Source organism: Pyrus communis, chromosome 12, assembly GCF_963583255.1.
Source record: "Pyrus communis chromosome 12, drPyrComm1.1, whole genome shotgun sequence".
Taxonomy (NCBI): Eukaryota; Viridiplantae; Streptophyta; class Magnoliopsida; order Rosales; family Rosaceae; genus Pyrus; species Pyrus communis.
The window spans coordinates 18,119,443-18,187,193 of record NC_084814.1 but is presented as its reverse complement, the minus strand read 5'-3'; the positions used below and the strand labels follow the sequence as shown (position 1 = coordinate 18,187,193).

The 67,751-nt window shown below is 38.1% G+C and overlaps 10 protein-coding genes across 16 annotated transcripts; 1 reads left to right on the top strand and 9 right to left on the bottom strand.

Moving 5' to 3' along the window:
• Positions 1-2,553: 2,553 nt before the first annotated feature.
• Positions 2,554-3,694, bottom strand: LOC137709869 (peroxisomal membrane protein PEX14-like). Its single transcript, XM_068448846.1, has 3 exons — positions 3,440-3,694; positions 3,315-3,354; positions 2,554-3,224 (listed from the first exon to the last, which is right to left on the bottom strand). Exons 1-3 carry the CDS (start codon positions 3,581-3,583, stop codon positions 2,908-2,910), a joined length of 501 nt encoding a protein of 166 aa, XP_068304947.1. The 5' UTR covers positions 3,584-3,694; the 3' UTR covers positions 2,554-2,907.
• Positions 3,695-3,948: 254 nt separating this feature from the next.
• Positions 3,949-7,658, bottom strand: LOC137711482 (uncharacterized). The gene is made up of 3 exons (XM_068450727.1): positions 5,562-7,658; positions 4,300-5,425; positions 3,949-4,158 (listed from the first exon to the last, which is right to left on the bottom strand). Exons 1-3 carry the CDS (start codon positions 7,442-7,444, stop codon positions 4,003-4,005), a joined length of 3,165 nt encoding a protein of 1,054 aa, XP_068306828.1. The 5' UTR covers positions 7,445-7,658; the 3' UTR covers positions 3,949-4,002.
• A 7,755-nt stretch (positions 7,659-15,413) lies between these two features.
• On the top strand, positions 15,414-17,055 carry LOC137710858 (protein yippee-like At4g27745). 4 transcript variants are annotated; one of them, XM_068450005.1, is made up of 4 exons: positions 15,414-15,471; positions 15,799-15,862; positions 16,000-16,107; positions 16,617-17,055. In XM_068450005.1, the coding sequence occupies exons 3-4, from the start codon at positions 16,015-16,017 to the stop codon at positions 16,842-16,844; spliced, it is 321 nt and encodes a 106-aa protein (XP_068306106.1). In that variant the 5' UTR covers positions 15,414-15,471; positions 15,799-15,862; positions 16,000-16,014; the 3' UTR covers positions 16,845-17,055. The 4 variants fall into 4 exon arrangements, with proteins under 4 accessions (XP_068306106.1, XP_068306103.1, XP_068306104.1 ...); XM_068450002.1 differs by having other exon boundaries at positions 15,980-16,107; XM_068450003.1 differs by lacking the exon at positions 15,414-15,471 and adding an exon at positions 15,503-15,540 and having other exon boundaries at positions 15,980-16,107.
• Positions 17,056-17,915: 860 nt separating this feature from the next.
• On the bottom strand, positions 17,916-22,021 carry LOC137710857 (uncharacterized). Its single transcript, XM_068450001.1, has 4 exons — positions 20,139-22,021; positions 18,868-20,002; positions 18,609-18,729; positions 17,916-18,500 (listed from the first exon to the last, which is right to left on the bottom strand). The coding sequence occupies exons 1-4, from the start codon at positions 21,764-21,766 to the stop codon at positions 18,169-18,171; spliced, it is 3,216 nt and encodes a 1,071-aa protein (XP_068306102.1). The 5' UTR covers positions 21,767-22,021; the 3' UTR covers positions 17,916-18,168.
• A 9,566-nt stretch (positions 22,022-31,587) lies between these two features.
• On the bottom strand, positions 31,588-34,901 carry LOC137710103 (probable WRKY transcription factor 26). The gene is made up of 4 exons (XM_068449059.1): positions 32,986-34,901; positions 32,298-32,887; positions 32,031-32,205; positions 31,588-31,962 (listed from the first exon to the last, which is right to left on the bottom strand). Exons 1-4 carry the CDS (start codon positions 33,043-33,045, stop codon positions 31,588-31,590), a joined length of 1,200 nt encoding a protein of 399 aa, XP_068305160.1. The 5' UTR covers positions 33,046-34,901.
• Positions 34,902-34,978: 77 nt separating this feature from the next.
• LOC137710354 (serine/threonine-protein kinase WNK8-like) lies at positions 34,979-38,052 on the bottom strand. Of its 3 annotated transcripts, none has more exons than XM_068449308.1 (6): positions 37,405-38,050; positions 37,208-37,245; positions 36,869-37,093; positions 36,400-36,778; positions 35,906-36,296; positions 34,979-35,823 (listed from the first exon to the last, which is right to left on the bottom strand). In XM_068449308.1, exons 1-6 carry the CDS (start codon positions 37,492-37,494, stop codon positions 35,129-35,131), a joined length of 1,818 nt encoding a protein of 605 aa, XP_068305409.1. In that variant the 5' UTR covers positions 37,495-38,050; the 3' UTR covers positions 34,979-35,128. The 3 variants fall into 3 exon arrangements, with proteins under 3 accessions (XP_068305409.1, XP_068305408.1, XP_068305407.1); XM_068449307.1 differs by having other exon boundaries at positions 36,866-37,093; positions 37,405-38,049; XM_068449306.1 differs by having other exon boundaries at positions 36,400-37,093; positions 37,405-38,052.
• A 1,645-nt stretch (positions 38,053-39,697) lies between these two features.
• On the bottom strand, positions 39,698-43,306 carry LOC137710718 (plant UBX domain-containing protein 10-like). The gene is made up of 4 exons (XM_068449826.1): positions 42,433-43,306; positions 40,816-40,986; positions 40,501-40,704; positions 39,698-40,255 (listed from the first exon to the last, which is right to left on the bottom strand). The coding sequence occupies exons 1-4, from the start codon at positions 43,243-43,245 to the stop codon at positions 40,025-40,027; spliced, it is 1,419 nt and encodes a 472-aa protein (XP_068305927.1). The 5' UTR covers positions 43,246-43,306; the 3' UTR covers positions 39,698-40,024.
• A 312-nt stretch (positions 43,307-43,618) lies between these two features.
• LOC137711549 (uncharacterized) lies at positions 43,619-46,116 on the bottom strand. 2 transcript variants are annotated; one of them, XM_068450798.1, is made up of 5 exons: positions 45,981-46,116; positions 45,790-45,862; positions 45,522-45,693; positions 44,898-44,942; positions 43,619-44,564 (listed from the first exon to the last, which is right to left on the bottom strand). In XM_068450798.1, the coding sequence occupies exons 1-5, from the start codon at positions 46,058-46,060 to the stop codon at positions 43,681-43,683; spliced, it is 1,254 nt and encodes a 417-aa protein (XP_068306899.1). In that variant the 5' UTR covers positions 46,061-46,116; the 3' UTR covers positions 43,619-43,680. The 2 variants fall into 2 exon arrangements, with proteins under 2 accessions (XP_068306899.1, XP_068306900.1); XM_068450799.1 differs by having other exon boundaries at positions 44,898-44,939.
• A 673-nt stretch (positions 46,117-46,789) lies between these two features.
• LOC137710303 (aluminum-activated malate transporter 10-like) lies at positions 46,790-49,034 on the bottom strand. Its single transcript, XM_068449234.1, has 6 exons — positions 48,689-49,034; positions 48,440-48,580; positions 48,054-48,326; positions 47,823-47,941; positions 47,560-47,703; positions 46,790-47,257 (listed from the first exon to the last, which is right to left on the bottom strand). The coding sequence occupies exons 1-6, from the start codon at positions 49,032-49,034 to the stop codon at positions 46,790-46,792; spliced, it is 1,491 nt and encodes a 496-aa protein (XP_068305335.1).
• An 8,310-nt stretch (positions 49,035-57,344) lies between these two features.
• LOC137711441 (transcription factor bHLH157) lies at positions 57,345-61,751 on the bottom strand. The gene is made up of 10 exons (XM_068450685.1): positions 61,346-61,751; positions 60,939-61,028; positions 60,668-60,776; positions 60,517-60,558; positions 60,280-60,339; positions 58,715-60,130; positions 58,505-58,606; positions 58,259-58,405; positions 58,045-58,170; positions 57,345-57,916 (listed from the first exon to the last, which is right to left on the bottom strand). Exons 1-10 carry the CDS (start codon positions 61,444-61,446, stop codon positions 57,737-57,739), a joined length of 2,373 nt encoding a protein of 790 aa, XP_068306786.1. The 5' UTR covers positions 61,447-61,751; the 3' UTR covers positions 57,345-57,736.
• Between the last annotated feature and the right edge of the window lie 6,000 nt (positions 61,752-67,751).

Genomic DNA, 67,751 nt, shown 5'->3' with positions numbered 1-67,751 from the left:
TTTTGGACAATGCATAGGATTCTGTCTCACCTGCTACTCTTTCCAGTTCTCCTTCTCTGTTGCCTGTCCTTCAACCACAACAATCTCACGTGGCGGTCCCTACTCTTACCTCACCCAATTCTCCTAGGCCAGCGAATGTGTCTATATCACAAGGTATTCAAACCAGATTGAGAACAAGTGCCATTACCAGAAAGGACTATCCTGCTTTGACTGCTATATTTCCAGAAGTGGCATCCTTGACTCTTGAAGATAATGCTCATTTTTCAGGAGGTTTCACGTTTATTGCTGATATTTTGGATGTTTTTGAACCATCCAGTTTTAAACAAGCCTCTCATATCCCTCAATGGCAGTTGGCCATGCAAGAAGAGTTTGATGCTCTTCAATCTCAAGGCACCTGGACTCTTGTTCCTAACTCTTGTGATAAGAATGTGATTGGAAGCAAGTGGGTGTATAAAATTAAAAGACACAGTGATGGTTCTATATCACGTTATAAAGCTCGGCTGGTGGCTCAAGGATTTAACCAAGAGAAGGGGCTGGATTATACAGAAACGTTCAGTCCAGTTGTTCGTCATACTACAGTGCGTTTAGTTTTTGCATTGGCTGCAACACATCGCTGGGAACTTCGACAACTTGATGTGAAGAATGCATTTCTTCATGGAGAATTGCAGGAAGAAGTCTATATGAAGCAACCTCAAGGCTTTGTTCATCCTCAATTTCCTACGCATGTCTGCAAATTGGTTAAGTCTCTTTATGGCTTAAAGCAAGCTCCACGAGCTTGGAATGATAAAATTACTAGTTATCTGCAAGCAATTGGTTTTGAAGCATCTATGACAAATTCTAGTTTATTTGTTCGAACTGTTGGAGATGATGTTGTTATTCTACTCCTGTACGTAGACGACATTATCATTACAGGGTCTAATTCTCAAATGATTCAGTCTGTGATCACAACTCTTAATGCAGTCTTTGATCTGAAGGATATGGGAAGATTGGCTTATTTCCTTGGGCTTCAGATTACATATCACTCTAATGGGGATCTGTTTATTAATCAAGCCAAATACACTAAAGATTTGATTCACAAGGCTGGATTGGATGACTGTAAACCATGTTCCACACCCTGCAAGCCTCATAATCAAGTTTTGTCCACTGAAGGTATCTTATTATCAGATCCTACATTATATCGAAGCTTAGTTGGCGCCTTACAATACCTCACCTTTACCCGTCCTGATATTGCATTTGCTGTGAATACTGTGTGTCAATATATGAATGCTCCCACTGACATTCATCTTGCTATGGTTAAAAGAATTCTTCGATTTCTCCAAGGTACTCTTCAATGTGGCTTAACATATACTTCTGGAGGTCCACTTACAGTCACTGCCTATAGTGATTCCGATTAGGCTGCTGATTTGAACACTCAGAGATCTATCACTGGGTATGTTGTTTATCTTGGGCAGAATCCTGTCTCCTGGCAATCTAAGAAGCAGTCATCAGTTTCTCGTAGTTCCACAGAGGCCGAATATCGTGCTCTCGCACATACCACTGCTGATATTGCTTGGATTCGGCTTATCCTCAAGGATTTACATGCCTTCTTCTCCAGTGCTCTATTGTGATAATCAATCAGCTATAGCATTGAGTTTAAATCTGGTTCAGCACTCTCGGATTAAACACTTGGAGACAGATTTTCATTTCGTCCGTGAACGGGTTCAAAAGGGTGATTTGTCAGTGGAGTATCTGTGTACTAAGGATCAGATTGCTGATGTGTTGACAAAGGGATTACATGGACCAGATTTTCTGCGTCATTGTTTCAATCTTAAGCTTGGGTACCCCAGCAAAGATTGAGGGGGGGGGGGGGTATTGGATAAGTATATAGGCTCACTACACGTGAGAAACATGTGCATGTATGGCTTACTAGATAAGATAGTATAAATAGCTTTTCCTTCTTTGATTCTTCAGAGTGATTGTAATAACAAATACATTGAGTAAAAGATATAGAGAGTTTCTTTTGGCTTCTCCTTCAAGCTTCCTTCCTCTGTCTATTTCTTGATCTCTATGGAATCCATCTCTGTTGTTAAGAAAATGAACATGATATAATGAATTAGAAAAACCTAGAAAATACGGTCGAGGCAAGTGTTTGACACTTTGTCCTTAAGACAAGTTTACGCCCCACTACGGTGCTCATGGTTGGATCGGCGCATGTCTCCCAATATACAACGACTACGTCCTTATAATAGTAGCACTCCAAATCATAAGGCTCCATGAACCACGACTGTGTTGAAAACCCTCTCATATGGACTTAATAAGACTCTAATATTTAATGCAATATGTATGTATGTAAACAATGAAAAAAGTTATTATTATTATCTCGGTGATTATTAGGGGCTTTTCTATTTATAGAATGTGAGAGACCTCTTTGGAAAACATGTGACTATTCATGAAGAGTAAAAAATTGCAACACTTCATTTAAGTAGGCATATCTTTCTACCAAAAGACCCCACTTTCTAATTTCCATTCAATTAATAAATTTAATATAATAATATTATTATTAAATTTTCCAACAAGATGAAATCGACAACAATTGGGTTCGAAAGACAGCGAAGATCGAGATGGCAAGCAGGGGGAAAAGGAAGCAGAAGGAACCGGAAAGAAAGAACAAAGGGAAAAGAAAGAGCAAGGGTGGACTGCTACCGACCCTGCCCACGGCTAGAACAAGGTTTGACAAGAAGGAAAACACTCAGTCTCCGGTGAGTACTCTCACGAAGAGAGAACTTTCTGTGCTACGAATGAGCACTTAGATGACGTACATAATTTAAAGTAAAATAAATAGTAGCTGACCTATCTCATGCCAAATGTTAAGGAAGATGCTTGAATCAAACAATTCAAGGAGAGAAATATCGCAACGTGCCAGATGATTCATCTGGGTAATACGGATAGTGGGGTTGAATTTGTTTGTTTCCTGTCCTTTTTGGTCTCTTCCTTCGCTGGCTCAACTGATATTATCTCTGTTGAAGCGATCTTTCTCAGCCTTGCAACTGGCTCAACTGACATTATCTCTGTTGAAGCGATCTTTCTCAGCCTTGCAACTACATCCACCGCATCCATATCCATTTGTCCTACGACTGTTAATGTACCCACAGGGGAAATTGCTTTAGTGGGAGCAGTGGCGGAAGGCTGCAAAGTTTGAGTTGTATTTTGTGCCTGAACATTTGACGATGTCTTTACCTGTCCATCTGCTACAAGAAAATATACAACCAAGCTTATATAAACAATTGACAAACTCAGGTCAAACAAAAAATATCTGGTTTTTGTGACGGTGTTACCTTGATTTCCGGTAGTTGCCTGCGTACCTGAAGGTGGGCCCTTCAATTTGCAAACAGACAACGTCAAACACGAAAAACATTGAGACTTAACAATTAGCTTGAATACCAATAATCAATTCACTTACAGGCACATGCTGAAACGCTTCGTCAATCTCTTTTTTTGTGAGCCCCTGCTTCTCGAGAAAAGACCGTCCGTAAACAACAGGAAAGCCCCTAACTTTCGGGTGCGAAAGGAATTTAACAGCATTTTGCACTTGTTCCTCCCTCATTGGTTTGGAATTCACAAACACCGACGGAGTTGAGCTTTGCTTGGGAGGCTCATCCCCAGCATCTTGCTGACCCTCAGTTGTGGGTTGAGCAATCCCTGCTGCTCAAGTAGACAACCACAATTGTTATTTTCACACAAATTAGACCGTAACTAATTTTGCAAGAACTATGATTTCTTTCATAGACCATAAATTTATTCAACTCATTAAATTATAAGCATAAAAACAACTCTCCTGGTTTTATTCAATCAATCCCACCAGGAACTAAATTCCACCAGCAAATTATTCAGTAAAATTTAAAAAATTAACAATAATTAAAATAACTGAGAATATATCCAAATCAACCGAACAATTAATGGAAAGAAAAATGAAACGGTTTTATTACATTAAAACTGGCCTTGAATCAAGTGCTGTAAACAAATCTAGGCAAGAAAGATTAGAATACCCTTTGTCGCGTGGACAGCTTTCATGACTTTCTTCATTGGTTTGTCACTGGCACTGGCACTGGCACTCACCTTCAATACCAGCTTCTTCTGCTTATATGTCTGCGTAGACTTGACAGGGTTGTCAAGCGGAAACTAAATTGAAAGAAAGAGAGCATGTTAAAGTTGGATAAGAACCTGAGCCATATTGCTAACAGTATGAACACGTTTGCACCAAAAAAAAAGAAAAAAACAGCATAAGAATTTGTAGGGGTTCATTGCAGACTAAGAACTCACCATTGTCCCTGCATTTTCTTGGACATAGCTCTTATCTCCCAAGGTTGATGCGGAGGAATCCTGAAATTGATCCATTGTCCCGCTAGCTGTTGAAACATGAGAGCATCTGCCTCCCAAGTCGGATGCAGAGGAATCAGGAAAATCATCTATCAGGCTTTCATCATCAAATGTGACAGAGGATGGCAAAGAAACCCTTGACAGGAATTCAAAATCCAGTGATTCGATGTCTGTGTGGGATTGACGAGAAAGAGTCATCTCATCTTCATCATTCAGTGATTTCAGATAATATGGAAAACCAAGTGCCGGAAATTCAGACCTTGATGTCACCATAATCTTGTAATTTGGTGTCTTGAATTCATCAAACTTGTCAAGAAGGGATTCTGATCCAGGCCAAACATCATCCAATACCAACACTGATGGGTGCAGTGCTGTTTTCATGAAAAATTGGCGCAACCAGTGAAGTGCAATTGATTCGTCTTGCAACGCAGGTATTTGGAAACCCTCGGGTTCAATCTGTTGATATAGTGTTTGTACCATACGGCTCAAGTTAGGATTTTCCGAAACATGAACAAAGAAGATCATGTTCTTGAATATGTTTTTGACTTCCTCATCTTCACAGAAGTATTTTGCCAATGTGGTTTTCCCACTTCCCTGAGGACCCGATAGCACAACCGCTGACACCTCATCATTAAGAAGAAACCTCTTCAATCCTCTCAAAAGCACATCCAAGCCAACTGTAACCGATGAAGGTATGTATTCAGTTTCCTTATATTCAGCGTACAGAGGTTCAAAATCAAGCACGTCTTTCCCCTGAATTTGCTCCAGTCCTGCCTCTGTATTACTTGCTGAGGTCTGCAATGTCTCCTTTGCATCCCTTCTTCCCTTCATACTCGGTACATTCAATCCAACTGCTGGTGGTGTGACTTTGACCACTTCATATGAACCTTTAATTTCACTTTGATCATTTTGGGATTGTACCACACCACTCCATTCAATTCGACTGATCACCGTATCTATATCACCACTTACGTCCTTTACCTGAGTGCCTGTACCATCGCGTTCAATGTAGGGCAAATGCCTACGACAACTTTGTTTGGTGTCATCAAATTCTGATAGATCATGAAATCTACAACACAACATTTAGATTCAGGACAACTAACTAAATTATTAAGATTGAAATCCGAAAACCAAACCAGACAGAAATCATAGAAGCAAAAATATTTGCGGCACAATAATTATAAAACAAGGTGGAGAGGCCAAACCTGCTGCATTTATGGCAAAACCTTCTCTTTAGACCAGACACAATCACAAGTGGAGCCTTCGAATGAAGTTCGCACACCCTTTGCCTTCTATTATACACCTTTGCATCACTCAGATCGACGGCACACCCATCAGCTTTACAAATCGCCATCCCATCTCCACTTGCACCTGTCGCAGACTCAGCTCCTTTCTTCTTCCTGTCATGATGATCTTCCACTTGCTCATCAAGTTCCTCATCTTCCTCATCCTTAAGAACATCCTCCTTCAATTCCCTAAATGGCGCATCAGGTTCGGATACTTCTTTGCCCTGAATTCGCTTTAGCCCCGCCTCTACATCACTTACAAAGGTCTCCTCCATACTCCTTGCTCCCACCTGCATGTTCATTGCATCCAGTCCAACTGTACATAATGGATGTTCAGTTTTACTTTGTGCCACCCAACTCTCTTCAACATTTTGCCACCCTACCTTTATATTCGCTTCCGGATCCAATGTCTCAGTCAAGTCCCTTGTTCCCTCCACACTTAGTGCATTCAATCTAACTGCACTCTTAGCCATGGCTGCGGGCACTTCACATGAACCTTTAGCTTCATTTTGCTCATTTTGTAATTTTGCCACACCACTCCCTTCAATTTGATTGATCACCGCCTCTATATTGCTTACGGAAACCAAGCTCTCCCTCACATCCCTTGCTAACGCCGCTCCTAGAGCAGTGGCCCCTACTCCTCCACCTGACAGCGCCATTTGTTGTCCACCATTCTCTCCATTTTGTTCATGCGGTGTTGTCTCTGCACCACTCCCCGAAGACTCTCCCCCGTCCCCCGATGGAAGTTCAACTAATGGATCGTATTGTATGATACCACTTTCTTCAATTTTCATGGTCACCGTCTCTATATTAGTTACCGAAACCAAGCTTTCTATCGCATCCCTTGCTAGTTGCACTCTCAGTATATTTCTCAATCTTTGAAGAGATTCATCCAATCCAAGAAGTTTCTTGGTATATTCATACTTTTTGTTGCTTGTCCAAAGACTAACCTTTGAGCACTTGCGAACGAGCTCTACACTCTTCTCCATCTCTACTCTAAAACTTTCTAGTCCTTCCTCTGTAAGATGCAATACCTTGTTAAATTCTGCAATCTCTTCTATCAATGGCTTTATGGAGTCTAGCGTGGACTCGAGATGTCCCAGGATGCGTTTAAACATCCTCGTCTTCTCCTTCGTTTGTTGAACGGCACTAAATAGTACCTCAAACACTGCTCCTAGAGCAGCTCCTCCTCTGTTTATTGATGCCGCTTGCTGCACACCACTGCCTCCAATTTGCTCCTGCACCACGGTTTGTGCACTACTTCCTGAAAGCTCTTGCACACCCTTATCTTCCTGCTGCGCTCGAAGTATATCCCCTGCAATTTTCAGTATTTCCGACTGCCTTGTAGCCAATTCATCTTGTTTTTCGAATATCTTCCTATTCAAAAGCAAGTTCTCCTTCATGTCCCTGGCTTCCTGCAACCTCAGCACTTCTAAAAGTGCTTTAAGAGACCTATCCAATTGAATAAGTCGATCGGTGTAGCTCGGCTCCGAGCATTTGCAGCAACCGCACAAGACGTAGCAGTTCCACATGCTAAGCTTCGATAACCTGCCAACGAGCTTTATACCCTCCTCCATTTGTTGTTGGAGACGTTCTATGTCATCGTTTGGGAGACCCAGTGCCACGTTATGATCTCCTATCTCTTGGATGATCCGCGGTCGTAAACAGTCTAGTGTGAACTTGAGATCTTCAAGGAGGGGTTTGTACTGCATAACAGTCCTTCCCATCGATTCCTTTACGACATCATACAGTACTCCAAACAGTGCTCCTATCGCAGCCCCTCCAACCAAAGCCACTGCCATGATATACGAGCTTCCGAAAACTCCCCACACGCAAAAAACAGAAAACTTGTATTCGATTCGATCTAAATTGACCAACCTTATTACTGATCAGTCGGATTCAGACCAGTTTTGCTCGAATCCGCTGGCAGTTGGTGGCGGACCATAATGCGGATATGGATGTTCCTCCTGTGCCCAGCCTCCACGAAGCCTTCCGCATCCACAAGAAGATACAGACTTCGGGTTAGGTGGAAATGTTACGGGGTTGACTGGTAAGAGACTGAGTTTATAAATTATAAAAGTTTGCTACTCTTCGTTTTTTTTTTTTTTTTTTTTTTTTTGAATAAATCTCACGCATTCTTTACCTAGCAAATTAACTTTGATCAAAAGTTACTTAGTACTACAAGTTAGTTATATGATATTTTTTTTACTTATGAGTAAAAAAATTTTAAGTTTGAATCTCAAAAACGAAAAAGGATCCTCGTTGCATCCTTTTCCTAAGGATGTAATCATGTACGTTCATCGTACATCGTGCAGTCGGTTTTCGTTAAATACTATTTGTATTTAATTTTAAAACTTAAAATAATTTTTGACCACACGATGTACGATGAACGGACATGATTATATGATTCCCGAGATCCTAAGCAAAAGGATTTGGCAAGGATCCTTTTCCCTAAAAAATGATGATAGTGCAACTAATTTATTATTTCATTCCCTTAGTGTAATCATGTCATTGTATAAAAAGAATTATCGGATTAATTATACTAACACACCTTGAGACTTATCGAGTTTTTTCAAAATTTACTCGTATTTGAAACATTACACTAACATTCCTTGAAGTTTTAACTCCCCTCGTATAACCCCTTGAGTAAGAAATATGTTCATAAATTTACTAATTTAACCATATAATTAAAGAAAAGCTTTATTTTTTAAATAATTTTTTTAATAAATACATAAAAAAAAACAAATTAAAACGTTAAATAATTAAAAAAAAAAAACAAATTAAAAATCAAAACGTCAGAGCCCTAACTACCTCTGTCTCTCTTACTACAAATTTTCATTTTTCACCCCAATCTCTTCAATCATGCACAAAAAAAGATTATAATTTTAAGGTGAATGGTAAATACCCATGAAAGAATTGGGTCGAAGATTGAATTTTGATATAGATTTCGATCACAATCTGGGTTTGGGTTAAGAAAGGGACAAGATTGTCTGCCCTTCCATTTTTCGTGCCCTCCTGTTTTATGTAGTCACGGTTAAACCACGTCAACATTTTATGTTTTTTGTTTTTTATAAAGATAATAAGACAAAAATGAATAGTAATATAAAATATTAACGTGGCTTAACCGTAGCCATACAAATAGAAGAGTACGGAACAGATCATTGCCTTCTCCAGATGGACCACCAACCCCTCAACTTCCTGGTGCGCCATGTGTCCGTTGCTGTCGCTTACTCCTTGTTCCCTTGGAGCAGATAATGATAGAGATGTCTTTTGTGGATTCAATTCCGAGCTTGGACTTTCGATTGTATTCACGCTCCACAACCAGATCTTCCGTTTGCACTTCTTCTAACTGGTGAGCAAGTAAAACAACTACAAAGAGGAAGTTTAGATTTGAGTACCTATACTTTCCCAAAGGATATTTACTTTTGCAGCAGAGTTCTGATTTAGAAGTAGGTGGACTTCCTTTATCCTCATTAACTATATGAAGTAGATTCCTGTAATAAATTCCCCCATCTCCTTCCATGAAAGATTTTTCAATGTGATCTGTACACGGATAGTATATCATGTGTTATTATATAAATAATAGGATATGTGTGTTAAAAAGTTAATATATTAAAAAATAAAATTTCTCATCACTTCTAAAACACGTGGTGTATCACTTGTGTTCCCGTCACAACTAAAAATTTATACTCCTTCCATAATGGTTGGATTGGAGAAATAAATTCTCGAGAACCCAACACACAAAGTTCAAAATACCCAATAAACTAGAACAGGGAGATTGCGGAAAAAAGTACAAAACACAAACTAGAGAAATCGAGCGCTTGGGGAAGATTAGGTTTATCAAACACAATCCCACAAGGAGAGAAAGTACATTCTTTCATATAAACCTTTGAGTAAAAAATCTGATTATAAATTTACTAATTTCCCCATATAATTAAAGAAAAGCTCTATTTTTATTTACTAAATTTTTTATATAAATACATAAATAAAAAAAACAAATTAAAACGTTAAATATTAAAAAAAAAAATTAAAAATCAAAAAGTCAGAGCCCTAACTACCTCTGTCTCTCTCGCTACAAATTTTCATTTTTCACCACAATCTCTTCAATCATTCACAAAAAAAGATTATAATTTTAAGGCGAATGGTAAATACCCATGAAAGAATTAGGTCGGAGATTGAATTTTGATATGGATTTCGGTCACAATCTGGGTTAAGAAAGCAACAATAGCAATGGCTTGGGCCTAATAGATACATAAGACTTGGAAGCAGCTATTTAGCTTCCATTTAAGGTGCTTTCGGCATGTGATTCCGATTGTACAACAGAAGCAGCTCCTCCAGCTCCAAACCCAGCCGCCACGGCTTTACTAGCCTCATTCGAACCACCATCAAGATCTCTACGATTCTGCCACAACTCTAGGGAGAGAAATAGAGATAAGGATAGAGAGGCCCAGTTAGAGACAAGGCTGTACGTGTGAAATAAAAGGAATGGCTTGCAGGTAGTCATGGCAAAGCAGTGGGGAAGGGGGTGCTTGATCGACAAGGAGATAGTTGGCTGCTTGGGAATTTCTGATTTTTTATTGTTGTTTTTTATTTTTCTATTCCTTTATAAAAGTTTATTTATTTTTCATTTTCTTATGTGATCATAAGGCTAAATTTGTATCTAAAAAAATTTAGCTGAAATTTGGGTAAAAGGGGTTATGTGTAAATTAATTAAAATTTCAAAAAATATTAATGTAATTTCTAAAAAAAATTTGTAAAATCTTGATAAGTTTAAGGGGATGTTAGTTTAAATAATCCAAAAAACCTCCGATCAAAAGTTTGGGACCCTACCCCATTGGGGATGGCCCAATGGTCGGATGAACGTTATAGGACAAAAAATATAAAATGAAAGAAAATAATTAAAAAAAACCCTAGTAGTCGTATAACCGGGCAAGTCAAAGGGCCTTGCAGCCATGGAGATATATTGAGGCCTCGTTTGGCAGCTTGGACTGTACTGATTATTTTTGTCTAATAGGATAAATAACCACCGGATAGTACTGACTAAATTAGTTGGGTGTTTGGTGCAGTATCAGACTAATGACCGTATTATTTATACTGTGTTTGGTACTGAACCATATAAGAAATAGGAAGAAAAAAAATTTGACAAGTTTCATATCTCAAACACTGAACATATTTCTCATTCAAGTTGTAGAACGCATTAATCTCTATCAAAAACATCTGCCCGAATTCTCACAAACTCTTTTTCTTGCTCATGAAGATGACGAGTTTCACATCTCAAACACTAATCATACTTCTCATTCAAGTTGCCCTTCTTCCAATGTTGCTCCATTGCAGGGTTTTCTTCTCAATGGATGCTAGCATCATCACCCAAACATGCAGAGTATGCCCTCTTTCTCTTCCACTCAGTGGGTTGGGATCGAAATTCCAAAAAAGGGTTCGAAGGTTTTGGATTAAAGAATCGCAGGAATTCAAGAAAAAAAAAGAAATGGCCTTTGAGAGCTTCGAGTCTCAGGTATTTGACCCCAACAACAAACCCTAAATTCGAAAATTCTAATTAAAACACAAAATTACATAATCAATTGCATAATTACAAAGAAAATAATAACTAGATTCAAACAATTGAAAGAAAATTGCAAGAAAAATAGAAGGAAGAGGAAGAACAGAGGGAGGGGCGGAACCTGGGAAGAAGAAGAAGAATGAGAAGACAAACCTGGGAGTAGTGCGTCTGGAGAGTACCGGTGCGGTTGGAGAGGAAGGAGAGAGCGAGAGATTTTCTTGTACCGTCTGGAGATGAAGAAAGAGCGAGAGTGCGTTTTCAGGAGGAATGAGAGAGCAAGGGTGCGTTCTCAGGAAGCCGACTAAATTGTACCGTGGTTTTAGAGGGGATAAGGAAACGGGTGCTTACTATATAAAATAAGTGGGCCCGGATTATTTAATTTGGTGGCTATCTAATATGAACGAACACCAAACACTGTATTCTGTATTATTAATCTTGTCCGGTGTACCAAACACGGCCTAAAGGTTTAAGTATTTTTTTTTTTTTTTTATCACGAAGATCATTTTCATTACATTAAAAACTAGTACAAGGCACAAAAAGAATAAGGTAGACAATTACAGACAAAGTAAAAGGCCCAAGCGGCAACCCAAGAAACAATGGAAGAGCCGCACTAGCTTAGGCACAAAGGTTGTAAAAAACAAACAACAAAACCCTACTCTCCAGCAACAAAGACCGCACCGCCGCCGTCGTCACATCCTTGGAAGAAGCAAAACTCTGAACCGAGAAAATAAACATCAAATCCAAGTCCTCTTCACGAACCCCTGCAAATATATACAAAGTAACATATGGGTAGAGAGTGAGGTTAAGGGGTACGTAAAATACCCAACACTTGGCCTCGATGGGGTCCAGCATGCTAGTTGAGGGAAGGGAAGTGAATCTAGTATCCAATTTCAAATTGGAGCCCGTTGATCCAAGCACATAGTGGGATGGGGATGAAGCCTCACAGCTAGGGAGAGGGGAGGAAAAGACAAAAAACAGTAAAAGCAGAGGAAAAACGCTGAATAAGGGGCTTGAAGTCTGGGATAGTTGGGGGCTTGGCTCAAGGAAAATTGAGATTAAAATTAAGAGAGAACCAAGAATAAAAAAGGAAGGAAGAAAACTGGAAAAGGCGAAAGGAACAAAGGAGATGATATGGGAGAAAGAGAGGGAGAGGGCAAAGGAGAGAGAAACTAAGAAAACTCAAGACAAAACTGAGAAGACAGGGGAAAGAATGAAGGAAGGAAGGAATAAGGGGTGGATGCCTCTGGCACCCAAAGCCAAAGGCTAGGGCCGGTGACAAAAGTTATTAGAATTGTGTTTCACAGAGAAAGTTTTAAAGAGAGAAAGGGGAGACTTTTTTTAAAAAATGTGTAGTTGAGAATGTTTTTAAGTAATCATCTTGTTTATGAAGAATGATGTGGGCTCCTTGGATAACTTCAAAATCTCTGTCGTTTTCTTAGCAGCTATTACTCTTTCACCTGCCAGAGCAAGCTATACTCTCCCCAAGAAGCCCTCCCAGCTCTACTTTGAAGTTTTTGGTTGCCTTCGTGTGCAGCTATAGCTGCATTTGTTATAACGTATACACATGCTAAGCAAATTGGCCATCAAAATTGTTCATGACAAAGTGAAATTTAAATAGGAAGTTTTGGGAAATAATATCTTGCAATTAACGAATCGGGCATATATGGTGTAATTGGGTGAATAATTGCAAGATATTATGTGAAATAATATCTTGCAATTATTCAACCAATTATTCCCAATTCAAATAGGAAGTTTTTGGAGTTACTTTTTGAATAAAATCAAGGTTTTTTAGTTAAAATGGTTCATGAGATTTGCCTAACTCCTCACTTTGGTTCCTAAGATTTGAAATCAATAAAAGTGATCCATGAGATTGTCCACCATCAATCATTTTGGTCATTCAGTAAAATTTATGTTAGATAAGGATTAAAATGACAAAATTACCCTCAATACAATTGCAATATGCCAAAATGATTTAACAAAAATTGAGGGTATTTTTGTCATTTTACTCTTATTTAATGGAGGTTTTTCATGGAATGACCAAAATGATTGATTGTGGACAAACTCAGGGACCAAAGTGAGAAGTCATGCAAATCTTAGAGACTATTTTGACTAAAAAGCCTAAAATCAATAAGGGATTGATGAGGAGTGATGAGAGGGATTTGAATAAATACCATATTGATTATCTTTGACTCTTCCTTGATTGAGTCGTTATTGTCCATTGCATGTGCGTGAGAATTCCAGTGTGCCTCAAGGATAATTTTTTTCCTTTTAATCCAAAAGTCCACATGGCATCTGCATAATTTTTTGAATTATTTTTGGCTCCACAACGACGGCGACGGCAGCTGGCGTGTAGAAAAAGCTCTCACCACAGTTCAAAATCGATGCAATGTCGATGATTGAGTCAAAGAGGTTTATTGGACAAATGAGATTGTATAGGCTAAACTTGATTTAGTGATTCTGGTGAGGAGAGGTAGAAATTGAAGAACGACAAGAGAGACAATAGATGTAAAATTGGAGGAGAGAGAGTGAGAGAGAGAGAGCGGCAAATATTGGAGAGTGAGAGGGCAAGGAGAGAGGAGGATCAGGGAGGGAGCAAAGGTTGGTTGAGTTAAAAAACTTCAAAAACTCACGTATTGTGTTTTTAAGTTTAAGACTTGAAAAAGTATTTTTATGTTTAAAAAGTTGTAACTGTTTTCGATTGGTAATGATAGTGAAATCAAAATTTTAAAATCAAATAATATAGTTGTTGATGATAGAATTATTAATTAAGTGTCAATTAATGTACTTGTATCTTATTAGTTACACATCATTTTATTTGTAAATTTAATTTAAAAATTTAGTTTTCCTATCATCATAGTGCAATTGCCAAAATTGACACTATTGCCGGTGTTGCAATTTGCATGTATTTGTAATATCCCATATAATACTGTCCAATATCAGGCCACGTTGCTCTCTAAACAGATAATGGAATTATGATAATATGCGAGAAACCTAGCCTTTAATTTATGGGGACTCAAGATGCAATCATCAGAGCTAAGAGCATCTTCTTGATGTACATAAATTTAGAAAAAAAAAAAAAAAAAATTGTACCATAATAACATGACAAATTGTCTCATAAAAAAAAAAATGTTTGTCGCTCTAATGAAATAAACAATTAAGTAGTCAAAATTTTATTTTCTTATATGCATGATGGACTGTCTTAAACGTATATTTTTATAATTGCATTCAAATTCTCTCTTTTCTTTTCTTCTTCTTCTTCATTTTTTTTTTTTTTTTGTCAAAATGATAAAGTTTGTTAGATTAGGTGTTAGATTAGCTATCTACGGAATTCAAAACTATGATGTCATACAAAAGCTTAACTCTTTTTCACCATTGTAATACATGGCCACTCGCCTTTAATTTATACAAATAATAATGTGCACGAGACACAGCCTTTAATTTATGTAGGGGTCCCAAATGTGGGCATGATAATGAATGCAAAACTATATAAATAGTGTTGAAAGTCATTTCTCTCTCTTTCGGTGAGAGTCATTCTCACTATTCTGTGAACGAACTAATTCCTCATAATTCTACTATTTTATTGAGATTAAATGATCGAAATTTCTCTAATGACTAAGTAAGCATTTTTGCTTACTGTCATAAACATAAACTTTTGTGTATGTGCACCATACACCCAATCATCTATCACGTGTCATTTCACTTAACCTTGGTTAATTTTTTTTCAAAATTGTAAAAGTAACTTTTAATATAAAGTTAATTAGAATTAAGTAAAAAGACATGTGGCAGATAATTAGATGAAATGACATGTCTTTAGTCTTTCCTTGTCGCCGATGACCGTAATTGTGGCTAGGGTCGATGGCAGCTATCATCACTTTACTGCTCTTCTTGCCCTTGATTTCAATAGCTTTGCCCCAAATCCAAATCACCAGTTTCTTTCATCTCCCAAAGTTCATCTCCCCCCATCATCTTCATCAATGGATTCCATCAAACCTAAGATGATAAAATATAATTTACCTATAAAATTAATATAAAATATTAATATAACTTAATCGTAATGATTCAAATAAGAAAGGCGGAGAAAAAGAGAAAAAGAGAATCCCCTCCCACCCCCAAACACTGATGCATCTCTCCTTTACTGCTACTACGATTAAACTCTCTCTCTCTCTCTCTCTCTCTCCCCCCCCTAAAGTCACCATGGCACTCAGGTCAGGTACAACTCTCTCTCTCTCTCTCTCTCTCTCTTCTCTAAAGTCACCATGGCACTCTGGTCAGGTACAACTCTTAATCAATCTTAATCCATCCATTTAATCTTCACATCTTCAATATCTCGTGCATTTTCAGGTGATCATCCACTGCCCATTTCATAATTAATGAAAAGGTTTCAAAATTTTCACTTTTTAAATTCTGGGTTTCATTTTTAAGCCACGAGTCATTTCCAATTATTGTGAAGTTTTACCTTGTTTCTGATCTTGTGGTGGTTTTAGAAGTTGGGTTTTTGTGCAATTATTGGCTTAACTGATCACCATTACTACTCTTAATCATTGGCTTAAGTTGTTTGATTCTTCACGTAATCACTGTCCTGTTTTCTTCTGTCAACAGAAATTGCGTACAAGATTGGTTGATATCCAAAATCATATAGACCAATATCTTTTGGTTTAAAAAGGTAAGCGTTTTGTTACTCTTGAATTTTTGTAATTTTGATTTTTTTGCTAAGAAGTTATGCTGATTGCTGGATCCTTTGTAAGGAGAGGGTCTTGATTTTGTATATTTTGGCTTTAAGGGGTCCGTTCTTGTTCTTAGTAATCTCGATTTTCGATGGCGGAATTGGTTGGGCCGAGGTTGTACAGCTGCTGCAATTGCCGAAACCATGTTGCCCTTCACGACGATGTCATTTCGAAAGCCTTTCAGGTGAACAACTTTACTTTGATGTTTGATCAAGTTGTTGTGGTTTTTCTGATTGCCGCTTATTATGCTTATTGGATAACTAACAAAAATCCGGTCTTTACAATGAAATGATTTGGTGTTTACTTTTCACTACATTTGGAGGAAATGAGGAATACAATTTTAGCCTTTTCCGAATTTGAAATGAAGATTCAGTTCATAATCAATTAACTAATGTTCATCCGTTCTTGTTTTGACATGAATTGGTGTCTACTTTTCACTACATTTGGATTTTGGGAGTAAATGAGGGATAAAGATTTTGCCCTTTTGCATGTTGAGAATGAAATGAAGATTCAATTTGTACTCGGTTATCTACGCCAGGAGCCGAGTGGTTGTCTTGTGTTTGGTTGAGAGTTTCTATTTTCTGCATTGTGTTCATATGGTTATTGTGTGTGTAAACGATAGTCTTCAGGATTTGAGTATGATGAGTAGATTGCACGAAACATGATTTGACTATCTATTTTATTAAATCATAGGGTAGAAATGGTCGAGCGTTTCTGTTTTCACATGTAATGAACATTACAGTCGGGCCAAAAGAAGACAGACAACTCATGACCGGTCTGCACACGGTCGCTGATGTTTCCTGCTGCGACTGCCATGAGGTGCTGGGTTGGAAGTATGAACGTGCCTATGAGCAAACACAGAAGTACAAGGAAGGGAAATTCGTTCTCGAGAAATCGAAGATAGTCAAGGAAGACTGGTAGCATCTGTGAAGGCTTTCAAGTTAATCCATCTGCATGTCAAATGTAAGTGTATGGATGCTCGTGCTTGTATTTATCTTGTCAAAGTCTTAACAATTGAAAAATTCAATTGTTGTTGTTCGTTGTGGATTCCTCTTGTGTCTGTTGTGTGAATATTGTATCTGGAACCGGCATATTACTAATTTGAATAAGATGTGAATAATTCATTCAGTAAGCTGTTTAGAAATATTCATTTGGTAACCCTCCAATGCCTCCAAAACCTCGACAGAACTGCGACCCTCGTGTGATTTGTTGGTGACAAACTTAAGATCACAACCAAAACACTTGTGCTCGTCAACAGCCTGAACCTCTAGATCTCCTTGGGTGCCAAGATCCCGAAAGTTGCTCTTATTGTTTCCCTGCTCCTTGTCGAAATGTTATACAACAGTCTCATCGGTCTTCGAGTTCTTTTAACACATACCTATTGCTGTCAAGATTTTCCCTCACAATAAGTCTGTTAATCGCTCCCATCTCCAAAGCCTTTAGCGTGTCATCTACGCCCATGGTTAACCTCTTCAAAGTGTCTTCCTAGCAAGTTGTGCTCCTGTATAAATATCACTTTGGACAGAAACTCGGCCGGCACTTAACAGCCTGATTGAAACCATCCTCTCCTCCATAAGAAACATCAACCACTTTCAGTACTTTCGCCTGGAGGCGGGGATCAAAGTTACCTGATTCTCTAAGCTTCGATTTCAAGTCAGCTGATCAAGCTAGTACTAATCCTTTAACATTGGGCTGGTTGGTTTCTCGGCAAGCTCTGCTGTCTTCTTGACATGGTTGTCGCGCGCCTCCTGTCCCTGACGGGCAAATTGAAGATCTGGAATGTTGGAGAATATGTTTGTAGTGCTAGAGTCAGGTTGTTTTGGGCGATTTATGCAATCAGCAATGTGCCAGATTCTCGAATTTTTCGTTTCCAAGAAATAAGGTAGTTCACAGCACCGTATATAAACAACGTATATGATTGCAGCATCGTATATAAACCTTAAAGCAAATGGATGTACCAAAACCTGAAAGATAAATTAAGAATAAAATGAATGTCTTGGAAAAATGCAGATATGATACACCCTAGCAGGAACACAGTACAACAATTAACCCCTGTTTTCTGTTTTGCTATCTGAAACCTCTACAGTATTGGTCGAAAATGCACGTTTATCTGATCTACACCCTTGATATCGTTGGCATCTGAAGCAGCGTTCTTGGATGAATCTCTTTTATCGTTATATAGATTACAAACAAAATACAAGGACAGCCACCGGAGGAGCCGGAAGAGAGATTTCTTACGGCCGTGTCACCTGGGCGTAATGAATATCTCCTCCTCGTCTCTTTTCTTGTATTCCATTCTCTCTTTCAAGGGAAGACTTCGCTCTTTCTTTTCTTGGTTCTTGTCTTCCATTCTCTCTTTCAAAGTGAGATTTCTCGCTTTCTTATCGTCTTTTACTTCGGTCTTGGTAAGAAATTTCTCTTTCTTGTCTTCTTTGATCTCTTCCTTCGCTGGCCCAACTGATATTACCTCTGTTTTCGCAGCGATCTTTCTCAACCTAGTAGCTATTAGCGCCGGATCCAACTGCCCCGTCACTGTTAGCCTCTGGTTCTTCGCGTCCCAACTGGTCGAATGAACCCCTGCTCATCCAAATCACCCGAAAAATGAAACGGTTTCATTACATAATACTTTGTATTCGTCTCATATTGAGTGCTGTAAACAAAACTAGGCAAGAAAGATTAGAATACCCTTTATGGCGTGGACAGCTTTCATGACTTTCTTCATTGCTTTGTCACTGGCACTCACCTTCAGTTCCAACTTCTGCTGCATATATGTCTGCGTCGACTTGACAGGGTTGTCGGGCTCAAACTAAATTGAAAGAAAGAGAGCATGTTAAAGTTGGATAAGCACCTGAGCCACGTTGGTAACAGTATGAACGCGTTTGCACAAACGAAAAAAACGAAGGCATGAGAATTCGTAGGTGTTCATTGCAGACTAAGAACTCACCATTGTCCCTGCATCTTTTGGAACATACGAGCTTTTATCTCTCAAGGTTGATGCGGAGGAATCATGAAATTGATCCATTGGCCTGATAGCTGTTGAAACATGAGAGCTTCCGTCTCCCAAGTAGGACGCGGAGGAATCAGGAAAATGAGTTATCGGGCCATCATCATCAAATGTGATGGACGGCGGAGAAACACATATCAGGTCGTCATCATCCAGTAATTCGATGTTGTGTGCGCGGGAATGATGAGAAAGAGTCATCTCATCTTTAGCATTCAGTGGTTTCAGATAATATGGAAAACCAAATGCCGGAAATTCATACCTTGATGTCACCATAATCTTGTAATTTGGTGTTTTGAATTCATCAAACTTGTCAAGAAGGGATTCTGATCCAGGGCAAACATCATCCAAGACCAACACTGATGGGTGCACTGCTGTTTCGATGAGAAATCGGTGCAACCAGTGAAGCGCTATTGATTCGTCTTCCAACGCAGGTATCTGGAAACCCGTCTGTTGATATAGTGTTTGTACCATAAGGCTCAAGTTAGGATTTTCCGAAACATGAACAAAGAAGATGTTGTTCTTGAATATATTTTTGACTTCCTCATCTTCACAGAAGAATTTTGCTAATGTGGTTTTCCCGCTTCCCCCAGGACCCGTTAGCACAACCGCTGACACCTCTTCATTAAGAAGAAACCTCTTCAATCCTCTCAAAAGCACATCCATGTCAATTGTAACCGATGGAGGTACGTATTCAGTTTCCTTGTATTCAGCGTACGGAGGTTCAGAATCAAACACGTCTTTCCCCTGAATTTGCTTGAGTCGTGGCTCTGTATGAATCCCTTGTTCCCTGCACACTGAGGTCTGCAATGTTTCCTTTGAATACCTTGTTCCCTGCACACTCGGTACATTCAATCCAACTGCTGGTGGTGTGGCTTCCACCACTTCATATGAACCTTTAATTTCACTTTGGTCGTTTTGTGATTGTACCGCACCACTCCTTTCAGTTTGACTGATCACCCTATCTATATCACCACTTAAGTCCTTTAACTGAGTGCCTGTACCATCGTGTTCAATGTAGGGCAAATGCCTACGACAACTTTGTTTGGTGTCATCAAATTCTGATAGATCATGAAATCTACAACACAACATTTAGATTCAGGACAACTAACTAAATTACTAAGACTGAAATCCGAAAACCAAACCAGACAGAAATCATAGAAGCAAAAAAATTAGCAGCGCGATAATTATAAAACTAGGTTGAGAGGCCAAACCTGCTGCATTTATGGCAAAATCTTCTCTTTAGACCAGACACAATCACAAGTGGAGCCTTCGAATGAAGTTCGCACACCCTATGCCTTCTATTATACACCTTTGCATCACTCAGATCGACTGCACACCCATCAGCTTTACAAATCACCATCCCGTCTCCACTTGCACCTGTCACAGTCTCAGCTCCTTTCTTCTTCCTGTCATGATGATCTTCCACTTGCTCATCAAGTTCCTCATCTTCCTCATCCTTAAGAACATCCTTCCCCAATACCCTAAATGGCGCATCAAGTTTGGATACTTCTTTACACTGAATTCGCTTGAGCCCCAGCTCTACATCACTTACAGAGATCTCCTCCATACTCCTTGCTCCCACCTGCATGTTCATTGCATCCTGTCCAACTGTACGTGATGGATGTTCAGTTTTACTTTGTGCCACCCAACTCTCTTCAACTTTCTGCCACGCTACCTTTATATTCGCTTCCGGATCCAATGTCTCGGTCACGTCCCTTGTTCCCTCCACACTAAGTGCATTCAATCCAACTGCACTCTTAGCCATGGCTGCGGGCGCTTCACATGAACCTTTAGCTTCATTTTTCTCATTTTGTAATTTTACCACACCACTCCCTTCAATTTGATTGATCACCGCCTCTATATTGCTTACGGAAACCAAGCTCTCCCTCACATCCCTTGCTAACTGCACTCTTAGCACAGTTAACAATCTTTGAAGCGACTCGTCCAAACCAAGGAGTTTGTTGGTATATTCATACGTTTTATAGCTACTCCACTGACGAACCTTTGAGCAATTGCTCACAAGCTCTGCACCCTTCTCCATTTGCATTCTAACATCTTCTAATTCGTCTTTTGGGAGATTCAATACCTTGCTACATTCTGCCACCTCTTCTATCAACGGCTTTACGGAGTCTAGCGTTGATTTGAGATCTCCGAGGGGGCGTTTAAGCATGGTAGTCTTGTCCTCCACTTGCATAACAGTGTCAAACAACACCCCAAATGCCGCTCCTAGAGCAGCAGCCCCTACTCCTCCACCTGACGGCGCCACTTGTTGTCCACCATTCTCTCCATTTTGTTCATTCGGTGTTGTCTCTGCACCACTTCCCGAAGACTCTCCCCCGTCCCCCGACTCTTGCTGCCCTTTGAGCAAATCGGCCAGTCTCCTTTCCAATTCACCTTGTTTGTCGTTGATCTTCCTAGCCAAAAGCAAGACCTCCTTCACATCCCGCGCTTCCTGCAGCTTCAGTATCTCCAACAATATTCTAAGAGACCTATCCAATTCAACAAGTTGTTCCGCATAACTCGGTTTATTGCAGTTGCAGCAGCTGCACAGGATGTAGCAGCTCCACGTGCCACGGTTCGATAACATCCTAACGAGCTCTGTACCCTCCACCATTTGTCTTTGCAGGCTCTCTATATCTTCGTTCGAAATACCCAATTCCACGTTATGTTCTCCTATCTGTTGGATGATCCGCGGCCTTAGAGAGTCTAGTGTGAATTTAAGATCTCTGAGGAGGGGTTTGTACTGCATAGCTGTCTTGCCTATCGATATCTTAACGACATCATACAACGCTCCGAACAGCGCTCCTATGGCCGCCCCTCCAACTAAGGACAGTGCCATGATTACAACACCACCACTACGCACAAGAAAATCACATAACTTTGTATAATTGTTTGTCTTTCAATCTGAATTCTAACCTGATCGACTGGTTTCACTTTTCTGACCAGTTTTTTGTTCAAAATCCGAACAGCGTGGCCGCCGCGTGGGTGGCTGCTGAGGCCTCCTCCTTGTTTTCCCCGGAGAAGCTCCGATTACAGAAATGAAGAGCGGCGAAGAGTTTTCGGTCAACTGAACGAACTCAGGAATCCAATCTTGGGAATGTCCCTCCCTCACGCCACTCGACAGACATTTAACGCGTTAACTTCTATAACCAGTTTGACTTTTTGTGGTTGTCTCCATAAGTTGAATTTCGAGTCAAAACTCAAAAAACATGGTTTGAAGTAGTATGGCAATGCATGCATTAAAGTGGAGGTGACCCAAAAATTGGACCAATTCCAATAGTTGGTTAAAATTCCGCCTCAAAACTTTCGTCATTTGTTGGACTTAAAATAATTTTTGGGCTAAAACTTAACTTTAGCCCATGCTAAAATATTTGTTGCCACCCAATACTTCCACAAGGGCTCTTTCTCGATCGGGCTGTCATGATGATTGGAACGTAGGTTGATTTAAGCAAGGTTTAACAAAACACTTCTGGCACTATTTACTTTTAATAAAAAAAACCACATTTATACATTTTCTTGGTACTATTCACTATACCTTTAAAAATGGCTTTTCATTAAAAGATAAGTTTTTTTTTACTTTTCGTTAGTTTTTCTTTGATTTAATGGTCTGGATTCAAATTTATTTATATTTTAATTAAATTTTATAAATATATTGAATCCAATGATCTAACGGTGATAAAAAAATATCAAACGACTTAAAATTAAATTCAACGGCTAAAACAATTATATTAAATCAAAATTTATCCAAAAACACTATTAATACCTATCTATTTGTTCAAATATCCACACAAAATTCACTTTTTTGATATAATTCTTCCATTTTTTATTTCTAACCACTTCCAAAACTATTTATTCACATTTCCAAATTTTTCAAGATGTCAAGAGATCATACGTATACTATCGTGTTGGACTTTATCTCACTCACTCATAAGAACCTTTTTCTTGTCGAAGATGTTCCTAAAGATATCCTTATTCCATTTCTTGATAAGAAATTTGAATCTACTTAAGTAACTCTTAACCTTATCACAAGAGTTACTAGGCATGTCATCACTCCAAGCTTTACTCACAACATTCACAAAATTCGGATGAGTAAACCACATAGCCTCAAATTTGAACTTATTACTACCTACAACATTAGTGTAGCACAAGGTATTAGTATCCAATAAGATTGGGCTATGATCCGAGCCAAAAATGGGATAATTATGGAGAGAGGCATTGAGGTATAAGTTTAACCAATTGGAGTTAGTAATAGCCCTCTCCAATCTTTCATAGATAATGGTGTTATCTTTATGACCATTACGCCAGGTGAAAGGCACTCCTAAAGTAGGGATTGAAATTAAATTGCCTTCACTCAAGAACTTATTAAAGTCTATCATGTGATTTGGGACACTTCTATTACCTCCAACCTCTCAGTAAGATTAATGATATTGGCCAGGGGTTAATTTCGTTATTTGTAGGCCTTAGATTAATGATATTGTTCCACATCTGAGGTTGCAGATTTTTTTTAGGGTAAGCATAAACAAAAGTACAAAAGAATTTAATGTTTGTTTGCTTATCTAAAACATCACAGTGAATAAATCTAGAGTTATGGGCATGCACATTCATATTAATATTTCGATCGTTCCAACAAAGGCATAGACCCCATGCCCTTCCATCCCCACTGGCAAAAAACACATTAGTGAACCTCTTAGATAGACCTGGCATTCGTGTCGTGTTTCTCGTGTTCGTGTCGTTTTCATGTCATACCCGATAGCTTAACGGGTCGTGTCGTGTAATACCCGTTAAAGTAAACGGGTAATATGACCCGACCCGAAATCAACCCGTTAATATTTTCAGGTAATATGACCCGACCCGTTACCCGTTAAGAAAAATATATTTTAAATCAATAAAAATGAAAATGAAAAACATAATTTGACCCAAAAAAATGTAAAACATAATACTAAATCAGTATATGCATACTAAATTTCGGAGTTGACCCCTTAATGAAAGTTGTAAAGCTTTTTATTACGAGTGATTACATTTTTCACACTTCTACAATAATTATTATTAATTTTATTAATTTTTCACTAAAATAAATAACATTGTTCATGAGATTTGGAGGGTTTTAAAAATCTAAACGACCATGTAACCTTGCCAATGGAACTCAAAGCTTACATGTTATTCCTTTTACAAAATCCTCAATTTTCATAGATCATCATGACATAAGATTTTGTGGTATATATCCACTTCTGTAAATATTTTAAATTGACGATCAAATTAGTTCATTGTATTCATATAAGATCAAGGAGTGTAGCTGTAAAAAATCATCAAAATCAGAGTTAAAATGACCGTTAAATCGTGATTTTTCGTTTATAACCGTCAAAACATTTTGTCTCGTTACTTGATCTCTGAATGTTTGTTTTTTGCAATTTCTGGCGTATGCGATCTCGAAGCATATATAAACACGTTTGATGGTTGGATCATTGAAATTAGTTTCATATGATGCGTATCTCATCAAAACGATACATTAACCAACACTTAGAGTTTATTTATATTTTCATTAAGTATAACATAAGATTTTGTGGTATCCACTAATGTAAATATTTTAAATTGAAGATCGAATTCATTCATTGTATTCATATAGGGTCAAGGAGTGTAGCTATAAAAAATCATCAAAATCGGAGTTAAAATAACCGTTAAATCGTGATTTTTCATTTATAACCGTCGAAAATTTTTGTCTCATTACTTGATCTCTGAATGTTTGTTTTTTGAAATTTTTGGCGTATACGATCTCGAAGCATATATAAATAAGTTTGACGGTTGGATTGTTGAAATTAGTTTTGTAGGATGCGTATCCCATCAAAATGATAAATTCACTAACATTTAAGAGTTTATTTATACTTTCATCAAGTATAACATAAGATTTTGTGGTATCCATTAGTGTAAATATTTCAAATTGAAGATCGAATTCATTCATTGTATTCATATAGGGTCAAGAAGTGTAGCTGTAAAAAATCATCAAAATCGAAGTTAAAATAACCGTTAAATCGTGATTTTTCGTTTATAACCGTTGAAAAGTTTTGTCTCTTTACTTGATCTCTGAATATTTGTTTTTTGAAATTTTTGGCGTATACGATCTCGAAGCATATATAAACAAGTTTGACGGTTGGATCGTTGAAATTAGTTTCGTAGGATGCGTATCCCATCAAAACAATAGATTCACTAACACTTAAGAGTTTATTTATACTTTCATCAAGTATAACATAAGATTTTGTGGTATCCACTAGTGTAAATATTTTAAATTGAAGATCGAATTCATTCATTATATTCATATAAGGTCAAGGAGTGTAGCTATAAAAAATCATCAAAATCGGAGTTAAAATAACCGTTAAATCGTGATTTTTCATTTATAACCGTCGAAAAGTTTTGTCTCATTACTTGATCTCTGAATGTTTGTTTTTTTCAATTTTTGGTGTATGCGATCTTGAAGCATATATAAACAAGTTTGACGGTTGGATCGTTGACATTAGTTTTGTAGGAAGCGTATCCCATCAAAACGATAGATTCACTAACACTTGAGAGTTTATTTATATTTTCATCAAGTATAACATAAGATTTTGTGGTATCCACTAGTGTAAATATTTTAAATTGAAGATCGAATTCATTCATTGTATTCATATAGAGTCAAGGAGTGTAGCTGTAAAAAATCATCAAAATTAGAGTTAAAATAACCGTTAAATCATGATTTTTCGTTTATAACCGTTGAAAAGTTTTGTCTCGTTACTTGATATCTAAATGTTTGTTTTTTCAATTTTTGGCGTATGCGATCTCGAAGCATATATAAACAAGTTTGACGGTTAGATCGTTGAAATTAGTTTCGTAGGATGCGTATCCCATCAAAACGATAGATTCACTAACACTTAAGAGTTTATTTATACTTTCATTAAGTATAACATAAGATTTTGTGGTGTCCACTAGTATAAATATTTTAAATTGAAGATCGAATTCATTCATTGTATTCATATAGGGTCAAGGAGTGTAGCTGTAAAAAATCATCAAAATCGGAGTTAAAATAACCGTTAAATCGTGATTTTTCGTTTATAACCGTCAAAATTTTTTGTCTCGTTACTTGATCTCTGAATGTTTGTTTTTTGCAATTCTTGGTGTATGCGATATCGAAGCATATATAAACAAGTTTGACGGTTGGATCGTTGAAATTAGTTTTGTAAGATGCGTATCCCATCAAAATGATAAATTCACTAACACTTGAGAGTTTATTTATATTTTTATCAAGTATAACATAAGATTTTGTGGTATCCACCAATGTAAATATTTTAAATTGAAGATCGAATTCATTCATTATATTCATATAGGGTCAAAGAGTATAGCTGTAAAAAATCATCAAAATCAGAGTTAAAACAACCGTTAAATCGTGATTTTTCGTTTATAACCGTTGAAAAGTTTTGTCTCGTTTCTTGATCTCTGTATATTTTTTTTTTTGCAAATTTTGGCGTATGAGATCTCGAAGCATATATAAACAAGTTTGACGGTTGGATCATTGAAATTTGTTTCATAGGATGCGTATCCCATCAAAACGATACATTAACTAACACTTAGAGTTTCTTTGGCTTAAATATTGGGCGGGAAATGGATGGATATAGGCTGCAAAATTTCCCAAACATTAGGTGGGAAATGGATGAAACTCTTGAAATATTAGGTGGGAAATTAATTATTATAATTTTTTTATGTGTTTGGTATTTTTATATTACTTGATATTTTTATTTTAATGTGTTTTATGATTTTTAATCTCAATCTTTGCCTATAATATACTATAAAAATAAATAAATAAATAAAACTTAAAATTTAAAGTTTATATAGAATAATAATTAATAAACAATATATACATATTCATTATATCTATTGCATTTTATAGTAAGTTTTTTTTAGTAGTTTAAAAAATTAAAATCATCAAAATAGCATTTTTCTTATCGTGTCGAAACAGGTTACCCGCGTGTCACTCTCGTGTAAACCTGTTAAGGACCCGTTATTAACGGGTTATTATCGTGTGACCCGATAATGACCCGATTAGTTATCGTGTTGACCCGAAACCCGTTATTTTCGTGTCGTTTACGTGTCGTGTTAACGGGTCGTGTAAGAAATTGCCAGGTCTACTCTTAGACAATAAAGCATTAAGCCTTCTATCAAGGCTGGATCTAGGTTCGACAATACAAAAAAAAAAAAAAAAAAAAAAAAAAAAAGTTCTAAAAAACATAGACAGCAAAGAAAATTAAGATGCGAGGCAAAATCAAGCCTGCCCCAGCCCCTACAGTTCCATAACAGTGACTTCATTAATCAACATCCTCCAAATTGTAGCTAGGACCCGTTCCACCTTTAACCTCACTTCTAACCCCCTTCTTATTACCTCCAGCTTGAACTTCCTCAATTTCCATAAAAACCTCATCAGTATCCAGATCAGTGACTTCTTTAACTCCCTTACCTTTACTTCCACTACCGGTAGCCTTCTTTGTAATACCCTGAAAATTTAAATATATGAATATGTGGAGAAAAATAAAAAATAAATCGATTTATGAGTATGAAAAATTCAATTGAGAACTTTTAAAATTTTGTTTCCTGAAATTATTGTATATTACATCATAAAATTTATTGTTAAGTTGAAAAGACAAAAATACCCCTAGTAGGCTAAATTGAATTATTCGAGGACATATTTTATCCTCATAGATTTTATCATATTTCTTGACATATTTGGATAAAGGACAATTCCACGAGTGCGTAGACGCAAACCGTTCGTAAAACGGAGTTATAACGAAAGAGGAAGCAGGGAATCCTCGACCTGCACCCCTTGCGACCCAACTCGACGACAATGCAGTTTTCTGATGCCAAACACGGTGTTTCACGGAAAATCGCCGCCATCCATCACTTGGAAACAACTCCCTAGCCTCCCCTATACCAATTCCACACCAAAATTCAAAGATATTTGGCCTTGAATTCGGGAAAACCGCACCAGTGGGTGCGGGGGTTCTTGTCGCTGATCCTCCAAATTCTAAAGTGATTTCCTTCAACCACCACCACCAATAGACTCCCATCAACCTCAGGAACAAAGACCATGCATTAGTTAGGGCGTCAGAGCTGTATTGGAGTCGAATCAAGAACACCCAAAAATCAAGGGTTTCTGGCGGTTCGTGGGCAATTTGAGGTGTTTCCCGGCCAAATTGGACTTGGCCTCAGTATAAAACTTGCTCTACTCATTGGGATCTACATTTCTGTGGAATTTGGTAATTTTTGGAAATAGTTGAATTTTTCGGCGAGTCGAGGCGGCCGACGCTGCCTTTTTTCATGAAAATTTTGATATTTTAGGTCCGTAATTGGTGCCCATTTGATGTGATTCAATTGTGAAAGCTAATGTTGAATGTGGCCGATACTAGAATATTTTCAGAAATGGATAAAAGAATGAAATGTGAACTACGAAAGGTTTGATCCTGTTCAATGGTACGTAGGCAGTCTAACAGGGTTAGATGCAGCCTTAAATAATTGAGAATTAATCTTTAGAGTGTAATTTGATCTAAGAGAAGAAAATGGTGATAAATTGAGAATATAATCGTATGCTTTGGTAAGAGAATTATGGTTACAGATAACGTGTGGAATTAAGGAATTTAATTAAAGAATCGCGATTAATGGTAGTTAAATAAACAAGAGTTTAGTTTGGGCCTATCACCGGTATTAATTTCCGAAATAAATATTTTGGGGCGGGGCGTTACATTCTCAGTCATCACAATCCTTTCTTCGGCATTGCCAGTTTCGGACCCACTATCAGCTTGAGGACACCACTTAGAAACAAGATCAGCCTGTGATGCCCAAATTCTAATACCTAGTACAACATTCTCATAGCTTCTGGCATCCATATGACTAGAACTCATGCCTCTACTAGCACTTTTGCTTCTTCTAACTAGGACCGAATTCCACCCTTTATCATCCTCGGTTTGCTCTTGGAAATTTTCACCCTTCACTGCTGTTTCACGCTCAGCAGAACCTAACTTATCAACTAGAGTACGTTGGGGAAATAACATCATAACACCATCATGAAGCTCACTCTTGGTTTCACCATTCACTGGGAAATCAGCAGGGCACACCAGAGGTTCATCCTCAAAGATTCTATCCACAATGAGACAACCATCATTATCATAGTCAGCAGGGTAAGAGTGCTTATCAGTCATATTTCTTCCGCAATAGAAACATACTTTAAAAAGTTTCTCATAGCTCAGTAGCAATAGGCATTCTTCATCATTTACAACTAGGATTCTCTTCAGGAGCAACCTCAGATCTACTTCGAGAAGAACTTTAACAAACAAGCCATTGAGCCCCGATAGGGTAGTCTCATCTGCTCGGACAAAGCTACCCACAGGTTGCGTAATAACCTCCAAAATCTCAGCATCATGGTATTGGACCGGAACTTTGGGAATCCTAATCTAAACCCTCAAATTAGAGATAAGGTATGTATCTCTAAAATGAACATTTCACCTCTCCATATGGAAGATCTGACCCTGAACATACCACGGCCTATTGCCTAAGGCAAACTCTAACTCTTCCTCATCAGTAAACTCAATAGTATACCACATATGCCCAAAGTGGTCCAAATAAAATGGATTCTTAACTCTAGTACCCCAAGTTAACCCCAACTTCCACTTGATGGTCCTAGCATCCAATTACTTACCCACTAACTTACCCCATAAGCACTCAACTTTCCATGTACTTAACATTCAGGTTTAAATAAAGGCTGGTAAACACTCTAGTAATACCACTATCCATGGTGAAGGTACCACGAACACCCTTAACCACAATTGGGGGTTGACCAAGAAGGGGATTGGCAAACTTGTTGGCCCAAGCAGGGATTCTAGGGCTGGTGGGAATTTTAGCATGCTTAGAAGAGGAAGCTCCAAGTTGGGAAATGACAGTCATGGTTAAGGTACTAAAGCTCTGAGGGGAAATCAAGGATGATAAGTAAAGACTAAAACTAATCAACCAACGCCTATAAATACTAATGGCAAAGCTATTAAGATGATTCTAGGAATACAAAGTGGGCAAACCCATAAGTCAAAGGGACACACATAAGCATTTAGAGATAATTAACACCCTACAAAACCTAAACCTAATCCAGACAACAAAGAAAGCATGCATGCTCTCGAAAAACATTAAATTGGGAAACCAAGACACTCTAAACCAACAACTAATATTTAAGCAATCATGATTAAGCCTAGAGATTAAAATCATATTCATATCAAAAAGACTATTTAGCTTCCAACATGTGTTATAATTATCTCCACCCAAAATGAACCAATGATAATCGAAACATACCTTGCATGCTCCGGTTAGCAGGTCATCAATTCTACGGCAGCAAACGACAGCTAGCGTCACCTCCCAACTCACCCACCATGGGTAATTCCCTCGTCTCTTGATCTTCTCATTATGAATTAGCACACCACACTCTCCTCTTTTAACATAATGATGAGGATTATCCTCCCGAGACAAGGACTTATCAAAACATGCGAAATCTCGAGCCTTATCAAAATGACTAAATTCTAATTTCTTTTGGTCCCTAATTGAAATTTCCCTCCCCTATGTTATCCAACTAGTTAACCAATTAACTACAAGCCAAATGAAATTTGCAGAGAGATTCTGATTAACCAAGTGGATTGATTGCAACTGGGTGAACCCTAACCCTAGAAATTTCCCCCTTTTCCCCTTCTCGACTCTCATTCTATCCCTATATTCTTTCTACAATACTTACATATATTTAATACAACATCATCTAATTGTTAGAATAATTCATGTGAATTGCAACACATGTTATTCTTGGACCTTGGTTCAAGGAAGAAGAGAAAATGACTTTCTCTCTCCATTTTCCACGTGATCAACTCTTCTTTTTTTTCTTTTTCTTTCTTTTTTTAATTATTGTCCAATCAGATTGTGTCGCTTAGCATTTAATTAATAAAGGAATGATATATTATTCAACCAATACTTTTTATACCACATGTTTGTCACAGTTATTTCTTTTAAATTTCACATAAATTGATATGATCTCTGAAAAAAATTTAGTAAAGTACGACGGACTTATAATCACTTAAACTTTCATCTAATACCATTAAATTCACTAAAATACTAAAGCGAAATTTTTTTATATTTTTGTATGTTATATGTTATATTATAAACTTAATTAAAATAATAAACCCAAATTTTCAATACAAATATAAGTTTAAGTCTAAATAGACACTCATTTTTAATGATATATATAATTAATTTACTTTATCTAAGACCTTCCAACATGTACGCACCCAATCTTTGCATTGGCTCCCCAGAGACCGACACCATTTTCTCCAAAGCTTCAACTAAAATTGTTGCCGAGGGTAGACCATCTAAGGCTACTGCACGCATGAGAACATCTTTTAGGTCTAACCAGGGTATCATTTCAGCTATTCCAGACTTAACTCCCGTTATCTCTGTTGATAAAGTCGCCTTTCTTGAGAATTTGTTGAAACACGATGAGTGCCGTCCTTGGCGCTTCAGTGTCTCCGTACTGTTGAATCAGACATCTCCTTCACATCCATTGGTCCCTGTCCATCCAATCCAACTGCAAACAACGGAGGTTCAATCCCTTCACAATAACCTTTAATTGCAATCTGATACCACAACATTCCCTTCATTTAGCAACTCTTGCTCTGATTCAACCAGTGTCTTTTTTATGGCATCCTCTGTTGCATGCACGTCTAATACATCTAATCCGCCTAGTAAAGATTGAGATTGGTGTTCGGAAGCACCTTCTTTTGGAGCACTATAAATGTCACTATAGCGTGCTGCAGGAACATCGTGGTTGTGTTTCACTTCATATGTGGTGATCCCGGACCTTGAGTCATGCGGTGATCGCTCCACATGTTTCCTCACCGGACAACCTGTATACGCGCATTTGTAGTAGGCCCTACAGATTGGAAAACAGTTGAAAAGGATAAGCAGCCGAGTTGGGGAAGTGTTTGCTTGTAATGAAAGCTAAACAGACTTACAAGGTTGCAATACTATTTAAGCAACTAAAAGTGTTAAAGACCTAGAGTGTGTACCTTGGAAGAAAAATTTCCCTTCACTACTTTCTGTCCATATTTCCTCCACTTATATCCATCATCCAGAAGATCAATTTCACTTACTGTCTGCACCACAATTCTTGGTTCTTTTACAATGCTACTCCCAGAAGCAGAAAAGGTATGAGTTGTCTGATCATTTGCATTTCCTACATCCCTGCAAAAGAAGGAAAAAAAACCCATTACCGCATATGCAATTTTGGCTGTCATATGACATATACAGTCCTAACCGGAATCGTCTGAGATTACCATTCTTTGGCGACGGGCTCTTTTTCATCTTCAACTCCTGAATTACTGATTGGACAATTTTGTTCCAAATCATCCGGCGTTTTGGCTGATTCAACTTTTGGGTTGGATATTTTTGGGGCCAATTGATCAGAGAGTCCGTATGAAGAACCCTGAATTGGTCGAGAGGTTGATTGTCTTGTAGACTGGGGCTTAGGATGGTTGTGACTTCCCTTGTATACGATTTCAGTAATCTCTCCATTCAATGATCTCTCAACCTTTTTCTTTGTTGGGCAATTGTGAAATGTACACTTGTAATAACTACGCGGATATTTACTACCTTCCACTTGTTTTTGCCCATACTTTCTCCAGTTAAACCCATCATCAGACTTTAGTTGGCTAACATGCTGAGACGATTGAGTTCTATTTATGTAATCAGGCTCTGGAGCATCGTCATGTTGCCCACTCCGCAAATATGCAATGCCCGTGAGAATGTCTGGGCAGAAACCCGGTTGTGCTAATTCAATTTCAGACTCAAGTCCTGCCTTCTCTGTTGGCAAATTAAAGTACTTGTTGAAATTCAGTGACTGCTGCGGGCTTTTCAGTGCCTCTGCCTGTTCATGAAAAATGATATGGTCTCAGAATAAGGTTCAAAACTAGGCTTTTGACTGCACAGTTAAAAGGATAAGAGAATGCATGAATTTAGTCATACCAAAGAGTTTTGCTGCTGCTGCCAGTCTATTACTTGCTGGTTGTCTTCGAAGCTACTCATTGAATCTAAGAGCCCAAATTGGAAGCTTGAATCAATAAGCGATGAAAGTTCATATACAGAAACTGGAGCTTGGAGTGCAACCGCTCCTATCCCTTGTTCCCTGCATGTTCGCTACTTCCAATCCATCTCGAAGCGACTGGGGTTCAGTTACTGCAATATCAATTTGATTTTTCACCACACCACTCTCCTCGATTTGCTTGATCCCTGCCTCCATATTCGTTGTGGAATCTGATGTCTCCTCCACATTCATTGTTCCCTGCAGATTCAGTACATCCAATCCAACTTTCGGTGATGGTGGTTCTACAACTTCATACAAACCTTTGATTCCGTTTTGATCTTTTAACACACCACTCCCTTCAATTAGCTTGACGCCTTCTACTATTTTCCTTGCTGTAACCGATGCCTCCTTGATCACATCGCCTCTCTCCTGCACATTCAGTACATCCAATCCAACTGTAGTGGATGTAGGTTCAGGCAGGGGACACAAACCTTTGCCTGCAACCTCATCATTTTGTACCACATCATGCCCTGCAATGTGCTTGATCACCTTCTCCATGTTACTTACGGAAACCAAACTCTCTCTCACATCCCTTGCTAACTGCACTCTCAGTATATGTAACAATCTTTGAAGAGATTCGTCCAACCCAAGAAGTTTGTTTGAATATTCATACTTTTTGTAGCTAGCCCACCGATGAACCTTAGAGCACTTGACAACTAGCTCTACACCCTTCTCCATTTCTATTCTAAAATTCTCTAGTTCCTCCTTTGGGAGATGCAGTACCCTGTTACATTTGGCTACCTCTTCTATCAACGGTTTTAAGGAGTCTAGCGTGGATTTGAGATATCCAAGGACGCGCTTAAACATCCTAGTGTTGTCCTTCACTTGTATAACAGCACCAAAGAGCACAGAAAACGCTGCTCCTAAAGCAGTCCCTTGCACACTATTCCCTTCAACTCGGTCCTGCACCATCGTCTGTGTGTTACTTGCTGAAATCTCTCCCACAGTCGTTTCATGTTGCGCTGTCAACCCTGCCTCCTGCTGCACTTTGAGCAAATCCGACATCTTTTTATCCAACTCATCTTGTTTGTCGTGGATTTTCCTTGCCAGAAGCAAGGCCTCCTTCACATCCCTTGCTTCCTGCAGCTTCAGTATCTCTAACAGTATTCTTAATGACCTATCCAATTCAACAAGTTGATCCGTGTAACTTGGCTTTGTGCAGTTGCAGCAACTGCACCAGATATTGCAGTTCCACATACCAACGTTCGATAGCTTCCTAACCAGCTCTATACCCTCCTCCATTTGTCTCTGAAGGCTCTCTATTTCGTCGTTTGGAAGACCCAATTGCACGTTATGATCTCCGATCTGTTGGATGATCCGCGGTCTTAGAGAATCTAGTGTGAATTTGAGGTCTCCAAGTAAGGGTCTATACTGCATAGCAGTCTTTCCCACGGCCACCTTAACCACATCATAGAGAGCTCCAAACAGTGCTCCAACAGCAGCCCCTCCAACAAAAGCCAGTGCCATGATCTACTAGTTTAAATAACAAAACTTGTATTCACTTCAATTCAAAGTTTACGTACCTCTGTACCATTAAGCGAGATTCGGACTAGTTTCACTCAAATCCGGTGGGGGGTTGGTAGCTGTTGATGGAGCCATGATGAATGTTCCTCCCGTTCGAGAGAGACCCCGAGCCTCCCTGGATCACGTCCTCGTTTGTGAAGGCTCAGGTGAAGTAGAAATGAACCAGAGGGTGCGAGGAGGAAAGTAAAAACTAGCTGAAAGTCGGTCAACTGGGGTCTCTGCTTCTTATACTCGTCCAAGTGTCCAAATATATACGTACACATTATCTCTCTCATATGTGGATTATTGTCGAAAAAATCATATTTTTTGCATCATATTTTTTTTTTTTAGTAAGCAATGGAACAAAGAAAATATCATTATTAGTAACCGTAAAACCAAATGTATGAACCAAATCGACACATAAAAACACGGGCATGATTCGCTTCGCCAAATTTCTTGACGAAAAAACAATTACAAGTACAAAACGAATTAAAAAGACGAAAGAGAACACTAAATAGTACATCAATTAACAGCTATTTTCTTTTTCGCTATCCACCTCTTCTTTGCACTCTGAATTTCTTCCTCCCTCAACCTCAAGAGCTCGAGAAGGCATCGATGGTACTGCCTATCAATAGCAACAAGCTCCCCCTTTTGCTCATTGTATCGATCTTTATTTGCTAGAGACAGCTCAGATAAGGAACAAATGCTTGACATGTCGGGGCGTACCTCATTCATCACAACTGAATCACCAGAATCAGCTTCGCAACTCTTCTCCCTGGCCGCACCCTGAACCATACAATCAGGACCGGAACCGTAACCATCTGAAGCTTTACAGCATTCATCAGAACTGTATTTAGCCGACTCCATAACTTTGACATTACTGGCACCTGAGGCAGTAGGGACACCATACTCAGCTGAGGTAGCCGAAGTATCTAAAATCATTGATGCTTGGTTATGTCGGTCCTCCGCATGTGCAAAATGTGAGACAACATTTTGCCGTGCAGGCTGATCCCCACACGAACTATTTGTTCCACATGATGAACCTTCTGATGAAGGTTTCCAGCCAGGTACTAGCTTCATGATCAAGTTATCAATTAACTCCGCTATGACAGAGACATCTTCATGCGAAAGATCAAGTTGCTCAACCATCTCCCCAGCAATTGAAATTGAGGTATCAGACTCCAGATAGAACTCAAAATGGATATTCCTCACACGACCTGTATAAACAAATAATATTCAGGTGTAGTTCAGGAAAATAAGGGGAGGAAGAAAAACTTTTTGCACGGCAGATGTACTTACCACATGTATCAGCAATGCGCAAAGTTAATGAGACGGTGTTATCAGCATTTTTGGTTGCTCTTAACCTGAACTCATTATTCTCAGTTAAACTCTGTAACTCCAGAACTGAAGGGTTAGAATTTTCATTGGGACTTCTTCCACAAGATCCAACAGGGCACTTCTGGTAGTTAGTATCTATGTCCATAGGACGAGCTTCGGGGTGTGGCAAGTTCACCATCTTTTCTGACTGTAAAATAACACAATTCGGCTCCTTCAAATTGTCAGGTGCAAGGAATGGATCTTTCAAGAGTTCCACCGCACTCAATCTCATAGATGCTGGAACTAGACACTTCTCTATGAACTCCTTGACTTGAGGATTGTCCACTTTATTGAGTGAAGCGGGCTTTACACCCTACAACAAAGGAATTCAGGAGAAACATTAGACAACCATTTAGTAGGAAAAAAAAAAAAAAAAACTGGAGAGAAATTCATAAATCAGTCGATCAGAAACTTACAGAGGTAACCTTCTTATAAATTTGTGCCGGATTTTTACATTCACTATAAGGGTATTCACAAGTAACCATTTCTAACATGCACATGCCAAAAGAATAGATGTCGACTAATTCATTGTATTCCTCGTCATAAAGCTCTGGAGCCATGAATTCAGGGGTGCCAATAACACTATGAGCAGTAGGCTGCTGCATGACTATTGCCAATCCAAGATCTCCGATTTTAATTTCTCCAGTATTTCCATTGACAAAAATGTTGTCACATTTCAAATCTCTATGAATAATTGGAGGATTGTGAGAATGCAGATAGTGCAATCCTCGAAGAATCTGCCTTGCCCAGTTCTTAATGGCCTTCATATCGACATTCTTATGCTTCTTTCGATACCTTAATCCCAGAACAAAAACGGTTAGCATTTGAAGAAGGTACGCCAAGTAAAAACATGAAACATGAAAAAAAGTCAGCAAAACTAACTGCCTCAAAGTCCCAGAAGTGAACAGCTCTGTTATTATGTTGATGGTCCTGTTCTTATCATCCACCCAAGAGTTATGGAACTTCACAATGTTTTGATGTTTTAACGACTTCAGCAGATAAACCTCGGAATACAATCTCTCCAGTTGTTCCGGAGACTGCAACACCTCCTTGATATTCACTTGGCACCAGGCTACTTCTATTCCTTCTTCCTCATCGAATGCCTTGTATCTACATTTTGTACAACATCCAAATAAGTAAACAAATAATTTTGCAATATCAAATCGTTAGAACCCTAGAAACCAACTACAAAGAAACGAATTCAAGGTGGTTAGAGAAGCATACGCAATCTTGAATGCTCCCCTCCCCAGTAATTCGTCATACTGGATGAACAAACACAAATCTACATAAGAATTATATCACCAAAACCAACAACAAGCAAGCAAAGATGACCGAAAACACATTCAACAAACACCGATAAAATTTACATTAAAACACAATTGAAATACCAAATTAAGAGCAAACAAAATCCCGAACCGTACCCGCAAGTATTGCCCAGTCGGATCTTTCTCTACAACGCCACCATCGTCGCAACCAGAATTCCCACCAACAAAACCACTACAGGAATCCATAACCCTAAAACACACACAAAAAAATCTCCCGAAAGAAGCAAACTTTTTTTTTAAGACGGAAACGATTCTTCACAAACCTTTCAAAAGCTTCTTGCGCTCAACAACCCCAACCGGAATCAGATTACAATAGTGTTCAGAAAACGCCTCGCAAGCGACGGAGTACGAGTCGAACGCCAAACGAAGACGAAAGCGGCAGCCGATAAACCACATGTTCCCGAATTCCGTCCCTGAATTCCGGTTCGCGACGGAGCTCCACATTGTCAAAGCTATCCGAGACTCAGCCATGGTGCTATCTGCATCTTTCCAGCTGGAGAGGCGAAATTGGGGACTCTCAGAACCCAAAGAAAACCCTAGAGTGCAGAAATCGAGCTCGGAGAGAGCGAGAGCGATTGGAGATGGAACCCTAGGGATTGCGATTGGGAGGAGAGGGGTAAATGTAGGGTTGGGTGGGGCATTGTGATGGTGTTCGATTGGGATTTCTAGGGATTTTGATTTTTGGATCGGAAGAGGTGTTCCGGTGGAGTCTTTTTCTCCCTCTATGATTAGATGGTACACGCTGTTCTTCTCGACTTCTACTTGGAAACTAATTTAATTATTTAATTTTGAATTTTAAATTTAATTAATTTAACTTTAATTTAATTTAGGAATTAGGAGGTTGATTAGGGAAAGACAATTCAGCTCGGAGCGTATTAGTAAAATTAATATACTGATCAGCAAAAATATTAGCAAATTAATCTTTAATTTAATTAATCACGGTGTCCTGAAAAGGCTGGAAAAGTTGAAATTGGAGTTCTGGTAAAATATTAAAATTTATATTTTTTTTTCTATTTTTTCGTATATTTGTTCTACTTTTTATTTATTCCGAAACTATGTACTAGGATTCTTTCACAATCTTTGCACACCACATGTTTGTATTTATGTTACGGATATGTAGTGCACTATTTAAGTGTTATAACAAGAGTAAAGACATGATTAAATGTCTAAATTGTAAAGTATATTAATAAAGGCAATCAAATTTACATGTTATTATTTAAGTAAAACAGTACTGTCACATGACTGTGTTTCAGGTACATTAAAAAACGTTAATACTCCACAACTATTTTAGAAACATATATCGATCAAAAATTCAAATAAATTTAAGAAAATTGACAAGAAAAGGGAAATGGCGGGGAAAGGGATGACATAAAGAGGTGTTACTAACTTTTGTAGTGAGGAAATTAATTCGATTTTTGAATATTACGAATTTAATAGAATCAAAATTTGGTGTTGTCACAAATCTTGTTGCTTTGGGAAAGCGAAGGAATAAAGGAGGTAAGATTAAAGTCTAATGGAGAAAGGATCAAAAGACAACAAGGCTTTTTGGTTTCATTCCTAATTTCTGGTGTAATATTTCGAAAGACGGAATGTAATTTGAACTTCAATTCTTGGTGTGATGTATATGTAGTACTACATTTTTGCTCTTTCAATGTCTTGGAACGCAACAAATGTATCGACCATACAAAGAATTTAGAATCAACATAAGAGATTTAAGATTTTCAACAAAGAAACAAGTTACAGATGACTTGGACTTGGCTTGTATATCACGATATTTCCAACCATGTTCTCCACAGCCACAACCTTTCCAACTATATGGCAACTTTCGGTTATGTAAAAGCATAATTTTAGTTTTTTTATTTTTATTTTTTTACCATGGGTTGACGTATGAAATTTTTACATCTAACGGTCTGGATGATTCAAAACCACAACGTGCACATTACATTTCAATTATTTATCTACTTAGCACAATTTAAGTAGGGTGTTGAAATGTACCCACAATTTTCATGAAGTTTGGTACACAACCACCACGTCCTTAACCACGTAAGATAGGGGTAAAGTTATGATGATTACGAGTATAGTAATCACGTCAATCGAAGGTCTCCAGTTCAAATCACGTCAATCAAAGGTCTCCGATTCAAGTCTGGCCAACGTTAACGATGTTTGCCGGCGGCTTAGTTGTGCTCAATGAACCGTTAGATCAACGAAGTTCTGTTGATTACGAAATTTAAATTACGAACAATGAACCGTTTGGACAACAAAGTTGACATAGTTCCGTCGACATATGTTGTTCGTAGTCGTAAGATGCATTGTAAACTTGGTTATTGCCCGGCACTCATCTCAGAAGTTCGAAATTCAACAGCTCTATCAAGAAACGAAAAGGGAGGGAGGAGGCAACATCACAAAGTAATCATTAATCACATCAAACAGAGAAACGAATGGATGAGCTTATTTAGATTTTCATGTCCATATAGTCAGTATCGTTATTTCAATCCGCTTCCATTTTAGGGGCCGCGTGTTTGAAAGAATTTGCAACGAAAACAAACTACACATCCACATATCATCAACGTCATCTACCTTAACTCGTTACATCGTTCTAAATAAATCGACATAGTTGCTATGTATAGAGGTGCAAAAATAAATTAAACCCTAGTTGCAGTTTGCAGGAATCATCTCTACTGAATTTAACAAACCACGATGCGTGCATTAAAGTTCTCTAAGCATTCAGCTCCAGAAAAAGACTGGCCTGTGGATGCAATCCTGCTTCTTTCAAGGATAAAGACAACTTCTCTGGTCCATATACGACTCGAGGGAAGTTCGACACCAAACTGTAGTTCTCAGCGTCTAGACAACCCAAAGAATCAACAAAATCATAGAGATTTTGGATTACTGCAGTGCTGTGGAATCTCCTTTCCTTGCGTTGTCCAGTTGGGAACCGAACCACAACCTGGGTTATCAAATAAAAATATAACCATGCGTCGATTAGGTTAAATAACTAGTATCTCGAACAAAACAAGGAATACTGGGATTTGCGACCAGTATAAAAGGTGCATAGAATGTCCATGAATGATATCTAAACATACCGAACTGAATGTGTGAACGTATCATAGAAGTTAATTGAAACACCTATACATTCAAAACGTACAAGAAAATAACAAGAGAAAATTTAAGTCATAATGCAAGAGGGATTACCTGTGTAACATCAGGTCCTTTTTCAGGTTCGGCACCAAGTGACAAGGCTTTTTCCTGCCGCATCCTAGCTAGTGCAGCCTCTTTCTCCGCAGCTTCCTGTGCTGCTCTTTCACGAGCCTCCTCTTCCTCCTGGCGCTTCTGCTCAGCTTCAGCAGCTTCTTTTTCTAGACGTTCTTGCTCTTCCCTCCTCTGGTTTTCCCTCGCCTGAAGCAAACGAACATAACAATGAGGGAATGAGAAAAGACCAACCTAAGAGCTTCCTAAAACCTATAGCCTTTGTTTGTCACATGAAATTAGGTTAAAATATTAACATACCTGATCAGCTTCAAGTGCTGCTCTATAAGCAGCATCTTGCTCCTCCCTTAAACGAATGTTCATTCTCCTTTCTTCTGCCTCATGCCTTGCTGTACCAAGAACAGAAGCACTTTCTTCGACCACTCTATTTAGTATTGAGAGCATTTCTTCCGGAGACTTTGGCCCCTCAACCTGCCAAAGATGACAAAGATAGTCGTTACGGACAAAATGAACAACAAAATTAGACATCATTCATATTTAGTTACCATGCAGTTGACACGGAAAATCGGGAAATATGGAAAAGAAAAAGAACATCGAAATCAATCTAATACTCTAGAAAGAAAAACTTCAAGTTCAAGATGCATCACTTAAAGAGGAAAACACATTCAAGGTAGGGTATAAAACAAAATGCTCATACCAAGCTATAGAATAGCTTAAGTTAAACTCAAGAGCTCAATAACAAATTTAACATCCACCTAATCTGAAAGAGAAACAATAATACTTAGTTACTGTCCAAGATAAATTGTGACAATCTTTCTGTACAATAATTCACCATTTTCCCCAAGGAACATGACCAGTCAAAATAAAGGCTAAAGCCCCAACATCATTGGTTTAGAACAGAGAAGCAATTTTTAAGATAAGCGCGAGTCAAACAAACAAAAATCTTATGCACAGATCAGATTGAAACAACTTCAAAATAATAGCATCTCCAGAAAGACAATAGCAGAAATTTTCTAATAGATATCCATTCTGTTGAGCCTCTTATCCCTCCAATAGAATCTATCCTACATTCTAATCTATAAAAAAAAATAAAAAAATAAAAAAATAAAAAATAGAGTGCCTGCCTGCCTTCTCACCAAAATAAACATGCTTTCAATGTTAAGGGGAAAAAAGTAACAAAGGAAAATCCCCAAAACTTCAGTCACTGCAGTAGAAACTCTAGGGATGGAAAATAGAATAACAAATGACGAATCAGAAAGCTAAACCACACCAGTATGTAAATATCTACTCTGTTTCTGCCAGTGACCATGAACACCAATCAACCCACTATAGAACCTTTTTTAATGCTAACATCACTCACACCAAAAATGAACATGCCGAGCAATATTTCCATGCAATGTTTCTGCTGCTATCATTGCATGAAAAGGGATGTTTGTAGCACTCTGAGCAGCCAAATCGGGAAATCAAATGAAGAATCCTTAATCCACTAAAAACACCGCTCTGTAAGCTTCGCAGTTAAACCCCATGAATCACTAGACTGACTGGTCAACTCATTTACAAAAAAAGAAACATAAAAGATTCGAATGTAATGAGTCAAATGTGTTATTCAATAAATCGAGTAACAATTACTCAGATTGGAACTTTGTGCTGAAAAACCTCTAGTTTCAAAATACAATGTCACAGGCATAACTTCCATTCCTCCATCTTCATCCCCCAATATCAAACAAAGATTGATACTGATAATTCTAACTTCCGCCCTAAGATATTCCAATCCATTACCAACAACAAATAATATAATATTTAAACCGAGTTATAATATTTTTCACTCAATTCAGTCTATAGAGCTATCAAATCTGTATATAGTCTGATGGACCGATAATTTTTATATGGAAATAAGGCAGGCAAAGAATCATATACCTGCTGAAGCAGCACGATCCTCTGGTTCGTAGCAGCCATAACGACGGCACAGAAGGGATATCTCGAGGCCTTCAAACTATTACTCATCTTGAAGCCTTCACTAGCCCGAATGCTCCCTCCCCACGACACAAAATTCTCATTGATATAATCCACCAACATCTCGGAGCACAAAGTCCTCTCACAAAAAGACGGCGTATCAAGATGGTCCGGCGAGTGCAAGTATACGAACAACAGCTTGAACGAGTTCCTCGACCTCTGCAGGGCGTCCATAAACCCTTCGCTAACGAAATTCGGTCTCCTCGTCCCAAAATCCTGCTCGAACCTCGCTACAAACTGCGCTGCTTCATTCCCCACCTCCGACACCGACACTAATCGGGCCGAGGCCTCACCGTCCCGACCAGCCCCGACCCCAATCATTCCGAGCGAGTACGATAGCACTCCACCCGCCGCCCACAACCCGAGCCCAACCGCGCCAGAAATCAAACCTAGACTACCAGAAATAACAGAAATCGGCAGAGTTATGATCCTCCAAGCCAAACCGGGTGCCGCGACGGCGTTTGACGACTGTCCAGATTGGTACGACGGTTGAGGAATGGAGCGAAGACCGTCCCCACCGCCGGCATCGGAAACTGTGGAGGTTCCGGCGGCAGATGGATCTTCCGGCGAAGGCGTATGGTTCGAGGTGGTGGTGAGGGAGGAGATCGCGAGCTCGAGGTCCCAGCCATGGGCGGTGAGGATCTCCACGCACAAATCGGAGTCTTCGAGGCCTGTGATTGCTTGGAAATACACTAACTTGTCGTTCACATCGACCATCTCTGCACGCAGATTAGGGCTTTCCCTGGTTCGAATCGGAGAGAGAGAGAGAGAGAGAGAGAGAGAGAGAGAGAGAGAGAGCCGAGAACGATACGACGACGTTCTGTGATTGTCGGTTCTCTTCTCTGGGAAATTACTGAGAAGGTTTATGAGAGCATCCGCGGGAGCCAAACCAGGTGGTCAATAGATATCGGTTTTGGATGGAACGTCAAAAACGTCCCCTGACTTTTGTGAAATAACGGAATTGCCATTGTCCAGTAATTAAAAGGTTTAACGTCGTCGTTTTTGCTTCTCGGCTGAGATCATGTGCTACGCGGTGTATTTATCTTCTGTACTACTCACAGTCCCATGCAAATTACAATAACACACACTCAAAGGTGAAACAATTTGATTACAACAACGAACCGAAAAGAATAGTTACAATGTTATTATTTTTCATCGAATCTCCTGAATCAAAACCTTGCTCTTTGGTTCGGCTTTCTTCTCCGCTTTCCCGGGCCTCGAAGCCGATTGATAACTCAGAGCTGAACTCTTTTCGGCCGTTACAATGGCTGCTAAGGAAGTCCAAACTTCCCCGGTTTGCTCGTGCACCCAACACATGATGAAATAAATTTTCCGTTCGGCCAACTTCAGCTTGTTCCTAATTTCTGTTCTTCGTGACGACTTCCTTGGTTTCTCCGACTTCAGATCGCTCTCCCCAGCCTGAACCATCCTCTGCAGATCACAGAGCAAGCACAACAAAGCAGGTGTTCCTAGCGTTAATAGGCTTGTTACATCATCTATGAGACCGAGTCCAAATTGCAAGCCGCCTGTATGTTTGAAGTCTGGGGAGCAGGTCTTTTCCAAGCAATAAGACAGCACTTCCAGGACAGTCTCCGGTTGCCCACCCTGGCCCAGTACATTGGAGACAGAAAGCACCGCCATGGATGATCCTATGGCATCCGATTTCCAATCTCCATTGTAAAGACGGAGTGTGAAACAGTAGCTGTATATGATGTCCACCAGATGAACAGCTAAGGATGGTGATGGCTTTGTGGAACTCAGCTTGCTGACTGGTGGCAGTGGGGTGTCAGGCCCGGGTGGAATCTCACTCGCTTGATTGCTCTCTGAATTATCCTCAGGTGACATTGATTCATCGTCTTTGACAAGAGGTTGGATAAGTTGGGATCCTTCCTTGCTAAATGGTATCGTTCTGGCGGAAGGCTTCAACCACCACGGATCCCAAGGCTTAATCATCTTGCTCAGTTCCCCAGAAACGACAGCTCTTTGGAATAGTTTCTTCTCTTCTGTAGATAGATCATCCAGACTAACTTCACCACCTACAAAGGTTAAAGGCAACCAACTTATGTCAGCTTTAGGAAATACGGAGGAATGCAGGAAAAGCATAATCCAGAAAGACAAAAGTTAAAATTTACTACTTGCAAGTATAAAACTACGGAGTGCAAAATGACTCATGTCAGCTTTAGGACATATAGAGGAAAGCAGAGAACGCATAATCCAGTAGACGTGAGCTGAATTTAACTTCCAAATATAAACTAAGGAGCGCAAATATCTGTTTCTTTGAAAATGTAAAATCGAATGTATGAAAGATACGAAAGAACTTGAGAGCTACAAGCTAAATACATCAATAAAAGATAGACACGGCAACATACCAGACAGCACTTTTTGAATAGTCTCCTCAGACAGTGCAGAACCTGCTGAAAAATAAGTTTAGATTTCGGTCAGAAATCCAAAGTTGTGAAAAAAAACATTTAAGGACCATAATTAAACAATGAATATCTCTTAGGAAGCCAATAAAACACAGAAAAACTATCCTTATACCAACTACGATACTAGTTATCAATTTCATTTAAAGGCAGCGTTACACTTATTGCTATCATCAATCAGGCCCGATTCAGCGTCGCACAAGACCTACTTACTTCATTTATACTCAACTATAAAACACATACTAGTTTAGTAAACTTGCATATGCCATCAACTGCTAAACAATCGGTAATCAGCATAACATCGATGGATTAAATCAGCAAAATTGTTCACTCCACCCTTAAACCCACCCGAACCACCAAACATCTATCAAAAACTAACTAGATTCCAGTCCTAATTCCTAGTTCAAAGCCATAGCAATCCCTCAATAACAAACTTCTCTTATATCTTACAATGCACATACAAAATCCCAAGTACCGAAAACTCACCAAAAGCGTCATTAAACTCGAAAGCCATAAACTTCATCCAAAAACACGAGAACACCAATTTATAATAACAAAATAAAAACCTACCAGCATTATCATCATCATCATCATCCATGTCATCAGTTTCTTCTTCTTCAGAGTGAAATCGTTTCAGTATGTCCAGCATTTTCTGTTTAGTTTCGTCATCGGGCCCCAATTGCCCCATCTCCCCCACCACATTCTCCCGCATAAACGATTCGGTACACCGGAGATTATGCGACTGCTCAATCAAATCAAATTTCAAAACAATCAAACACCAAAATTACAAAATAAATATATTAAATTAAATTAAATCTGTATAAATTAGCATACTTACCTTGTAGCAGTGCAGGGAACAGTAACGTGAGTTGCATCGAGGGCATGTGTACTGAGAAAATTGCTTCTGGCAGCTTCAATTAAACAAAAACAAAAATTGAATAAATCAAAATCGGAAAAATTTCCAGAAAAAATAAAATAAATTATCAAGCTTTGTTGATGAAAGAGAGATTAGCTTGGAGAAAAACATACACGTGGCAGACGATACGGGAAGGAGGCTCTAGAGGGGACGAGGTGGAGGGTTTTTCTGAGGTAATGATGGATTCCGCCATGGCTGAAGGTTTTCGAGTTTCGAAGGGGTTTTGGAGAGTTATGAAGTGAGAGAGAAGGGACCGTCAAAGACTGGAACGTTCGTTTCCTTTTGCTTTGGGCTATATGGAGAGGCCCAATTGTATGGCCTAAGCCCAATTAAGGCGGTCAAGGGATTTCCCGCCATACTGCAATGACGTAGTTATTGATTATTGGATTATTATTTAAATGGTGATTAACATGTTTATTTTAATTGATAACGCATCATATAATTTGAAAATATGGTCTAAAAGTTGGTCTATCTACCATTATTCCACATACCGTATTATAGTCCGTCGGCTCATTTTGGCAAAGGTTAAATAGGAAATTCTGATTTTGACCTATTTCAATTCAGGAGTTTTCAATTTGGGACACTCAAATCAATTTTGATATTCAAATTTCTAAAATTTGCCAAAATTAAAATTCTGAAAGCTCTAAAATTATAAAAATACACATCGAGTTTTCAAACTTAAACTACCCACAATAACTGGCTTTATGTTGAAATAATTATTTCAAAGCGATACTCTACTTATTCTTCTCTTATAAGCGGATTTATTAACCATTGTTGTTTCTGTTTTCAATATGAATTTTGAATTCCGACCATTCAATGTTGGACATGTTCAAGATTTCAAGTTATTATTTAAAGAAATTTGAAACATATTATTTAACTTTGTTAGTAATATGATTTCAATGTTGGACATGTACAATCTAATTCAGACCCTTCGGAGGGCATGTTGATCTGGTACAACTTTGTTAGTAGTCTGATTCTGATTCGCCTTCCGATCGCCGGCTGCCTTGAACTCAGCCAGCTCAGCCAGTTCCTCAACTGCACCTACCATGCCTTCAATCCTTGCAACAATTTCAATCAGCAGAGAAGCTAAAGTCACAAGTGGAATTATGTCCATGAGAGCAACTGCTTCTGCTTTTGTGTTGTTGTTTTCGGGACAATCATCGGATTCCTGCGGCAGTTGTGGCTGTGGATTAATGAATAAGTTAGGAAGAGATTTCAAGTCCTCTTGGAGATCCAGAACTGCATTGTTCATTTCTCCAACTAGGAGATCTATTGCAGTTGATTTCTTCATTGTTTTCATAGTTTTTGCTAGCTCTTTTATCACTGTTGAAGAGTCTGAGCTTACTTTCATGGCAATGTTGCTGATATGCTTCTTTGTCAGCTCAGAGACCTGTTTATTCATATCAGAGAGGTTCAGTTTGTGTCATTCTAGCACTGGTGATGAAATAATAAAAGCGTTTTTTAAATAACTAAAAACATTTTTGACAACGTTGGACTGAAAAAAGAAAAAAAAAATATTGGTTATAAAGGCACTTAGAAGTGTCTTTCTCGAGAAGCACGTAGTAGATGCTTCTTGTAGTTCCAACTTCCAAGTTTCAAATATTTTTCAAGAAGCACTTAGGATTTTTATTGAACTTTCAACATATGTTTTTAATAAAGTTGCTTTTAGTAGATTGCTGATATTGGAATTACCTTATTTTCAAAACTGACACAACCGTTGAGGGCCTCAATGCAATAAGCACAGTCGCGCATTGATGCCCCGATTTTAAGGTATTGCTTCCATGGATGCCGGAAGTTGAATCGGCCGTGCGCGGGCTCCCATCTAGCAAAATTGGCCTATAGAATTGAAAATGCTATTGTTAGATTTTTTTTGACGATACAAGAGAATTTTATTAAATAAAAAATGGAAGTTACGCTAAATAACCCATGAAATTATATATGTTTATGTTGCATACCATGGATTCTTCTATTCCCTTTGAACCCAAAACACATTTGTAGCCAAGCAATTTCTTGTCAGATTCTTTGTCACTACAAGCAAAGCCTCCACTATCATTGAAATAATCTGCCACACAACCTGAAAGTATAGTGGGACAATTTTATACCGTCAGCAAAATTGTCCTAGGACAGCAAACACAAGACGGGATTAAATTGTCCTAAACTTGATGGGATTGGATTAAATTTGGTACCATCTAAGGAATTGGCAAGCTTGTCCATGTTCCGAGTGATGAGCACGTAGAGTTCCTCCCCAGCCCAAATGGGGCAAATGATCATGGTTATGACAACGCACAAGGAAGTCCCAATGACGATGGTCAATATTCTTTGGCTGGCCATGTCGAATAACTGATCCACCCGGTAACCCGACACTGAAACTAAGCTGAATGTGAGGATGAAGATCAGGGCACCGTAATCAAATCGAGCTTTCACTGACGGTATGAATCTCGAGAAGGTTGCCGCAGAAGCTGAAGAAAAAAAGAATAACAATAACATTATAACAGTAACACATTAGAACTTATAAGTCTACTATTTATAGCTACTCACAAAATAAAATGAGATTAATAAGACTACTACATACCTAATAAGAAAACAGATATTCCAGTGATGAAAGGCTCGAATTCTTTTCCGGATCGATTTGCAATCCAATGGATGCCGATGGCAAGAAATCCGGCAAGAAAAGTTCCACATATTCTGTTTATACTTTTACATAATGTTGCACCTGCATGCACATTAACAAGTTAACAATGGATGTTTTTCGGCTTGTGAGCTTTACTAGCTAAACTTTTAGATCGTGTAAAGACACAAATGAGAAAAATTGTTCACTTACCAACAGTATTTTCGAAGACAACCACAACTGTCATAACTGCCCACATGGCATTTCCTCCCACACCTTCATAGAGAGGTCTCATGTAGTAAAAGAGTGAGACAACAGTGAGTGCCATCCCAACTTTGAGGCAGTGGATCACTTTTCTGGGATCACTGTGTCCCAAGTCCCAAGCTTTCTTCAGAAAGTTCCATACTTTCATTACAAACCCTACAACCAGACCCTTTAGGGCAAGACATGCTATGCCGGGACACCCCCGTGCCTCGGTGGGAGCCAAAGCTTCAGATGACCCGTCGGCCATTTTTATCCTCCACTCCATTGTGCCACTCGCTTCCTTCTCCTTAGCCATTTTTTCAAAAACGGAAATAGCAAGGAAAATAGAGAATTAGACAAGCAGAACTATACGACAATGTGGTCCTCAGGGTTATGTGGAGAAGAAGATTGTTGGTGAGGAAAGCAGTGGCACTACTGAAGTATATATGCTAAGTGGGAATTTGATTTCTCATAGTGGAACGAAATAAACAAATGAACTAGCAAGTAATGATGTAAAGAAGAAAGAATAAACAAGAAATTTCCAATAGCAGCCAAAGGCCAATGCACTTGTTTTTTTGTTGCATGTTGGGTAGGTCAGGTTGAAGACTCAAGGACACACGTTGATCTACAACTTCCATTAATTCCTTTCTCTGTTCACTCAAAATAGGTAAAAATTCTATTCAAGCTTTCGACTATGGAACGAACGTTCGTTTTTCGATTATCATTATGTGTTCGATATTGTGCCGATATCATTATCACCAGTAAAACATATTCATATGTTATCGATTTGTATCTGTGAAATGGCAACTACACATAGTTCATGCATAGATTTCGAGCTTATAATCTCGCTGTTTCTTACACTTGTATCAATTTGTCGTTTTCACTTCAAACATATACAGTGTTCAATCCTGAAATTCAAAGTTTTTTATAATACAATTAATTTGTGTTACTTGTTCTGCCTAGACTCTTTAACCTACTAAATGTGATATGGGACATTTGTGGAAATTTACCAAATGTAATCAGGTGACTATCAACATATGGAAAGTGGGACAAATTTTTTACAGATTATAATTAGTAATCAAACTGCATACAGATAGTTCTCTTCCTTTTTCTTTTTTTTAGGAAAATCCCGACGCTACGATATGCATACAAATACAACAACTACAACAATCAAGTCTTATCTTACTAAGTGGGATCGGCTGTATGAATTTTAGGATGTCAATGCGCTCTGTTTTGCACAAGTCTTCCATTAGTTCTAAGTACTCCATATATTTTCTCAAAGTTTCTTTTCAAGTCTTCTTAAGTCTTCTTCTACTCCTTTTGCCGCCTCTGTTTCATAGTTATATCTTCGAACCGGAGCACAAAAATGCATTCAAGTGATTCTACTAAATATAACTAATTTGTGCAGATCTTCATTTGAAGGAAATTCTATGATACACTGATAATTAAACCTTCCAATTTTTCCTTAATGCCAGAGAGAGAGTCATGGACCTAAGACCAAACCTTGATGACTGGTGACATATTTGCGTCCTAAATTCATCAAAAGTGGTAACATCAGCGCACTATCATGTCATCAAATCAATATATTCTACTTATATATTATGCCACGGATAACATAATTAGGAACCAGCACTCAAGTCATATTTCTTATATTACGATATCATATACCATCATGGAAGAACTATTTGAAAATCTTGTACTCTCTCTAGTACTACGGTAAGAATCTTGAGTGTTAGAGTTTCTTTCCCGGAAACACCCGGCTTCTTATGGTTTAACGAGTTTTTCTTCTTTGCAGATAAACTATTGTCAAGCTACAAGTTATTTATAATATGTTTCAGCTTGTGATTTGCAGCTAAGAAAAAATAACTCATTAACTGACATAAATGTAGGCAATGTTTAAACTTTCTTCGATACGGTCAATACTTCCTTGGAAATATCCAAAAAATAAGAGAAAGATATGAAAATGGGGGTGAAGTCCAAACTACACCTCATATTGGAGAAACTGAGTTTAGGTTAAAACTGGCATATATCGTCGATATTTCTTACACATTTGTTAATCGGAGAAACTCTTATATTTCATACAAACCAATGTTTGACAATCCCTAAAGTTTCATTCTAAAATTCCATGATTTCCATCGAAAGCAACCGATATCGATATTCGATATATCCGTTGATATTTCCACAAATTTGCATATCAATATTTCCACCAATACTTGTGGATGCAAATTTCCGTCATTTCTTCCTTTAACAAAAATGCACCTACAAAATAATAAAATATTTGATTAAGGCCAAAAGCCTCACGAGCCCATAATGAATTGGGGGGAGGGGGGCCTTTGGCTGAAGAATCTCCGATGCCAAAGTTAGAATTCTGAAAAGAATGTGTTTAAGAGTTTGTAGGTAGCAGATGACCCTGCTTTTTAGTGGGATAATAGGGCTATTTATAGGGGAGTGGCCAACCCTTAGGATGGAGAACGGCCGGCCATATATGGTGGTATTTGGAGAATAATTACAAGATATTATGTGAAATATATCTTGCAATTAACATGGTAATTATTCCTAAATTAAATAGGAAGTTTTGGGAGTTACCTTTTGAATAAAATCAATAAGGGATTGATGAGGAGTGATGAGAGGGATTTGAATAAATACTATATTGATCACCTTTGACTCTTTGCTGATTGAGCCATTATTGTCTATTCCATGCGCATGAGAATCCTAGTGTGCCTCAAGGGTAATGTTGTCCTTCTTACCTAAAAGTCCACATGTTACCTCCATAATTTCTTGGATTATTTTTTGCTCCACAAATGCTCCCACACCTGCTATGCTACTCGCAAGAAAGAACAGCAGGTGTAGAGATCTCCAACTTTGATGTAGATTCCCACTTGGACTTAGAATTAGATTCTTCTAGGAAATGGAAATAAATAGCCTCCAAAGCCTATTTAATCCTACCTTAAGTAGGGGATTAGTTTACCCTCTCATACTAGAGAGCTGATCCTCGCACTGGACAACAATTAGTTTACCTTCTCGCACTGAAAAGCTAACCCATATGGGTGTCGGGGAATTGGTTTACCCTCTCGCACTAGAAAGCATGGAAGTCGTTGTCGTGAGTGCAGTTAAGGAAAGCTAGACAACTGAAATAATCCTCAGCCTGTGAGGTCTTGTTCAGTGATCTACTTAAGACTTCAAACTGCTTGTGGAACCCGCGTAAGAGTGTATGTGGGAAGCATACAGTAAGCTATTCCTTGACCTTCTCCAAGTAATTGCGTCATCCTTAGATGTTTTATAGTGTGTTCTTATGAGGCTTGGTTGGTGGTCAACTAAGAATCTGAATGGATTGCAAGCTTCTTCACCACTAAGTCTTTCGCCAGCAGAGGCTTCTAGTAAGGCCTCATATTTTGCTTCGTCGTTGGATGCATTGAAGTTTGAAGTGTCATGGGTTTAGTCGATGTAGATAAGAGCCGCAAGGTGGTATGACTAGGAGTTGTGGTGCAAGATCAGCACGGCTGGGAACTATGCAACAGATTAAGGGCAGTCGGGGGTCGTGGAGCAGGTAACACAAGTTTGAGCGTAGAGTTGTGATGAAAACAAGACATGCCTCAGGTTCTTGGTGGTTGGGTCGGTGTGTCCTTCTGGTACCTGTCTGCCCTTAGCAAGCAATTAGGCTGAGTTGCTGTGTTTGTCGGAACAGAAGTAATCATTGTATCCTCCAGTTTATGTGGGATGGTTCTGTCTGCTCGATCTTGTCAATGAAAAATGACATGTTTATGTTGGTCATGTCTCGTCGAATCACTTTGTCATTAGCTTTTTTGCATTGGAAACCATGCAATTGTGCAGTCAGGATCCTCTCAACTTCTTCATGAATTTGCCTCTTTAGGGCAGTAGATTTTCGACTGTTCCCGGTGGTGACCTGTTCCCTGTGCTTGTCTCTTCTATGCCACAGCTGTCATGCATGTGGTATATTCCTGGTAAGCGAACGGGTCACTAGCAGGCTGCCGGTTGAACTTGAGTCGGATTGAGTGACTACTTCTCTCCGTCCTCTATGTTGTGTAAGGGTGCTTGTTAACTCTATGACTTGTCGAGACAAGTGTTGTTCGTTATTTAGGATGGAAGAGCTTGGATGGTATGCATCTCCTTGAGTAGTGGAAGTGCAATGGTCTCCAAGTGCGAGATTTGAGTTAAGATATGTCAAATCTCCAGAAAAATAGGGTGAAAATATCCCCAATTCAATTGTCGGTCTGAAAATCTGAAGCTAAGATGGTCAAACCGATTTGGATAGCTAAGTGTGCCACGGGAATGGGCTAGACCATGGGTGCGGGTCAAATCACAAGCGCGGGCTAGGCAGCTAGGGCGCACGGGCGTTGGGTCTTTCCTCTTCTCAGCACTGCTTGGGCTCGCGCTGCCCCATGGGCCTGCGGGTCTTGGGCTTGCTGCTTGCAGCTACTCGCTGGGCTGCTGCTCCATGGGTTGTAGTTGTTGTTGTTTTGTGGCCCAGCTGTCATAAGTTGTAGTTGTCGTTGTTTCGTGGTGGTGCTTCGAAGTGGCAAGGTTACTCCTCTTATCGCAGTAAGTCTCGTGGATCGTTGTGGTGGGGCTACATCGAGTCCTCCATCATTTGATCCAGATCTTTGAATGTAGAAAGTTCCGTTCATTATGGTTTCCGAATTTCCTGCCATTGTATTTTTCTCTTATGTCTATTCAAATAATTAAAAAATTCTAGGAATACGAACGTATGAAAAATTTACGAACGAACGAGAAATGAGAAACTTTAAATGTGAGAGTCTTCTTCGAGTGTGTGAATCAAGCTCTCAATGAAAGCACCAATTTTTTGATGCGAATTTCCGTTATCTCTTTCTTTAACTAAAATGCACCTGCAAAATAATAACACCTTCGATTAAGGCCAAAATCCTCACGCGTCCATCATGATTTTTTTTTTGTTGGGGGGGCTTTGACCGAATAATCTCCAATGCCAAAGTTAGAATTCTGAAAAAAAAAATGTGTTTAAGAGTTTGTGAATAGCAAATGGCCCCGCTCTTTACTGGGATAATAGGGCTGTATATAAGGGCGTGGACAGCCCTTAGAATGGAGCACGGTTGGCCATATATGATGGTATTTGGAGAATAATTACAAGATATTATGTGAAAAAATATCTTGCAATTAACGTGACAATTATTTCTAAATTAAATAGGAAGTTTCAATAGTTAGCTTTTGAATAAAATCAATAAGGGATTGATGGGAAGTGATGAGAGGGATTTGAATAAATACCATATTGATCACATTTAACTCTTTCTTAATTGAGCCGTTATTGTCCGTTGCATGCACGTAGAAATCCGGTGTGTCTCGAGGGTAATGTTGTCCTTCTCACCAAAAAGTTCACGTGTCACCTCCATAATTTTTTTAATTATTTTTAGCTCCACAATACCAATATTTTAAACAAAGATAAAGTAATCATAAGGAGCCGTGTTTCTTGCTTTCCCTCTATAGTCCTCTGTAGTAGTAAAGAAAATTTGTTTTAAGTCCTTTTGAGGAAAAAAACAATAGTCTTGGCCTTTGTTTCTTTCCCCTCCCACCATAACCTAAAACCCAACTTTTTCCTTTCAAACCTCCATTACCCTATCATTACCCCATTTGTCACAGTTGCTTGAACAACTCCAGCTGTTTCACAAACTTTTAATCCCATTCAATCATAGTGGAAAGTCCAATATGGTGCTATAAATGTTTGTATATGATTTTGTTTAATTTGAAATGGAAGGAAAATTAGGTCACGAATGTGACCAAGGAAAGTTGTGGGGTGTTGGATTTTAGAGAGGATTAAAAACTTGGGGGCTGCATGCATTTGATTGCTTGTTGCTCATCTCAGTTTGAATGGAAAGAGCACTTATCTCAGCCTCCTTTCCACAGCTGCATGCACTGATTTGAAAGGCTAATTCAACTATCAAAAAAGCATATATGCGTACACTTGCTCCCATATCATGATCAGATTGATTATTATGTAGTTTAATATAATTACGTGTGTTAATTATGCATCATACTTTGCCGAAAGAAGATGTAGACATGTCAGACGCAAGTTTTCAACCCCTTATGTAAAAAAAAAAAATCTCTAAGTTTGGTTCCTTTTAGCTTATATTTTTATGTAGTGATACACAGTGGCGAAGTAAAAAATTGTCGGGTAAAGGGACAAAATTTAAAAAGGTAAAAGGTCGGGAAAAAATGTAGAAAACTATTCTAGGTCTAAATATAGGGTCTGCAAGAAGAGTGGCCAATATTTCATCAAATTCAGTGACTTTCACTTTAAGTGACCTACTTAGAATATTTGAAGGAGGATTTGGATTAATCGGAATATTCGAAGGAGGATTTGGACTACCCGGAATATCCGAAAGAGGATTTGAGCTAATCGTATTATTCGAATGAGGGTTTAATGTGAGCTACTCGGAATATTTGAAGGAGGATTTGGACTAACCATAATATTCGAAGAAGGATTTGGACTACCCGGAATATCCGAATGAGGGTTTGAGTTGACTGTATCATTTGAAGGAGGATTTAAGCACTGTTTCTTGTAGTATCTTTCTATAATGTAACTATATAATGAGCAAGGTTCTAAAAGGCTATGCTCTAGTCAGGTGATGAGTTGGGACTTAATGCCTAGACGGGTATGAGATGAAGGTGATTACGAGCTTATAGTACTTTAAGGTTTTTTTAAAAGCTCATATGAATTTGTAGCGAATTTTAAAATAAATAACGGTGTCAAACACATGACCTAAAAAATATTAACAAAGCGGGCAAATTGATTGGACCACAACAAATAAAAAAACAAAACAAATCCTAATATATTCAAGACATATTAACAGAAACTCTCTTATTCTTCCTCTTTCTTCTACTTTGCTTGGAATACTGTTCTAAAAATCTCCACCTAGCGCCGCCTAGGCCCTGCCTGGGCACTAGGTGGTTGGCTACGGCCCTGATACTTACACGTCCATAACCTACTTTGATAGTAATAACAACATGATATATAGAGCATCAAACTCAACACCAATTAATAATTGATGGAGAGACCAAAAAAAAAAAGGATCAAAGACGTTATACATATTGCTACGCATGGCTGTACTCATCCCACGTGAGACAATACTCTCATCAACAGTTCCTCCTTTTTTTTTCTTCTGTTTTATACAAAGAACTTCTTGTTAACAATTCAAATATTTATATTTTGCTCTTTGCTCCCTTGAAAAAAAAAACAAAATTCATTATGGAGTGCGTGATAATTATTTTGGAATATCAATAATAACTCCTTTTATGTTTGACATATATGTCTGGCAATATATGTAGATCCCTAGTGCCTTGGGAGGGAAGAAACATGAACCGTAAATTGTCAAAAGACTTTATTAACTAGATAAAACTGCCAAACTACATACCTGGCAAGAAATTTTCATTTTCCTTCCATGAAGACAACATCAACGGTACTGAAAGGGTGAAGACAACATCAACGGTAATGAAAGGGTTAGGCGAATAGAACTACACACTATGATCGGGTCATCAAACAACTACGACGTGAGATGGCACTCTCACCAACAATTCTGCAGGGTTTTTTCATGGTATATTTTTCTCTTCCAGTATTATTTGATCTATCAGCTTTCCATAGAATGTGCTCATGTACAATACCATGATTAGTAGACAATTACCAAAAATTACTATATAACAACAGTTTCGAACAATAATCCGTTGTTAGAACCAACGTAAATTTTAGCCTAACTTCAACTATATCAGATAGAAGTACCTAATTCCACATATTTTAGCCTTCAAGAATTTAATGCATGATGATCAATGACCACTTTGGTGTATAGCATGTATATTAGGTCTTCTTTCAAATATAGATTCTCTATTTGTATTAGATATTACTAAATTTTAAGGGTCATGCATGCTTTCTTGCTATATATATTTAGTATTAGTATGTAATATTGTCAAACTGTGAATTGTAATATTTTACGCTGAAACTCACATGATGTCAGTTGCTTGAGAAGAGAAATTTTCCCTTCAATATGCAGTGCATATAACGAATCCAAAGATTGTCGTGTAATTTTGTTGTCATTGTAGAAAGAAAACGAAATATGATGAAACTCTTGAAGTTCTTGGCCTTTTCCGATGTATGTCTCTGATCCAAGTTTTCCATACTTTTCTTCTTCTGAATTTGCGTTCCTAGCTAGTTTAGTCATGTGTTTTGTTTTGTGTCTTGAGTTTGTAGGTGCTTATGTTTTTCCTGTGATTTTGTGTCTGTTCTCTGGTGGTCCATCACTCTTTGTTTTGTATGCTTTAGGTCTATTCCTCCATTTGGACGACTTACATGAAATAAAAATGCTAAGGTGACAGTGTCTCAAACAAATTATACGTTATGAGTAAAGTTAAACACGTGGCGTCATGTTGTTCTTGGGATGCCATAGTGGTGTTCCGGGAGATGTAGGCAACAGAAATGTTAAGATGATGGTGTCTCAAACTAATTACGTGTCATTAGTAAAGTTAAACACATGGCATCATGTTGTTCATCAGGGATGCCATATTGGTGTTCCGGAGAAGTCCCTTTGATGGATGGAGAGAGAGAGAGAGAGAGAGAGAGAGAGAGAGAGATGACAACATTCCGTGACTACTTTCACCAAAAAACCAAAAAAGCCCCAACAGAGGCCGAAAACAATTCAGTGGTTAGCCCTATTACTAACTGGTTTAAATTCTCATCGGGTTGAAGATATAAACATGTAAAAGAAAATCCCAAATCCAAAGAGGGGATAAATCTACCATGGGAACTAATTAAAGCAGTAAAAACAGCAGAACTGCAATTTTTTGCAGGAACATTCCTAGTCTTTACTAACAATATACACACTTCACACCTACTTCCGAGGCTCGATCACCGGTCTCTGTTTCTCTCATTGTGTGTGGTTTCCTCAGTTGCCAGAAACACCTATCACAGCAGGTCCTCACAGATCAATGCTCAAGGTATTTCTGAAACCCCTCATCCGGCAGTCAATAAGCTAATGTGTCTCACATCAAACTGACCGGAGGCGGCAAGCTTTGTTGCTGACAACTATCCAATAGAGGAGGAACCCCACTATCTACTACATTGCTTAGCCGATTAGTTGGATCGACCACACCCGTAGTTGTTTGTTGTAGAAGCCGGACAAGGGACCAGAACACATCTAGCCTTGTTACATGCCTAGTTGCCTGTTACAAAGTTTCGGATTAAAATCTTCATAAGGAAGTAAATAGAACGAATTTCCCCATTACTTTTTCATTTTTTTACGGGAGAAATTATCTAAGATCCTTGTGTAAATCTTTCAATTTAGGTTTACCTCAACGATAAATCTTGCCCATATCTTATCTTCACGACTTTCCATCACCCCCTTCAAGATATTTAACCCAAAGCCACGGATTATGTCTGCTATCTCAAGAAAGAAACCTTGTTCCTCACAAAGCATCTGCAACAGAAAGTAGATATTGAAGTCAGGAGAAGGTTGACATAAGACTTGGAAGGAACTCTTTCTTTTTCGTATGCCTGTCACTTACCTCGATAAGCATTTGGCCTGGCTGATCAAGGTCCTCGACTATTATAGGGCAAACCACTGTTTGACCCTCAACTGCTAATGCCCATGTATTACCACCACATTTGGTGCTGTTGTCTTTTAGAACCACTCCATTCTCCTTGCCAATCAGCTGTAAATCCATGCAAAATATTGTCACATTAGTTCATAAATATAAAACATTTTGGGCTTGTCCTGCATATATATAACAGAAATAACCAAACCAACTGACCTTTGGCTCATGAGTCTGTTTAAGCTTATCCGCGTATTTCATCACATTTTGCAAGAAGACCATGTATTTGATTGTCCGGTCCAACAAAGAATCGATGCTACACTGTTACATGAACCAAATATATACATGTCAAAAACCTTACTAGAAACACATTGTCTAATCTGACATCTCGTTAGTTTCCACTGAAAGCAAAAACAAAAATGCAATTACCTTGCCACCAGTAGGGATGATCCCTCTCAACTCTTTGATACGGTCTTGAATCTGCTGGCGATCCTTGGGTCTAGGTCGAGTACTCTCCCCAGGCCTTGCCCTTTTCCTGGTGTTCTTTGTGTGTTCCTCAGCTTTCTGTTGTTTATCTGGAACCGCACTTTTAGCATTGATGCTATAGCTATCGTCAATCCATAAGCCTACCTGTGATTTTGGGAAACAGTCTTTCTTTGGAGCAAGTCTGTTTGTATTGTCCGGGTTGTAGAAAGAATTCGCCAAATGCGTGCTCCTATCCAAGCCAGCAAGCCTTGGCAATTGAACCTGATTGCTATTCACAGATAAACATTCTGATTTCCTTTTTCTTGTGGTGGATGACTGGACCTCTAAGGTGCATTTTAAGGAGCTGGAAGTAGTACTTTTACCATTTAAAATCTCTTCGAGTCCTAACTCTGAGAACAACCCTTTACGAGGACCAGGCATAGAACCAGTTATTTCTGACTCTGAGAAAGCAGTACCAGTAGCCAAGTAGCCACCATTGACGGTTGGCATTATAGTATCTTCCCAACACTTCCCGACTTGCCCACATGCAAAATCCGCTCCCAAACCATCAAACAAATCATTTTCAACACTCTGAATGATCACAGATTTCTCATGTCCATCAACGCTAAATGGATTTGTAATGGAACTTTGAATGGAGTTAGCTGGATGTTGAATTGGAACATCAATAAAGTTATCACCTTCAACCAGACTAGACAACACTGAAGTACTTTCTTTTACTTGTGAGAAGTCACCGTTCAGTGCTGTTGCCATTGCATTGAAGTTCTGTTCCGGTGAAGTAGCAAACCACTGGGAAAGATCATCCAACTGGTATAGTTTAGAGAAATCTGTACTCAAATCAGCTGGGTTAAACTCCACCGGGAATCCATGCAGAGATTGTTGGTCGTTCATCTGATATCCACAACTTCCTTGAATAGGTTTCTCGAAGTGAGCTAATGAAGTGAATGCCGAGTCCACCTGAATATTCTGCGCTGTATCTCTGCAAGACTCGAACGAATCATGAAGAATAATTTCAGATGCCAACTGCGGTTCGAATGAAGTCAAAATTGAAGATTCAGTACTCCAAGTACTAAACCAGGGGGTTGTATCAGTTGCGCCAATATCATCAGATGATGTAGATTGAAAACCCACTGCAGAAATAATATTTCCTCGGTGGTCATTACATTTATCATCGGGATTCAAGGCAACATCTCCATTGTTGGAATTCTCAGGTGAAATCAATGAAGCAAACAACTCATTTAGATCACTAGTTTCATTGTTCATCGATGAAGGTGCATTTTCCAAACGAATAAGCCCGTCAAGATTGTCCATCTCCTGGAACAACCTTTTTGTTTCATCCACAACTTCCAGCCTCTCCATAATCTGAAAAAAGTAATAGCAGAATAGTCAAAAAAACTGTTCAACCATTCCATACTATATAAACAACAATTCAAGTGAACTAGATTTTGGAGAACATGGTCTCATTTGAACATAAGAATGTGGAAATCATTTGGATGCTTCCGTTGAATTACCTTTTCGGTGGATCCTAACTGAATTACTCCTTGTGGTTCAACGGAGATTGTTGCAATTGTCTGCAAGTTAAATTTCAGTGTCAATGAATATGACTATGGATGGATGAAGAAAAGTTTATAACAAATATGACTACAAATGGCGGTGAAAGGTACAGAGTTCAAAAGATTTATCAAAAATCTCAACAATTAACGGTTCCTTTCACGAAATCATAGAGGATCGCAAGGAAATAATCATACCTTTATACCGGAGGAAAATTGGCTACCGAACTCAGAACAATCCTGCAGAATATCAGAAAATTTCGACATTAGTAAAAACAAGTACCTCCCATTTCACATAATTTTTAAGTTAATTTGAGCAATTCAACAAGAAGTTTGATGGCCTACCAACCTGAAACATATCTTGACTTTCAAGAGAAGTGCATGGATTCCATCCTCCACCATGAACATCTGAATGCATCCATTGATGCTTTCCGGCGAAAGCGGTTTGCCCAATAACACTATTACAGTCAACAACAGGATCAGCCATGTGATAACTTTGCAATGCTTGTGTTGAAAACAACAAAAGTAATCTTGTGGGATGTTTTGTACAAATGTTTTTCGGATTCGAATTCGGAAAATGTGTGTGAACAGAAACGGAGTTACTGAAATAATAGGCTTACCCTTCACCAAGTATGTGGACCTGGGAAAGCATATTTTCAATCACTGCTCCCACATGGTCTTCATAGTAGGCATCTCCCATTGTCAACAACCTAAAGCATTTCAAATCCAGAACTAATGTCAGATTTGAATCCAATTAAAATTTATTAAAAATCCCAAATAATAAATGTGAACTTCAATACAAGCTTTGATCTCATAAAGTTAAGTGTAAAATAGCTAGCATGCACACAATAAATAACCAAATCTTTGAAATAAATATAAGGATATGAAGTTGGAAAAACCAAATGATAAAAAAAAAAAAAACAGAACCAGGAACCAAAAGAAACAAACAAAAACATGAAAGAAAAATGGAAGTGTGTTATTTTCTTCCCCAAAAGGAAAGAAAAGAGGCAGAAAAAAGGAAACTTACATGGAATTTATGTGATCAAAGCGCCAGAAAACCCCATAAGACCACCCATTGCCAACACACAGACTCCTCAGCCTCTCTCTCACCACTGAACTTTCACCCATTTTACTACCCAAATCAAACCAACCTCAAAAATCCCAAATCTTCAGAACCCCAAGTCCATGTCCAAGTCAACCAGGCAGCTCAACTCGGTCACTCAGTCTCAGTTGCTCAAAAACCCAGAAACCGAACTCTTTTTTTCTGGAATTTTTGTTGATACTTCAACAAATTAATGAAGCAGAAAAACCAAAGCTTGTTGCTTTCTGGTGTTGCTGCAAGAAAACAAGCCAAAGGGCACAACAAAGTTGGTGTCTTTATGAAACAAAGAGTGTTTGTGTTGTGTTGCCAGAATTTTTTGGAAGGTGGAAGTGGTCGGCTTAGAGAGTGAGAGTTTAAGATTAAAAGGAAAGGTTTTATATTTATATAGATGAGGAGAATGTGATGGCCCTGATGGGGCTGATTGTTAAGGTTTGCTTTCCTTTTTCTCTTTTTTTTTTTCAGCTCTCTCTGGTCTCCATAAATGTTATGGATTATTGTCTTTATGAGTTTAGCTTCTATCATCACACGATGTTATTAATTTTCGTGTTTTAAGACAGATAAATGATATAATTGATATAATTTTGTTTAATGCAATATAATATTAAATAAATCAATACACATGTTTTAACATAATTGGATTTATAAATTTAAAAAAATGATAATCACATACAATTTTTTTTCTTCTCCAACACATCTTCTGGTCATCACATGAAGATTACAGACAAGATTTATTAGAGATTTGCACAAAAGGAAAATTACGTTTGTAATCAATTTATGTAGCAATGTGACGGTCACATGAAATAATTTAATAAAAAAACAATGAAAATGAAAAAGAAAAAGACGAAAATGAAATCTGATACAGTACTCCGAAGTTAAAGGGGAACACTGAGATCTTGGTATTGAATTTTCTTGTGGTAATATCTTTGTCTTGTTGGAGACTTGGACCTGCCGGTGACTGGTCCTCATTGGTCCGCCCAAATCACTTTCAGTTGATTTACCGGCTACAGCCGGTTATTATAGTTGAATATCTCGGAAGAAACTTTCCAAATCCCATGAGATGTTGAAGTTTCGCGAGATAGTAGAAAATGAAAGGGAAAATCTAGGTTTTTAATGCATAGTTATTAGGAAAATTTTTGGTTTAATTTATAATTTAATCATGAAATTTATGGAGTATTTATTTTTGTTTGACAGGTGTTGGGTTTATATTGGACAAGGGGATTTAATATAGAAAATGTATTTATTGATAAATGATATTATGAATTTAATTAATCAAACGAGTAATTGTGTTAATTAAAGTGCTTAATTTCTTCCGATTTTTGACAATCATAAAGCTCTTTATTTTATTATATTTCTTTTGCATTAACTTTACCAAAGCTATAAGATTACAAAGCTTACATTGAACAAGAAAATCAACGAACGAAATGGAAATGTACAAATTGACAAAGGCGATGATGACCTAGAGCTATTGACCAAAGGTGGAATTTCCTCTACTTTGAAAATTAGGAGCCTGGGTTTGGAATTAGTAGATGCGTAAGTTAGGACCTGTTTGGTATCCATCTTGTATACAAGTTTTAATGGGATCGTGATTGGAGAAGCCTGCAAATTCGAGCTCTTCTACTATAATGAGGCAGCTTAAGGCTCTGACATTACAGATTTCAAATTTCCACCCAGTTATGGGTTCAATTGTTTGCTCGAACAGATCCCACATAACGGAATCAACGAAATGTATTGGTAGACCGATCGAAATCAACAATGGAACTAGAAACAAAATTATCAATCCACAACTAAAATTAAAAATAAAAAAAAATAAAAAAATAAAAAAAGAGGTGGAACTAGAAAAGTACTAATTTTGAGACACATGTAATAAACTCCCAAACAAGGTGAACATAAAAAAGCCACACAAGGCACACAAAAGCAACCGTCCCTAATCCCTATCGATCAACTCCTCAAAGCAACACACCCTACTACTTCTAACATTCTAGTGCCAATAACATTATTATGCAAAATCTCCTTTCCCATTATTACTTCTATAAATAATTAAATTTATGCATCCTACTACACTTAAAATACCAAGATAACTAATTAGGATTACAATTTAGTAATATTTTTCATCATCTGTCGGTACAGATTTCACGTGCGACATAGATGATGAGTGTCTAGTATAATATTTGTTTGAGTTTGATACATAGTATGACTAATCCATTCTATAACCTAATCTAATAGTAAATCAAAAGATGGGTACTCACTAATGAATACTCCAAATTCCAATACCCGAAATATCATTATCTCCAAAGAAAACAAAAATTAATAAATAAATAAAAAAGGAAAATCTACATGCTAGCTAGCTTGCGCCACCTAAAGATCCATGCTAACTTGCGCCTCCACCAGTAGTATATTATCAACATCGCGTCCTGCGCAAGTTAGTAACTTTGATTTTAATAGCCATGGACGGTTCTACTTTATTTCTATCACCCTTCTTTCTCCATCCCCCTCTATCTCACTTTTTAACATTTCATAGGTCATAGAACATCGAGGCCACTACAGAAATACCAATAAATTGTATTGGTATAACCATGCCTTGATGTTGTATAATTTGTAAAATGTTAAAGGCATTTGAAGTAGTTTTTAGAAACATATAACTGGTGAATTTTACGAAATAAGGGTTTCAAAAATATTTTTTTTAAAAATGCTTTCATCTATTTTAAGAACACTTCTAAATTAATCATAATTTATTTTATGTAAATCATTCTCCTAATGCAAAATGGTTATAGAATCATGACTCGAGTTAATTTTTGTGTGACAGAATATTATCTCGATGAATTCAATCCATTACTACTACGTAACCAAATTAATTTGGTATAGATTCAAACTCATACATAAGTTTTTTTTTTTTTTCTTTTTCGAAAAACTCATGAATAAGCAAATAATGTAGGGAATGATATTGTTGCTTGGTTGGGAAGAGTGGTGATGGCTGGCGGCTAATGGTCAATAGCTCTAATGGGAAAGTGGTCACCGGCGGAGCCCGACGATTATTTGTGCCAGAGAGAATATTCCTTATAGAATAGTGAGATGTCGGTGGGCTCTAGTAGGGGTCCTACCCTCGGGAAATGTTAAGAAATTTAGGGTCTGTGGGGTTTGTAGGGATCATTTTCTGATTTCATTCCCTGCCAATGCCTCCCCCCCACACCCCCCCCCCCCCCTACCCTCTCTCTCTCTCTCTCTCTCTCTCTCATTTTTCCGAAGACAGGTCTACACTCTAGTCACCCAGAGGAGAATAGCAATAATTAAATGGCAATTTTCTTCTATTTTAATGAAATATTATTCGAGAATTGCATATAATTCAAGTGCATCGAATATGAAGCACAATCATTGATGGTTCGTGGTCAATCCCGTTCAAAGTATCAAATATCGACAAGACGAAGGATTTTATTTCTAACTTGTGTATTTCTCATTAAGGTGGAGTTTAATGATATGCCATCAGAGCTGTGTTTGTATTAATTGTGTCACGTAATCATACACGATAGACGTTAACATATTTCTTCTCATTAATTCGTTGTTGACATAACATAAGCTCAAATAAGTAAGTTTAATGGGCCGCTCTAGTGTATATGACTTGTATTTGTCACATAAATAAAGTATAACGTAATAGTAGAAGAGACTATACAGTTTACAACATACGTTACGTAGAAGAGCAATGGAATCATAACATTTTTTTGATTGCGTATGACATTAAATATGAGTAAACATAAAAGATCATGTGTTATATATAGAGCAATTCCAATTCATCAAGTAGACATAGTCACAACATATCACAATTCAGCGTAAAAGGGCTATGTAAGTGTAAGTACAGAGTGTGGTTAGGTAAAAAAAACAGCTAGTAAACAAGCCTAAGGATAGTCGCACACTATTTTTCTCTCTATATATACTCATGTTTAATTTTGTTTGTTATTTCTATTGACTTGTACGATTCGACAACTAAAAGTAGAGAGAAGTTGTATAGAAAGAGAAAAATAGTTAGAAGTAGAATTGAAATTTCAAACCCTCCCCTTCATTAATAGCTAGCTCCTAATTCCATGGCCCCTTAATTTACACATGGCGGAGCCACTAAGGGACCAAAATGATCCTTGACCTATCCTGCCTTTTTTTATTCTTGTTATTATAACAGATGATGCTGCATATCAGTCTAACACACTTAAAATCCAAGTGTGTTTTAAACTCATTTTTTTCCATTTCAGGCCATGCCTCATTTTTCTTCCCCATTCCTCTTATTGTGGTGTAGTCTTCACTTCCCTCCTTATTATCAAATTTTCTTTGGCTTTAACTTATATTTAAAAAAAAAACTCTTGCTTACCCTTTACCTCATATTTGGGTTTCTGGGCCTGTGCAATATTTTTTAGTTCTCTCTATTAAATTTAGGATCTTTTAATTTTTATGCAAAATTACTCCAATCTCTCATGTTATGAGTTCAAATTACCTATGTATGTAAGAGACTCTCCCACACATAAAATTCTGACTCCATCGTTGAATTAACATACTAACCTAGCGTGCACTTTTACCCCATCTCGTCTTTACACCACTTGAATAAAATCTCAATTGCTATGCATTTTTCTGGGGTAAAAGAAGAGAGTTTCATGCAAATATTTATGAATGGTTCATAGCCTTTTTCAATCTGATACATAACATAGCCCCAGATTGGTGAGCCATCCCCTATTTCTAAATATCAAACTGCACAATTTGTTTTTTACATACATGCTCCATAGAAACCCTAGACCTAGCTCAGTGACTTGTCAGTCCTTAACTGATACAGCTAAGCCAGCTGATCAACAACCAGAGCTATATTAATATTGAAAATTTGAAAACCTCTCTCTCTCTCTCTCTCTCTCTCTCTCTCTCTCTCTCTCTCTCTCTCTCTGTGTTTGTAGGGTATCCAAGGTCACCCTAAAAGCTTAGGGGAACATCCATTATTCTTCATGATAAATAAAATTATAAAAAGAGAGATCAAATGTTGGTGCATTAGTGCATGAGACATATATATGTATATGGGTCCCCATGCAAATCCATCTACAGTCTACTCCTAGTCTGAGAATCTTGACCTTTCACAATCCTGCTATTCACACCACCACCACCACCACCAAATTGGCAAATCCCTTCTTTACTCTTCTTCCCCATGCCAATTTGGATCTTTCACACTCCTATTTCATGTTTACATGACATTACACTCTCTCCATTACCCTATTCACCTCTTCTCCAATCTCCCTCCTCCATCAGCTGTATATCCTACTTCAATAAACTACCAAATTACCTATTGAACAACTTTCCTTTTCTTTTTTGGTCACTTTTTTTCACATTAGTATTAGAGACACCAACTTTTATCTCAACTTTAATGTGATTAGCTTGAGATCTTAACTAATGTGATAGCGTTTTATTTGTTTCTGTTTGGGTCTACTTTGGAGAGACTATTGGGTATCGTTGATTATATACACCTATGTATCTATTTCTCTCTCATTACTTAATTAATTATGTGATGATAGAGATAAATATATAATCATATACAACTGGTATTAGAGCATATTTTCTCATGCTCTTGACTTCATTTATTCTCAAAAAGTAAAAAGTCGTTGTATGATGCGTCACATCAGTTGGTAACTATAAGTTGGGATGACAATTAGGTCTCTATTGTTATTGTTTTTGGTAATTAACTTCCCTCCCAATTTTACTCAAACTGACAAGGCATTTCATGATTGAGAGTCAACCACAATGTGATTGTTCTTAAACATATTCATTTTGGTGTTTATATGTTGGATAATGTTAGGGAGATCAAATTTTTTAAACTAAATTGCAAACCAAATAATGTGTCACCAATAGGAAACAACCACATTAATCGATATTTAATTAATAATCTAATTATCAACAACCACATCATTTGGTTTACAAATTTGATTTTAAAAGTTTGGTCTCCCTAGCAATACCCTTATATGTTAGTTAAAATCGTTAATTATAAGGTCTCTGCCTTAAAACCATATTAGCTAGGAGCTCAAAATTTTGTGTTAGTGGGTGGGTTTGTCGAGGGAGATATAGAACCCACCACAAGTGATTGCAAAGACGCAAAGTTGCTCAATTTTTCTCAGCATCACCACCCTTCATCTTTATCAAGCAAAAGACCATGATTTTGTCTCCTCAAGACAACACACGCTTCATCATAGCCGTTGAGAATTAAGTCAACTGCATCAGAAAGTTTGGCTAATTACACTTTTCTTTTTTTCCTCCTTTTTTCTTTGGTCTTATTTTTTTTTTTTGGGTAAAAAGGGAGGAATTGAAATCCGGCAATAGG

What these genes read in the sequence shown, in the direction of transcription:
- LOC137711482 (XM_068450727.1), bottom strand. Translation starts at nt 7,444, where the DNA reads ATGGCAGTGGCTTTGGTTGGAGGGGCTGCGATAGGAGCACTGTTTGGA. An exon ending in TTTTGCCATAAATGCAGCAG is followed by an intron (nt 5,426 to 5,561) that starts GTTTGGCCTCTC and finishes GTTGTGTTGTAG; the next exon opens with ATTTCATGATCTATCAGAAT. An exon ending in AAGAAAATGCAGGGACAATG is followed by an intron (nt 4,159 to 4,299) that starts GTGAGTTCTTAG and finishes CTTTCAATTTAG; the next exon opens with TTTCCGCTTGACAACCCTGT.
- LOC137710857 (XM_068450001.1), bottom strand. Translation starts at nt 21,766, where the DNA reads ATGGCACTGTCCTTAGTTGGAGGGGCGGCCATAGGAGCGCTGTTCGGA. An exon ending in TTTTGCCATAAATGCAGCAG is followed by an intron (nt 20,003 to 20,138) that starts GTTTGGCCTCTC and finishes GTTGTGTTGTAG; the next exon opens with ATTTCATGATCTATCAGAAT. An exon ending in CAAAAGATGCAGGGACAATG is followed by an intron (nt 18,730 to 18,867) that starts GTGAGTTCTTAG and finishes CTTTCAATTTAG; the next exon opens with TTTGAGCCCGACAACCCTGT.
- LOC137710718 (XM_068449826.1), bottom strand. Translation starts at nt 43,245, where the DNA reads ATGGTCGATGTGAACGACAAGTTAGTGTATTTCCAAGCAATCACAGGC. An exon ending in GGATCGTGCTGCTTCAGCAG is followed by an intron (nt 40,987 to 42,432) that starts GTATATGATTCT and finishes CATCTTTGGCAG; the next exon opens with GTTGAGGGGCCAAAGTCTCC. An exon ending in AAGGACCTGATGTTACACAG is followed by an intron (nt 40,256 to 40,500) that starts GTAATCCCTCTT and finishes TTGATAACCCAG; the next exon opens with GTTGTGGTTCGGTTCCCAAC.
- LOC137710354 (XM_068449306.1), bottom strand. Translation starts at nt 37,494, where the DNA reads ATGGATTCCTGTAGTGGTTTTGTTGGTGGGAATTCTGGTTGCGACGAT. An exon ending in CGACTGGGCAATACTTGCGG is followed by an intron (nt 37,246 to 37,404) that starts GTACGGTTCGGG and finishes TTGTTCATCCAG; the next exon opens with TATGACGAATTACTGGGGAG. An exon ending in AGGGGAGCATTCAAGATTGC is followed by an intron (nt 37,094 to 37,207) that starts GTATGCTTCTCT and finishes TACAAAATGTAG; the next exon opens with ATACAAGGCATTCGATGAGG.
- LOC137709869 (XM_068448846.1), bottom strand. Translation starts at nt 3,583, where the DNA reads ATGAGGGAGGAACAAGTGCAAAATGCTGTTAAATTCCTTTCGCACCCG. An exon ending in AAGCGTTTCAGCATGTGCCT is followed by an intron (nt 3,355 to 3,439) that starts GTAAGTGAATTG and finishes TGCAAATTGAAG; the next exon opens with GGCCCACCTTCAGGTACGCA. An exon ending in GGCAACTACCGGAAATCAAG is followed by an intron (nt 3,225 to 3,314) that starts GTAACACCGTCA and finishes TTCTTGTAGCAG; the next exon opens with ATGGACAGGTAAAGACATCG.
- LOC137710303 (XM_068449234.1), bottom strand. Translation starts at nt 49,034, where the DNA reads ATGGCTAAGGAGAAGGAAGCGAGTGGCACAATGGAGTGGAGGATAAAA. An exon ending in GCTTGCCAATTCCTTAGATG is followed by an intron (nt 47,942 to 48,053) that starts GTACCAAATTTA and finishes CTATACTTTCAG; the next exon opens with GTTGTGTGGCAGATTATTTC. An exon ending in GTGTCAGTTTTGAAAATAAG is followed by an intron (nt 47,258 to 47,559) that starts GTAATTCCAATA and finishes ATGAATAAACAG; the next exon opens with GTCTCTGAGCTGACAAAGAA.
- LOC137711441 (XM_068450685.1), bottom strand. Translation starts at nt 61,446, where the DNA reads ATGGGTGAAAGTTCAGTGGTGAGAGAGAGGCTGAGGAGTCTGTGTGTT. An exon ending in TTTGATCACATAAATTCCAT is followed by an intron (nt 61,029 to 61,345) that starts GTAAGTTTCCTT and finishes GAAATGCTTTAG; the next exon opens with GTTGTTGACAATGGGAGATG. An exon ending in AACAGACTCATGAGCCAAAG is followed by an intron (nt 58,406 to 58,504) that starts GTCAGTTGGTTT and finishes ATGGATTTACAG; the next exon opens with CTGATTGGCAAGGAGAATGG.
- LOC137710858 (XM_068450005.1), top strand. Translation starts at nt 16,015, where the DNA reads ATGGCGGAATTGGTTGGGCCGAGGTTGTACAGCTGCTGCAATTGCCGA. An exon ending in TCATTTCGAAAGCCTTTCAG is followed by an intron (nt 16,108 to 16,616) that starts GTGAACAACTTT and finishes ATTAAATCATAG; the next exon opens with GGTAGAAATGGTCGAGCGTT.
- LOC137710103 (XM_068449059.1), bottom strand. Translation starts at nt 33,045, where the DNA reads ATGAGTAGCTTCGAAGACAACCAGCAAGTAATAGACTGGCAGCAGCAG. An exon ending in AGCAGCAGCAAAACTCTTTG is followed by an intron (nt 32,888 to 32,985) that starts GTATGACTAAAT and finishes TTTCATGAACAG; the next exon opens with GCAGAGGCACTGAAAAGCCC. An exon ending in AGGGAAATTTTTCTTCCAAG is followed by an intron (nt 31,963 to 32,030) that starts GTACACACTCTA and finishes AAGTCTGTTTAG; the next exon opens with CTTTCATTACAAGCAAACAC.
- LOC137711549 (XM_068450798.1), bottom strand. Translation starts at nt 46,060, where the DNA reads ATGGCGGAATCCATCATTACCTCAGAAAAACCCTCCACCTCGTCCCCT. An exon ending in GTTCCCTGCACTGCTACAAG is followed by an intron (nt 45,694 to 45,789) that starts GTAAGTATGCTA and finishes TTGATTGAGCAG; the next exon opens with TCGCATAATCTCCGGTGTAC. An exon ending in TGATGATGATGATAATGCTG is followed by an intron (nt 44,943 to 45,521) that starts GTAGGTTTTTAT and finishes CTTATTTTTCAG; the next exon opens with CAGGTTCTGCACTGTCTGAG.